Raw genomic sequence first — 72,089 nt, forward strand, 5'->3', positions numbered from 1 at the left:
CAGTCCTTCCTGGGCTTTTAGTCACACACAGGCCTTGCATCACAGTCTTCACCTGTGGCTTCACTTTACACCAGAGCCTCCAACCACAGTCCTTCCCAGGCCTCGGATCACACCTGGGCCTAGAGACACAGTACTCCCCTGTCCTCCATCACACCCAGGCCTGCCATCGGAGACCTCCAGAATCATTCCCTGTCCTCCTGTCACCCTCAGGCTGCCACAGCCCTCCAAAGTCGTCTACTGGCCCCCGACCCCACACAGACCTCTGAATTCCTCCCCTATCCTTCAGTCACACACTGGATGCCACAGCCCTCCAAGTCCTCCCCAGGCCTCAGGTCACACACAGCCCTGCATAGGCCTACCCCAGACTCCAGTCACAAACAGCCCTCCACAGTCCTCCTCTGTCCTCAATTAAACACAGGCCTGCAGTCACAGTCTGCCACAGTCCTCCCCCAGCCTCAGGTCACCCACAACCCTCCACAGCCCTGCACAGTCCTCCCTCAGCCTCCAGTCACAAACAGCCCTCTATAGTCCTCCTCTGCTTCCATCACACAAAGGCCTACCATCACAGTCAAGACTCTTGAGATAGACACTCAGCAGTTTCCCTGGGGCTCATCTAAGACTGTCAGCCAAACCAAATCTGTGATAATGAACTTGTAAGTGTTTAGATGCCAGGGAATCAATTTGCTGGTTATAAAGCTAGTTATGTCTTTTAATGTCCCATGGGCCAATACATATGAGGAGAAGTAACACCCAATGGGTCCCACAATTGAACTAACAAGATCCAGGGAGACATTGATAACCAATTATGAAACCAACTTTTCTCTTGTTCTCTCTACCTCTTTCTCTCTTCTAAGCCTTCCCTAACCTTAGCCATGCTGTGCCTTACAATCCCAGTATAAAGCAGCACTCTTCCCTTCAGGGCAGCACAGCAACTCCCTTGCTGGGAGAAAATCAAATCTATTCCTCTTCAATTTGTAGGACAACTTCAGACGGTGAGAGGAGGGATTTCTCTAATTGGTAATGCCAATCTCCAATCTCTCAATATCCTTCTCAGTTTTCAGGTGAGGGTCAGAGTAATGTTTATTGGAGAGGATGAAAGAGGTGATACCTGTCCCAGACCAGCAGCTCTGCACAGAGGACAGTTAGTGTAACAGCAATTATGGCCTCTATTTTTGTTCTGAGCAATGCATGGTCATTAAAGGGGTCACAAAACTGGCAAAATCTTCCCAAGAATAATAAGTTATGTGGGGAATTAATGGGACAATGACACAAATGACACAAATGTCATAGTATTGCTTTTGATGTGAGGGGTGTATATATATACTTCTCTTAGGTCTTGCACTAACCTCTATTTGCCAGACTTTTCTTAACAACAAAAAATAGGTTTGTTCCAAGGAGGAAGAGTAGGTTCAATGTGAGCAGTGGCAACCTGTTCCTGTACTAATGTCATACATGCTGATAACTTTTCTGAGGCTAAAGGCCATTGGTCACCCCAAACAGCTTCATCAGATTTCAAAGTGATTTTGTCTGCATGGAGTTGAGGGATGCCAACCACCATTAGGCTAAATTTGTCATGCCTAATCCTGCATAGTCATGTTTTCAATTACCTGGATAGGTTCTTTTATTCCATGAAAATATTTTCCTAAGCCTTGACTGGGAAGGAAGGTCTGTTTTATTTTTAGCATTTGGTGGGTAAAATTTTCATTTGGACTACACATAATGAGATTGAACTCGGAAAGAATATCCCAACCGCAGAGATTAGCTGGTAGGCCAGACCCACACAGTATTTCCTTCCTCAGCTGTCCATGTGAGGAGTTTAGAACTTTGCTTGGGATTGGACTTTCATCCCATGACCCTGATGTGGATTAAGGAAGCTGAAATGGGCTAGGAGAAAGGCCACTTTTTTTTTTTTTTTTTTTTGTGTGTGTGTGTGTGTGTAATTATGGTGGCATCAAAGCTTTTCCCATCCAATTTTAAATTGTAGAAGGGTCCATCCTGAGTAATAGTCTGAATCTAGTAAGCATGGAAGGAACCAAAATTATTGCTGCCTCTGGTTTTTCAAAAGTTTTTCTGGTTAAAATGGGTGAGGGGAAGCAGTAACAGCTGAGCAACTCTTTGTCCCTGGTTACTAGTTAAGGGACCAGAAGTAGAAGAAACTAGAATCTTTATCTCTCCTGTATAATCATTGTCAATAACTCTGGAAGAGATATGAAGTCCCTGGAGAATTGAACTAGTGAGAAGAAGAATTAGAACAAAGGTGCCAGGAGGCAAGGGGCCAAAAATCTCCCCTATGTAAGACCTGAATTCCCAGTGTTAGGATTGTGCTGGTGGAGGGACACAAGTCTAACCCTGTGCTTCCTAGCTGTTGCTCTGTGTAGGGAGGGATGTCCTGATTGTTTGGGAATGGGGGAAATGTTTGAGATAACTGAGCTTGAGGGGTTGATGTTTGGGGGACAAACCCAGTAGCCCCAGAGGTTTGTTTCATGTTTGGGGCCAGAGATAGGCCCCTTAACAAGTTTCCCTGCTTTGGTAAGGGATTGCCTTGAGTATCCTTTTTAGAGATACAATCTGAGGGACAGTGTTGCAGGGACCTCAAGTAGAAGCCGGCTGGTGCTCAGTTTTATTGGCCTTTCATTATTTGGCAAAATGCCCTGGTTGTTTGCAAATAAAGGAAGCTTTAGGGAGGGTGCCCTGTGTTAGACCCTGGAATACAGCACCAACAGCTACGCCAATAGTATGAGCTGAGCTGATGCCTGCACAGTACTTGACATAAACAGAATGTCTTTGCCTTCATGGTATGGCGATAAGGCACCTTGGGGTTAGTATTTTGGAAAGAAGAGATTTTATGAATTCACTCTCATTTTCATGTGAGCCCAGAATCCATTCTGAAATGTCAGTAAGATGGCTGATGAAATTACAGTAGGGCTCCAATGGTCCTTACTGGATTTTAGCTAGGGAGTTTGTTAGGGCTTCCTTAGAGGGAAGCTGTTCCCAAGCCTTGAGTCCTGCAGTTTGTATTTGATAAAGAAGACCAGGAAGATACTTGACTTGTTGCTTATTGGTGTCATAGGGGCTATTAGCTCATAATTTTTGCTAGGTCCAGTGTTTGGATTCGCTGCCAAGCCACTGCATTACACCATGTGGTTTCCTTGAAAAATTCTTTAAACTCTGACTTCTAGAGGACAAAACAGCCCCTTGATAATACAGCAGGAATCAAAAATTACCCCTCATTGGGTGTCAGCCACTTTTCACTCAGAGTTTCATTTATGGACAGTGTGAAAGGAACAACTGGGTCATATTATGAAACTGCATTTTTTAGTTCTTTTATATATCTAAGCCTATTGCAGCAATACTGTTGTTCATATGTTCCATCCCACTACCCAGCTGAGGTGGCAGAAATTTCATTTTCATCTGCAGGGGCCCCTTCACTGGAGGTAAGATTCTCCTCCTCATCCTCTCCTTCAACTACAGGGCCTGGGGTGGACTGGACCTCTTTGGCAGGGGGTAGGGCAGGAGCCTGTGCTCTGCTAGTAGTTACAGGAAAATCCTACAGAGTATTAGGAACCTTGTTCTTTGTCTTGGGAGGGAAGGTGGCAGCTTCAGTTAGGGGTTGGGTCAATTCAAGATCCAATTCCCCCAGTTCTTCTTTTTTTATTTTTATATTTCTTTTAATTAATTACACTTTATTCACTTTGTATCCCCTCATAAGCCCCTCTATCCTCCCCTTCCTATCGTACCCTCTTGCCCCCTTCTTCACACATGCCCCTCCCCAAGTCCACTGAGAGGGAAGATCCTCCTGTCTTTCCTTCTGAACTTAGTCTATCAGAGCTCATCAGGAGTGAATGGATTGTCATCTTTTGAGGCCTGGTAAAACTTCTCTCCCCTCAGGGGGTAGTGATCCAAGAGCTGGCCAATCAGATTATATAAAAGGCAGTCCCTCTTCCAGTGACTATGTAACCCAATTGGATATGAAACTGCCATGGGCTACACCTGAGCAGTGGTTCTAGTTTAGCTTTATGCATGGTACTTCATTGGAGAATGAGTCTCTGGGAAGACCCCTGTGTTCAAATTTCTGGTTCTGTTGCTCTCCTTGTGAAGTTATTGTCCTTTCCAGATCTTACTATTTCCCAGTTCTTACATAAGTTTCCATGAACACTGCACAAAGTTTGGCCATATGTCTCAGCATCTGCTCTGATAGTCTGTAGAGAAGAGCCTTTCAGAGGCCCTCTGTGGCTGCTTTCTAGTTTTTTTCTGGTTTTCTTCTTCTTCTGATGACCTTTTCTTTGCTTTTTGGAATAGGGAGTTAGCATTTTAGTTAGGGGCCTCTCTCTTGTGTAGGTTCTTTAGATGTACACATTTAAAAAAAATTCTTCCTATATTACATGTCTGAATGCATGAGTATAGACTGTGTGTGTGTTTATGCTTCTAGAACAGCTCACTCAGGATGATTCCAGATCCCACCATTTACCTGCAAGTTTCATGATTTCCTTATTTTTCATCGCTGAGTAATACTCCATTGTGTAGATGTAGCACAAATTCTGCATACATTCTTCAGTTGAGGGGCAACTGGCCTGTTTCCAGCTTCTGGCTATTACAAAGAAAGCTGCTAAGAACATGGTTGAGCAAATGTCCTTATGTGTAATTGAGCCTCATTTGGATATTTGCATAGGAGTGGTATGGCTGGATCTTCAGGAAGTGCTATTCCTAGTTGTCTGAGAAAAAGACAGATTCATTACCAGAGTGGTTTTACAAGTTTACATTCAAATCAGCAGTGGAGGATGGTTTCCCTTTCTCCACAACCTCTCCAACATATGCTGTTGCTTGAGTTTCCAACTTGGCCATTCTAATAAGTGTAAGGTGAAATCTCAGGGCCTTTATAATTTGCATTTCCCTGATGGCTATTGACATTGAGCATTTCTTTAAATGTTCTCAGCCATTCTATATTCCTCTGTAGAGAATTCTCTGTTGAGCTCTGTTCCCTAGTTTTGAATTGGATTACATGGTTTGCTTCTTTTCAGCTTCTTTATTTCTTTATATATACTGTATATTAGCGCTCTGTCAGAAAAAAGATTGGTGAAGATTATTTTCGAATCTAGGAGCAGTCATTTTGTTTTGATGACAGTGTCCTTTGATTTACAAAAGCTTTGCAGTTTCATGACTTCGACTTTATTGATTGTTGTTCTTAGAGCCTATGCTGTTGGTGTTCTTTTCAGGAAGTTCAAATCTCTATAAGCCACAAAATTTGAAAATCTAAATTAAATGGACAATTTTCTTGATTGATTCCACTTAACCAAAACTGAATCAACCCAGGTACATCTATTAAATAGTGCTATATCCCCCATGGAAATAGAAGCTCTCATCTAAATCTCCCATCCAAAGGAAGGCCAGGGTCAGATGTTTTCAACACAGAATTCTACCAGAATTTCAAAGAAGACCTAACTCCAGTTCTCTACAAAATATTCTACAAAAAGAAACTGAAGGAGCACTACCAAACTCATTCTATGAAGTCACAGTCACTTCAGAATTTAAACCTGTGAAAGACCCAACAAAGAAAGAATTTCAGGCCAATCTCCCTTATGAACATTGATGTGAAAATACTCAACAAATTACTTGCAAATTGAATACAAGATCACACCAAAGATATCATCCACTATGACCAAGTAGGCTACATCCCAGGGGTGGTTCATATGCAGGGGTGGTTCAATATAAGGAAATCCATCAATGTGATCCATCATAATAACAAACTGAATTAAAAAACAAAACAAAACAAAATAAAACATGATAATCTCCTTAGATGCTTAAAAAGCATTTGAGAAAATCAAACATCCATTCATGTTTAAAGTCTTGGAGAGATCAGGGATAAAAGGCATATATCTAAACATAGTAAAGGCAATATACATCAAACTGAACAGAGAGAAACTTAAAGCATTCCCACTGAAATTAGAGACAAGGCAAGGCTGCCCACTCTCTCCATATCTCTTCAACATAATTCTGGAACTCCTTCCTAGAGTAATAACAGAGTTGAAGGAGTTCAAGGGGATGCAAATTAGAAAGTAAGAACTCAAATTATCACTAGGTGCAGATGATATGATAGTTTACATGAGTGAACCCAAAAATCTTTCCAGGGAACTCCTACAGCTGTTAAACACCTTCTTCAAAGTGGCTGGATAACAAATATCTCAAAAAGTTCAGTAGCCCTCCTGAATACAAAAGATAAAATGGCTGAGAAAGAAATTAGGAAAACAACACCCTGCACAATAGCCACAAGTGACATAAACAAGCAAGTCAAAGACTTGTTTGAAAAAAAAATTAAGTCTCTGAAGAAAGAATTAGAAGAAGAGATCAGAAGATGGAAAGATCTCCCATGCTCATGCTTGGCAGGATTAACACAGTAAAAATGGCCATCTTACCAAAAGCAATGTACAGATTCAATGCAATTCCCATCAAATTACCAACACAATGTTTTACAGACCTGGAAAGATGAATTCTCAATGTCCTATGGAATAACAAAAAACCCAGAACTGCTAAAACAATCCTCTACAATAACACCTCTTCTGGAGGTATCTCCTTCCCTGACCTTAAGCTGTACTACAGAGCAACAGTAATAAAAACTGCATGGTACTGGCATAAAAACAGAATGGTGAATCAAATGGACCAAACATAAAAGGCAGAAATAAACCCACACACTCACTTATGGACACGTGATCTTTGACAAAGATGCCAAAACCATACAATGGAATAAGATAGCATCTTCAAGAAATGGTGCTGGTCAACCTGGATGTCTATATGTAGAAAAATGCAAATAGATCCATACTTATCAGACTGCACAAAACTAAACTTCCAGTGGATCAAAGACCTCAACATAAAACCAGACACAATAAATCCCTTAGAAAAAAGAATGGGGGAGGCCATAAAACACATTGGTACAGGAGACAACTTCCTGCAGTTCTTTAAGTTGTGTTAAATGCTCTCCTTTCTTTTGAAGTAGATTCCCTGAGGGATTTGACCTCCTGACTGAGTTCAGTTTCAGTGTACTGAGCTGCATCCTCTATGTCAGAATCAAAAGGTAAGGCTGGTGCACAGAAAGGGGGAACTTTAATATATGGAGTCAATAAAAAGGGGGCAGCTGCCAGAGCCAGGAAAGATGGGAGGCGTTGCCAGTCTACATTACAGGATATGGCAGCTTTTCCTCAAGGGAAGTGGCCTTTTCAGGGAATGTTAGGTCATTAGAACGGTCCTGTGTCTGCAAGTGAAGAGTTGTAAAGGGAGGGTAAAGGAAATGGGCTGCAGGCTGAACTAGGACTGCAGCCTCTGGTTCTGGCATAAGTATGGAGATAGGTAGGGAACTCAGAAATGTTGGGGTAGTGCAGCCTTGTCCCTACCTACTTCAAGGGATTTGGGACTGCCTCTAGAATCATTTTTGAGGAACTTTCCAGTTTGAGAAACTACCTCAGCCAAGTCAGGTTGGGAATGTCTGACCTGAAGAATATCATTAATCAAATTTCAGTAATAAAATGTTTGGATAGGCACCTTTTGTGGACAAGAAGAATCATAAATTTTTTAAAGACAATTTCCAACTTTCTGTCAGAGTCTTAAATCAATAGTGACTAATTGTGGAAACCAGGGGCAAATATTAGTAATTGAAACAAAGAAGCTAACTAAATCCTTTTTCTTAACCCTTACTGAAAGAGTCTGGTAATTGGAATTCTGCCTCTTGGCCTTGGCAGATGCGGGTCTTATACATCATTCTATTTCTCAGAGACTGTCCTTGACATTCAGTCTCTGCAGGCAGGGTCCTCTGAGCCTGCGAAGTAGATAGCAAGCTCCCTGCTACCTTGAGAAACAGACTGCATACTTTGTGCAACCTCGAGTGAGACCTCTCATGTTTTGGCTAAGTAAAATTGCCTGCCTGAGAAACTGCTTGCACCCTTTTTCCAATGTTAATTGTTAACCCGACACCCATTAAATCAGCATGTAGACTAGGTGTCCTTCTTTGGGTTGCCCTGTCTCTCTTTGTGTCCCAATGTCTCTCTCTGTGTCCAGCTTTATCTCAGGTGGTATTTAGCTGACACTGCTGGCAGGTTCCATCCAGACTTTTTAAATGAAGAATATATTTCGTAGTTTTTTTTTACATGATGTATTGTAAAAACTGAGGTTTTTGTTTAGTTGGCTCAAAGAGCATGCCTTGCTTTTTTCTTCTCAAAATTAATAAAATAAATACCAAGATCTTTTGAACTTGCCCAAAGGTTTGAGAACATCCAGCCTTTTTAAATGAAGAATGTATTTCATAGTTTTTTTTTTGTTTGTTTGTTTGTTTTTTTAACATGATGTATTGTAATAACTGCGGTTCTTGTTTACTTGGCTCAAACAGCATGGCTTGATTTTTACTTCTCATAATTCATAAATAAAATACCAAGGTCTTTTTACCTCACCTAAAGGTTTGAGAAACTGATTTAAGTATCTTGTTAGACTTACCAAAGGTTATTGTTTTAAAATACCTGACAAATTTTAAAATGTATTGTAAAATTAAACTCTGATGGTCCAGGACCAAACTCAGAGGTGTTGAGTCAAACTGTCTCGTGTAAAAATATTATTATCATCAGTCAGATTTCAAAATATCATCTGTTTGTCCACAAATAAACATAAACACACATAGAGACATAGCTAAGGAACATAGAAATCCTCCATTGTCACCTTGGAGTAACCAGAATACTCAAATACCAGGGCTTCACCAGCCTTTACTGGACACAAGTACCACAAATTTCAGAAGGAGTGGACCCTCTCATGGGTCCCCTCCACACACATAGATACCAGAAGGAGCAGAGCACCCATGGCCTTCTCCACAGCTTCCAAATGGAGAGTGGGCTCCAGCAGCCCTATTATCACACAAAATACGGTCTCACTGACCCTTTCTCCTGGTGCCAAAAAATGTAGAGATGTATAAGCCTCTTCCCAGGGAATCAGAGAGTCCTTCATATTCCCTTGACCAGATTGCAAACTCTCCCAGTTTCCCCAGACTTCGAGAGCAAACCAAAACCAGAAACCAAAGCAGACAGCCAGCACACAAAAGCAAAATCAGAGACAAGAGAAAGAACAATGGCAGTCCCTGCTTTTTAAACATTTACCTATTTTTTTAAAACCTGTTTTTGTAATATTAAAACAAAGCATGCTCTTTAGGAGTGAAATCATAAAGCACATTTATAATTTTAAAAGTAAACCAACTTTAAAATTTACCAGAGCAAACAATCCAATTTTCTTATTGTTATTATTATTTACTATTACTATTACTTTTATTATTATTATTAAGGATTGTTTTTATTGAAGTTTTTCTAATTCTCTTTTTTTATTTTTTATTTTTTTTATCAGTTACATTTTATTAAGTCTGTATCCCAGCCGTGTCCCGATCCCTCATTCTCTCCCAGTCCCTCCCTCCCTCCCTCATCTCCACCATGCCCCTTTCCAAGTCCACTGATAGGGGGGACCTCCTCCCCATTCATCTGATCCTGTTTTATCAGGTATCTTCAGGACTGGCTGCAAAGCCCTCCTCTGTGGTCTAACAGGACTGCTCCTCCCTCCGGGGGTGGGGAGACCAAAGAGCCAGTCATTGAGTTCCTGTTAGAAATAGTCCTTGTTCCCCTCACTTTGGGAAACCAATTGGTTACTGAGCTACCACAGGCTACATCTGAGTGGAGGTTTTAGGTTATATCCATACATGGTCCTTGGTTGAATGTCAGTCTCAGAAAAGACCCTGTGCCCAGATATATTTGGTCCTTGTGGAGGTCCTATCCTTTCCCCATCAGACTAACTCCTCTTCTTTCTTATGATTCCCTGTACTCTGCCAAAGGTTTGGTCATGAGTCTTTGCTTTGAAAACACTGCTAGTTAGAGTCTTTCAGATACGTTCAGTAGACTCCTGTCATACTTTCAATGCACATCCCATCTGTCTTTCTAAATGAGGATTGATCATCTTACCCCATGTCTGTTCAATTGATTATCTTTTTTATGTGTATAGATTTCATTATGTTTATCATATCTTATAGGTCTATATAAGTGAGTATATCCCATGTTTGTCTTTCTCCTTCTGGGATATTTCACTCAGAATGATCTTTTCTAGATCCCACCATTTGCCTGCAAATTTCATGATTTCCTCCTTTTTGATTGCTGAGTAGTATTCCATTGTATAAAAATACCACAATTTCTGTATCCATTCCACCGTTGATGGACATCTGGGTTGTTTCCAGGTTCTGGCTATTACAAATAGAGCTGCTATAAACATGGTTGAGCAAGTGTCCTTTTTGTGTACTTGAACAAACTTTGGGTATATACCTAGCAGTGGTATAGCTGGATCTGGAGGAATCACTATTCCTATTTGTCTTAGAAAGCGCCAGATAGCTTTCCAGAGTGGTTGTACCAGTTTACATTCCCACCAGCAGTGGAGGAGGGTTCCCCTTTCTCCACAACCTCTCCAGCATGTGTTATCACTTGAGTTTTTCATCTTGGCCATTCTGATGGGTGTAAGGTGATATCTCAGGGTTGTTGTGATTTGCATTTCCCTGATGGCTAATTAGGATGAGCATTTCTTTAAGTGTTTCTCTGCCATTCGATATTCCTCTGTCGAGAATTCTGTGTTTAGCTCTGTTCCCCATTTTTTATTGGATTACTTGGATTGCTGCTTTTCAGCTTCTTTAGTTCTTTGTATTTACTGGATATTAGTCCTCTGTCAGATAAAGGGTTAGTGAAGATTCTTTCCCAATCTGTAGGCAGTCATTTTGTTTTGATGATGGTATCCTTTGCTTTACAGAAACTTTTCAGTTTCATGAGGTCCCATTTATTGATTGTTGCTCTTAGAGCCTGTGCTGTTGGTGTTCTGTTCAGGAAGTTGTCTCCTGTGCCAATGAGTTCTAGGCTGTTCCCCACTTTTTTTTCCAATTGATTTAGGGTATCTGGTTTTATGTTGAGGTCCTTGATCCATTTTGACTTTAGTTTTTGCAGGGTGATAAATATGGATCTATTTTCATTTTTCTGCATGTAGACATCCAATTGGTCCAGCACCATTTGTTGAAGATGCTCTCTTTTTTCCATTGAATGGAATTGGCTTCTTTGTCGAATATCGAGTATTCATAGGTGTGTGGATTTATTTCTGGGTCTTCTATGCAGTTCCATTGATCCTCCTTTCTGTTTCTATGCCAATACCATGCAGTTTTTATTACTGTTGCCCTGTAGTACAGCTTGAGATCAGGAATGGAGATACCTCCAGATGACCTGTTGTCGTACAGGATCGTTTTGGAGATTCTGGGTTTTTTGTTTCTCCATATGAAGCTGAGAATCTTTTTTTCAAGGTCTGTAAAGAATTGAGTTGGTATTTTGATGGGAATTGCATTGAATCTGTAGATTGCTTTTGGCAGTGTGGCCATTTTCACAATGTTAATCCTACCAATCCATGAGCACGGGAGATCTTTCCATCTTCTGATATCTTCTTCGATTTCTTTCTTCAGAGACTTGAAGTTTTTCTCCAACAGGTCTTTCACTTGCTTGGTTAGAGTCACACCAAGGTACTTTATGTAATTAGTGGCTATTGTGAAGGGTGTTGTTTCCCTAATTTCTTTCTTAGCCTTTTTGTCTTTGGTATATTGGAGGGCTTCTGATTTTTTTGAGTTGATTTTGTATCCTGCCACTTTGCTGAAGGTGTTTATCAGCTGAAGGAGTTCTCTGGTTGAATTTTTGGGGTCACTCATGTATACTATCATATCATCTGCAAATAGTGACACTTTGACCTCTTCCTTTCCAATTTCTATCCCCTTGATCTCCTTTAGTTGTCTTATTGCTCTGGCTAGGACTTCAAGTACTATGTTGACGAGATATGGGGCAATGGACAGCCTTTTCTTGTCCCTGATTTCAGTGGGATTGATTTAAGTTTCTCTTCGTTGAGTTTGATGTTAGCTATAGGCTTGCTATATATTGCCTTTACTATGTTTAGGTATGTGCCTTGTATCCTGATCTCTCCAAGACTTTAAACATGAATGGGTGTTGGACTTTGTGTTGGACTTTGCGAAATGCTTATGTGGCATCTAAGGAGATGATCATGTGGCTTTTCTCCTTCAGTTTGTTTATGTAGTGGATTACGTTGATGGATTTCCGTATGTTGAACCACCCATGCATGCCTGGGATGAAGCCTACTTGGTCATGGTGGATGATATCTTTGATATGTTCTTAATACCTGGACTAGTTTCCTTTCCAATTGCACTTTCTCTTGAAGAACAGTAATGTCTTCCTGCAGTGGTCATGTATCTCCTGCACATGTGGTAGTGAAAGCCATGGGGGGAGGGGGAGGGCAGAGGGCACAGGCAGCAAGTGTGCATTATGAGACTTGGCAGTTTCTTCCTGTGACTCCCTTTCATCCTCACTATCTAGCTCTTAAATTATTTTCTGCTCTCAAATTACACAAATCTGTTTGAGCTCCTTTATGAACATTTAAAATCACATTGGAAATATTTTTGTTTTCCTACCTGTTTGGCTGCTCCATTTTCTTTAAGCCTTTCCTTAGCTTGTGAGATCAAAATTTTTCATTTTATCCGTCTCATGCCTAGGATCCAACACATCTCTAATTAGATTCCACAGAGGAACAGATATAACAGGTACCTTCACAGGACTGTTATTAGTGTAAAATTCTTACAATTGTTTCCCTACACTCTCCATGTTTCTATATTTACATACATTACACTGGGAAGGAGGGACATACATTATTTACAAACTAAAGGGTATAAGGGAATTTCTCCCAACTCATCCTGTTTATTTTAACATTGACTGCTATTGTTCTGAACAATGATTGAGCTGCCTGCCTAACTTGTCTTCCTCTGTGCGATGGGCAGTATCACAAAGCACTGTTTTTACTTAGGCATCTGGAGCTCCAAATACCAATGTTTCTCACTTTTGCCCCTTTTTTTCAAGGTCCCTTTTTTGGGCACCAACTGACCTATCCCACAGGCTAGCTGAACAGGATAAACCTGAAAGTGGGAAAATGGGAGACAGAGATGTGAAGTTTGCTTGTGGTTCCCAAGGGTGCAGGGAGCTTGCTATCTACTTCTCAGTCTCAGAGAAGCCCACCTGTAGAGACTGACCACCAAGGACAATCTCTGAGCAATAGAACTATTGATAAGACCAGCATCTGCCAAGGCCAGGAGGCAGAATTCCAATTACCAGACTCCTTCACCTTGCTCCTCACATCTTGAGGGACTCCTTGAGACCCTGTAAAAATAAGTCAGGATTACACCCATTATTCATCATTCTGACTTACCTCTTACTAATTTACTGCTGCAGAAAATTGCAAAATTGTTTTATGGTTTGAGATACCTCCTGCAAGATATCTCAATTTTCCTTAAGATATCTCAAAGATGATCCAAGACTGAGGAGCTGATGTTCTCACCTAAATCTATCACCCATGACCTAGATTCCTAGTGTAGCTTTTGGTAACTTTTCCACTAAATGGCACTGGCTCGACTAGTTGCCTTTGGCTTCAGTAAATAGTTTTGTATCCAGGCATGCCTGTAGTTCCCACCCTCAGAAAGCTACAGACAGGAGGATCACAGAAAGGTTGAAAACAGCCTGGACTTCATGGCAGGATTCTGTTTCAAAAATGGGAAGAATTCAGGTGGGAGGTTGGTCAACTATCAAGGGAAATGTCTCAGCAATAGCTACTTGCCCCATCTGCACGAGATTCTGACCTCCACCAGCCCCTCCTCTTTCTACTTTCCTCTCTTTCTGCTTCTCCTTCTACACCCCCTCTCACACAAACACAGAAAGAGAGAGAGAAATCTAACTATTTATGTAAAAATTGCCTGTCGTTGTAGTTTTATCAAGCAAAGCATTTTGCAGGCAAATTCAGGTCACTGAAGTATAGTAGAATTAAGCTTCTCAGGATAAGCAAAGAAGTAACAAATGTTAATGGAATTTAGAAAGGATTTCGTAGCTGGATCCATGAAGTCTTTTGTATAGGATGAAATATTTTGTAAATGGAAAATAAAATTAAGAGAAAGAATTAAGATTGAACTAACATTTCAAAGTTCCTTTCACCCTAGTCAGTTTGCAATCACGGCTGCAGTTGCTTACCCAGTGTTTGATCCAAACGATGAGGCCATCAAGAAGTAGCTCATGTAGAAGAAAGCCATAACTCTATTAAGTGTCAACAGCAGCAGTCAACATTTTTACTTTAAGATTTATTTTCAGAGCCAGATGCAATGGTGCACACCTGTAATGCCAGCACTTATGAAGGAAATGTCATGAGTATCTCTATGTGTTCAAGGACAACCTGGTCTACAAAGTGAGTCCAGGACAACCAGAGACACTCTCTTTCAAAAGACAAACAAAAAAGTTTTTTTTTTTTTTGTGTGTGTGTGTGTGTGTTTAAATTTTTTTTATTAATTTTTGTTACATTATTTTTTCACTTAGTATCCCAACTGTGGGACCCTCCATCATTTCCTCCCAATCTCTCTCTCCTTTCCTCTTCTCTCCCTATGCCCTGCCACTAGTCTACTGTTAGGGGAGATCCTCATCCCCTTCTATCTGATCCTAGCCTAGCAGTTGTCATTAGGAGTGGATGCATTGTCTTCCTCTGTGGCCTGGCAAGGCTGCACTCACCCCCACTCCCCTCAGTGGCAGTGATCAGAGAGGCTGCCCATGAGTTCATGTCAGAGAGAATCCCTGTATTGCATACTAGTGAACACACTTGGAGACTGAGTCTATGGCCTACGTCTGAGCAGGGGGTTTAGGTCCTCCTCGTGCATGGGACCTCAGAGCCCACAGGTAGGGAAAGGATCTTCCCCAAACCTGTATCTGACAGAGGGAGGACTTATATCCAGAATATATGAAGAACATAAGATGTTAATCACCAACAAACCAAGTCATTCAATTTAAAAGTGGGGTTCAGAGCTAAGCAGAGAATTCTCAATAGAAGAATATCAAATGGTAGAGATACATGTAGAGAATTCTTCAATACCCTTACTCATGAGGGAGGTGCAAATTAAAAAAAACCCGAGATTTTACCATACCCCCATTAGAATGGCTAAAAAATAAAAATCTCCTGTGATAACACATGCTGGAGAAGACATGGAGAAAGAGGAACCCTCCCCCATTGCTGGTGGGAACGTAAACTTCTACAACCACTTTGGAAATCAACCTGGTGCTTTCTCAGGCAATTAGGACTAGGCCTTCCTCAAGATCCAGTTATACCACTCCTAGGCATATAACCCTTTATTTTTATTTTTACTGGTGCTTATGTGTGCATGTGTGTGTGTGCATGCCTGCATGAGTTTGTGTGTGTATATGAGTACAGATAGTCACAGAAGCCAGAGGTATAAAATCCAAAAGTGGTATAACTCCCCAGGAGTTCCAATATTCATACCAGGAGCTGAACTAGCGTCCTACTTCACATTAATCCCAACATTTAACCAGTGAGCCAGCTGTCAAGTGTCATCCACATTTCAATTTTTCAGTCATATGCCATTTAATTTTTTTGTCAAAACCTGTTCATTCAGCACTGCCTACTGAATAGAAAGACCCAAGCATGTCACAAACCTTCCCATGTCACAGCTACTGTGAAAACAAAGAAAGAGAGAAACTAAAATATTTAACAACAACAAAAAAAAAAGTTCAATATGTACAGCCAAGTTCTAGATCCTCTCCTGCATACAATTGTTGAATGACCTGAAGGGATACAGAAGACAGGGTCTCTATGACATATTTAAGAAATCAAATAATCCCCATGTATGATTGCCTTCAATCAGCCACAGTTGATTTGTAAGTTTGTTGGCAAGTCAAATGAATACTGACTTTAACTTCTGTGAATATAGAGACAAGCCATGTTTGGATCAAATGTTAGAAGTGTTAAGAGTGGGGACCTAGAGGTGCTGTCCCAACAACCAGAGGAAATTAGCTCTAGCCTATAAGCTTGTATTCTGCTAAACACAGGGTGTGCTTGGGTTTCACATGGTTATAAAATATTGTACACTGTTATATAAAATATACACACTTCCCTTATAAAGCTCACCTAGCAGGTGACACTGTTACAGTGAAAAGAAGTGGTCTTACTCACTTCTTCCCTCACCTGAATAGTGTTATATCAGCCCCAACAGGAGTGTGTTAAACTTTCAGAATCCATCCTCAACATCGTTTCTCCAACTAGATATGCTTCTGCTTTACCTCTGTTTCACTCTTGTGGTATTTTTCTGCAGTTTGAATGCCTTCCAAGCTCTCTTACCCTCCATCAAGGCCCACAGTGTCCCATTTCTTAAAGAACATTCTCAGAACATTCTAAGCCCACTCCACCCCTTCAGAACAGTAGCACATTTTTCAGATTTTATATGAAGACAGCTGGCATTTTCAGGTCCTTACATGTTTGGTGGGTTCCTCCTTTTCCCAGGGTGCAGCAGAATTTATTGGGAAATTTCTACACACAGAACAGTCCTAAAAAGCTTTTGTTTGCCAAGTTGTCTCAGACTTCCCTAGTGAGCAACTGATCTCCCTATGAAGGGCTCTATGGAATAGCTGTCAGTGTTCCCCTTCGATTCCATGGTCTCTTATGGGGTACACAGAACATCCTGGATTTACTCATGTTGAGTGAGTTGTTTGTGTGTGTGTGTTTGTGTGTGTGTGTGTGTGTGTGTGTGTGAGTGTGCTCATCCTGATTGAGGTGTGTTCACATGCATGTGTACATGTGTGCTCATATGCACATGCAAATGCCTTCTGTATAGCAGGTTCTTTCTAGGTCCTTTATAAGTAGCATCACATTTAAAACTCACCACAGTTGTCTGGGCTTAGTGCTATTGTGATACTCATTCCACAGGTCAGTAACCAGAGGCTACAAACACTTATGTGCCTCAGAGTTGGTAGGCCCAACATTTAATCATGAACAGAGTATTTTATATGAGTTTTATGGCTCATGCCCAACTGTCACTACCTCTCCATCTCTTTCTCTCACAAAATAGCTCTCTAATCTCAAGAGGGAGCATCTTCACCTTCTCCTTTCTCATAACAGGTACTCTGAAACAGAGTGAGAACCCGACAAACACAAGAGCTGATGCAGAGGCCATGGAGGGGTGCTGCTTCCTGTCTTGCTTCATATGGCTTTCTCAGTCTGCTTCCTTATAGAACCAAGAACCACCAGCCCATGGATGGCACTGCCACAGATGGACTGAGCCCTGCCCCATCCATCACTAAATAAGAAAATGCCCTAAAGGCAGTACTACACCCTGATCTTATGGAGGCATTTCCTTCCTTGAGAGGAGGCATCTCCTCACATGACTTTAGCTTGTCAAGTTGAGATAAAATAGCTACCACAGATAGGACAAGGTTCATTCACTGCACAGGGCCACCTTATCAGCCACTTGTATGGATGCCCAAATGGTTCATATGAGCAACTGCAGACCTTTATGTGGATGGAAATTATTAGCACATCATAGTCCCTTGCTTCTGCAGCTGCTTGGTCTGGCCACAGGGGAAAGAGGGAAGTGTAATCTTTTAGCAGGAAACCATCTTTCCTAACTCTGAGAGGATATAAAAATGTAGGGTATGGACACTGTAGCTGTTTTGTAGCTGAAAAGAGCCTTTGTAGTGATAGAAATTCTGGGTCCAATGAAAAGGTCATAGGGCTGGCCATGTCTGCTGAGTACTGGGAATAAGGTATGTGCCACCACCCCTGACTGCTGTCTGCATTCTTGAAGAGACTCAGAAAATAGAGAGTTAAAAGATCATTTGGTAACAGCCTAAAACCATGTGATTTTTCTGGGAAGGTTGAGATATAGGGAGAAAAAAAAAAAAAAAAAAACTGGGTCAGTGAGAGAAAGTTGGCATAGAGTTTATTTAGGATGACCATGACTATTCACATTGCCAGGGTTGTTGCAAAAAATGAACTAGAAGTAGCAGCAGGGGACTACAGAGCATCAAGAGAAGGGATGAAGAGAAAATAGAGGACTATTGTAAAGAAATATATCCAGCCTGGGGTGGAAAGGATAATGGTCTCTTTAGCCACTTTCTTCACAGCATCTACAAGGTCACTTGCAGATGTGTCAGGAACAAATGGAGCTGTTGTGAGGTAAGAGTTATTGGGAGAGATTATATGGAACATCTGAGTACAGGGTAAAGTTCAGTAAGTAAAATATTTAAAAGATAGAATAATAATATAAGTACGAGGCTAGTAAGGATGAGAAAGTGATTGAAGGGAGAAAGTTTCCAAAAACTCAGAAATGTTTCTGCCTTCCTCTAATCTAGTTGCTGGGAAAAAATCTGTACAGAAACCAAAAAGCAAATATTAAATTTCCAGGTCCACTGATCTCTATCACTATTCAACTCTGCCTTTGTAATAAAAAATTGACCTCAGACACCATGTAAAATAAATTTCTGAGACTGTGTTCCATAACACACTTTATTTTTTGGCAGTGGTAAAACCAATTTTAATTCACAGCAGACACTCTGTAGAGAGATAACAACAGTAACAACAAAAAGAGCCAGACAAAGTCTCAGAATTGACAAGAGTTTAGCCAGAGTCAAAACAGATTCAAAACTTCCTGAATGCATGTTACAGAAATTACATGCTAATGTTAGAGTTTAACGAGATGAGTAAGTGCACTGCAGATGCCGGAACACCGAACAGCACAAAAACTGCTGCCCGACTTTTAAGGCGAGTAACCACGGAGCTGTACAAACAGACACGATAAAACAAAGAAAAGAAGCACGGCAGCACTCACACGAGCTTCGAGAACGAGGAGGAGCTGAAGAACACTGCACACAGGAGCTACACGTCCAAAGCTTCGCACCAACCCACACCCCAACCCACAGACCAACTCACCACAACGGGAACACTCGGCTGCGGGACCCGGGTAGAGAGGACTTAAAGATGGAGCTGGTTTCCGCCTTCCACCTTCCCGATGGTGAGTACTCTCTGTCACGAACAACTCCACAATTGGCTAAGGCCGAGGATCTGGCTTGCTTCCATGTATGTGGACCTATCTGCATTGCCCCCGTGGCACGCCTAGTTTGGCTACCCAGAGGCTATTTAAGCTGTGGGCTGGCTTTCCCCGGGGTCCGAGGACTGTTGAATGTTCCTGAATAAACTGCATTGAAAAAAAAAAAAAAAAAATCCTTACACATGGCTTGTGCCTGTTTTGCAGAAGAATAGGCAGAGTAACAGCCATGGGTTCTCACATATAAATGGGCTTCCCATTACATGCAGATCTTTAATCTCCAGTAAAAGATAAGACAATTTTTAGAATAGACATTGAGAAGACACAGAACTCTGTCTTACTTGACCTACTGATAAGCAGTTTGAGGAAAACACCATGGTCACATCTATGGCATTTCTGCCCTTGTGTGTGGCACAGGCCTGAGCTAGGGTGGCACAGGCCTGTAATCCCAGCACTCTGGAGTCAGAGGTGGATTTCTGAGTGGGAGGCCAGCCTGGTCTACAAACTGTGTTCCAGAACTAACCAAGGCCAGAGAAGCCCTGTCTCTGGAAAAAAAATAACAAAGAAAAATCCATCTAGCAAAACTGTACTGCTTTCTGGAGCCCCTTTCTGTGGGTGCTTTACCTGAAGGAAACAAGTTCCTCCTTTACACATCAAAGGGCAATACTCCCAATGGAGGTAATTTGATCTCCTGTTCAAAGAAATACCCTTAGGAAGAATGGGCTCATTTTGAACCATGCTAATGAAATAAATGTAAAAATTAATTCTTTGTACTAGGAGCCTAACACAGGATAGTTGAGTCAACCATTACTAGCCCCAATTGCTATTTCTTATACCAAGATAGAAAAAGGAAAACCAAACATAATGTATTTGAAGAGTATTTTAAAAGAAAACAGAGAAATAAAAAACATGAGTCTTTTCTACCAAATACGATAAAACTTGTACTTAGGAATTATATTGTTGTCTTCCTCATCTTACAAGATTTGCAAATGTTATAATCTCTCCCCTATCTCAAGTCAAATTTTCATTTATTCAAAAGGTCCTATTTCTGTTCTAGAAACTTAATATCCTTAGGCAGCGATTCCGTTCTCCTCCATCCATTTTCCTATGCACCAATTCAATTCAAATTATCAAAATGTGTAAGATGGAGGTCAGACCCCAGCCAAAAGGGAAAAGACACAATCACCACCTTATTCAGAATAAAAAACAATAGTATACTTTCCTCTGTGTATTCCTTCTTCATGAGCACAGCCTTCTGATGAGATGTAGTTTGTTCTGCTGGAAAAAAAATATTGTGACCTAAGCTGGCTGATCTGCATTACTGTGCAATCTGCTAGTGCTTATAGCCTGTGGAAAACACAGGGCTTGGAATCCACAGACCAGTAATAAACAGATTCCTTAGCAGTCCCTCATATGGATACCTGGGCAAGAGGAAATCCCACTTTTTCAACTCTAACACATATAGCAAGATACTCAAACTAGGAGAGAGATATCCCTGTCTAACCCATTCAACCATTAAGATTGAAACTTGTACTCCATTTCAATAGGGTCCACACACAAGGGCAGAAATGCCATAGATGTGACCATGGTGTTTTCCTCAAACTGCTTATCAGTAGGTCAAGTAAGACAGAGTTCTGTGTCTTCTCAATGTCTATTCTAAAAATTGTCTTATCTTTTACTGGAGATTAAAGATCTGCATGTAATGGGAAGCCCATTTATATGTGAGAACCCATGGCTGTTACTCTGCCTATTCTTCTGCAAAACAGGCACAAGCCATGTGTAAGAAACTCATACTAGAGTCCAGTGCCTTGCATGTCCTACGAAGTTCACAAAGGAATGCATTCCAGTCCTTACAAATACTTCACTTATAAAAGAACTTATTATGTGTTATATACCAGTTCATGAAATGGAAATCTTTTAATAATAATAATAATAATAATAATAATAATAAACATTTAGTACTGTATAGGCCATAGGTATATGAACTGTGTTTTCAGACACAGCTTTCAAAACAACCCTGAAAACATGAATCAAATTCATAATATGGTAAGCAAATATTAACAGAAGATAATTTCAAAAATGTCTTCTTAGAAAGCAAAACACATGACAGTGCCCCCATCTCTCAGCACTGCTGTGTCCTGGCTGCTCCCTCTAACACTCCAGAAGATGATCTTATTTTCATCTAACCATTTACCAACAAGCTGAAATTTCCTAAAGTGAAAAGACAAGTATTTAAAGACTTCTCTTCTTATCATTTAACATGTACAATACTAAGAATAAGGGATATATGAAATACCAAACTTCATTCTCATGATTGGGAAAAAACAAACAAACAGAAACCTTACAAGTAACTGCTAAAAGACACAAGTACATCAATCAGTGCATCTGTGGTAGCATTTACTTCTTAACCTAAGTATTCCTAAGCCCTGGCAAAATCCAGAAAAGCTGCAGAAACCAACTCAAGAGAACAATGGTGGCACCAAAATCAGCACAAACTACTGCCTAGGACTTTTGTGGTTCATTCTCAAAGTTCAGTCTGTGTTTAACATTTTTAAGTACAGACATATCAAAACCTAGAAGTATTGAGGGTCTGTGGTCTTCTCTTGCCTTCAAGCAAATATATCACCTTGTTACATAAAAACAAAGCCACAATAATTTTTTTCCATCTTCAAGAATAAAGACAACAATTCAACTTCTTTTGTACTAGGATATGTTTTCTTTTGGAAATAATCTCTAAGAAACTGCCTTTTTTCCTGAGAGGTTGTAGTCTTTGCATTCAGTAGGATCTAATGCTAGGATCTGGTGTAAATCATTACTGGTCTCAAGTTCCTAAAAGCCACGTGGGACTGGGCCGCATACTTGTGACCTTGTCTAGATTTTCCACAGGCACTTGAAAGATTCTTAAAATGTTCTGCCCTGCAATAAAGAGAGCATTTGCTTAAGACACACCTCTACGGCATGAGAACGCAGCCAGTACCTGCCAATTTCAACCTCAGCTGGCCATGTTTTCAGCCCTCCATTCCACTCCCCTCCCCAAGCTCAGTCACACAATGCCACCCCTGCTTCATTCCTTCCCTGGCTTTTAGTCACATATAGACCTTGCATCACAGTCTTCCCCTGTGGCTTCACTTCACACCAGAGCATCCAGCCACAGTCCTTCCCAGGCCTCAGGTCATACCTGGGCCTAGAGACACAGTCCTCCCCTGTCCTCCATCACACACAGGCCTGCCATCACAGCCCTCCACAGTCGTTCCCTATCCTCCTGTCACCCTAGAGCCACCATAGCCCTCCGCAGTCCTCCCCCGGCGCCCTGCCCCCGATCCCACACAGACCTCCTCATTCCTCCCCTGTCCTTCAGTCACACATTGGACGCCACAGTTCTCCACAGTCCTCCCCCTGCCTCAGGTTGCACACAGCCCTGCCCAGGCCTCCCCAAGCCTCCAGTCACAAACAGTCCTCCACAGTCCTCCCCCCTCCTCCATCACACACAAGCCTGCAGTCACAGACCTCCACAGTCCTCCCGTGACCTGCTGTCACACACAGTCCTCTCCTATCCTCTGGTCACGCATTGGCCTGACATCTCAGCCTTCCACTGTGGCCTCCAGTCACAGTAGGTCCTCCTCCTTCCCCGCCTTCTCCAGTTTCACACCAGCCTTCTAGCGCCAGAGACCTCAAAAATCACATACACTGGGAGGCCCTCAGGCCTCTCCTCAGCCTGATACTTGGCGTGGCTCACCACACACAAGCCTTCCTGCAGGGGCTCTAGAAGACAGAACATGAAGATGCCTTCCAAAGAGCATATATAGGAAGTGACGTTTCTTCATTTGCATATACGCAGCAGGCAGCCAATGGCATGAAGAGTGCTTGAGGGTCATCTTCGGCCCCGCCTTTCCCATCATGCCCAACCATCCTCCAGGCACTGATCTCATGCTGCCTGTCAGTGTTCTCTGGTCTCCAGTCATATGTCTTCAAGGGTGAGATACAGACCTCATCCACATTCGTGGCTCCACATCCTGAGCCATACTAGGCACCCACTAAATGTCAGTTCAAGACTGAAGGAAGAAGGAAACAAAAGGCTTCAGCATTGAATATTTCTGTTTGACACGGTTCTAGAAGGAGAAGATTGCACCAGTTACTTTCCCCAAGGATTTTCCATGCTAGGGTAGGAAATGGTAGTGTCCCTGAGGACCCAATAGAACCTGGTTGAGATGGGGAGGAGCAGCAACATATAACTACTGCTGCTACCCCTTACAGAAGAATGACCTTTAGGACAAAGGAGACTCAAATAGCTCAGACTGAGTGTGGTAATACATGCCTGTGTCCTGACCCGCGGGTGTTCAATGGCTTTCAAAATGGGGGGCCGGGTATGTGTGTGGGGCAAGAATGGGTAGGACACAGAGACACAAGGAGGGAGACTCTGTCTGTTTGTCCGATCAAAGCCTTGTTTATTGGAAATTTTTACACAACTATGTAAGAGAAGGCAGGAAAAGGGGGAAGGCTAATTACTGCTGCAGAAGATAGCAAAGGTGTTTTATGGTTTGAGGAACCTCCTGCAAGTTACCTCAAGAATGTTTCCTTAAGAAATCTCAAGGATGTTCCAAGACTTACGAGCAGATGTTCTCACATAAATCTATCACCCATGACCTAGTGTCCTAGTGCAGCTGTTGGTAACTTTCCACTAATGGGCATTGGCTCCACTAAATGGCTTTGGCTCACTAATTGGCTTTGGCTTTAGTAAATAGCTTTGGATCCCAGCATCTCCTCCCTTTTAAACAATTTAAGAGTCTAGTAGGTAGGCTTTAACCTCATAATGTCCTTTGCAGATTGTTGCTGCTGACCAGTGGGGACTCTTTAGTACCCTTAGAGGTACTAAAGCTACATCAGGCAAGCATTTATCTGGATATTATGATGTTCTCATGAGAGCCAAGTACAGGCAGTCAAGACCCTTGAGATAGACACTCAGCAGTTTCCCTGGGGCTCATCTAAGCCTCTGTCAGCCAAACCAAGTCTGTGATAAGGAACTTGTAAGGGTTTAGATGCCAGGGAATCAATTTGCTGTTTTATACAGCTAGTTAAGTCTTTTAATGTCCCTTGGGCCAATAGATATCAGGAGAAGGAAACCCCCACTGGGTCCCACAATTGAAAATAGGAGATTGGTGATCCAGGGAGACATTGAAAACCAATTATGAAACCAACTTTCCTCTTGTTCTCTCTATCTCTTTCTCTCTTCTAAGCCTCCCCTAACCTTAGCCATGCTGTGCCTTACAATCCCAGTATAAACCAGCATTCAGCATTTTCCCCTTCAGGGCAGTACAGCAACTCCCTTGCTGGAAGACAAGCAATTCTAGTCCTCTTCAATTAGTAGGACAACTTCAGACAGTGAGAGGAGGGATTTCTCCAATTGGTAATGCCAATCTCTCAACATCCTTCTCAGTTTTCAGGGAAAGGTCAGAGTAATGCTTATTGGAGAGAATGTAAGAGGTCATACCTGTCCCAGCACCAGCAGCTCAGAGTCCAAGGAGCACAGTTAGTGTAACAGCAATTATGGCCTCTATTTTGTTCTGAGCAGTGCATGGTCATTTAAGGTGTCACAAAACTGGCAAAAACTTCCCAAGAATAATAAGTTATGTGGGGAATTAATGGGACAATGGCACAGAATGTCATAGTATTGCTTTTGAGGTGAGGGGTATATATATATATATATATATATATATATATATATATATACATACAGGGAGTAATGCCATCACTGCAATTCCATCAGCTATTGTCACCTGGGCGGTTATAATTGGGAAAGTGGCTTGACTCTGTAAAGGTTCCATTACAATGATGTCTGTATCTGAGGAATACAATTCCCTATGCATAACCCAAGGCCAGAAACAGAAGGCAGTGTCAATCTAGCCTCAGCTTATTGTGACCATCTGCATTTAGAATGGTCAGAGGAGTAGATTTCCTCAGTGACAGCAATGCCTTCATAAAAGGGAGGGGATGCTTCATAAAAGCCAACGGAACTCAGTAAGCTCATGAATGTATGAATCAGGGCTAAAAAGTTATGATTAACAAGGTCTAAAATTATATAGTATGTATCAATCCCATCTTCATATAAGGGGGGGATAGGCTTATCAGCAAAGGAAGGAATCAGGAGTTGGGGAGGCAGGGACAGTTTCTTTAGGCTCTGTCTGTGTGGGAAAATCATTTTTCCTGGGTTCTATCTATGTGGGTGGGGAGAGGACAGGATTGGGACCAATAGCTACAGGTGGAATACCTGATTCTTTCCTTAGGGTGAGGTAAATGATAACTCCTGGAGCATTCTTGGCACACCAGTACTATAGGTGTAGGCCCCAAGTCAGGCCCCTATGCCAAAGAAGTGATTTTTTTTTTTCCTTTAGAAGTGAAAGACAGATCTAAGATGGGGACCTGGAGCTGTTGCCAACTCCAGCACCATCTTAGCCTGTCACAGGAATTTGTCAAATCATAATGTGATTTCCAGGAGGTAATATCAATCTTAGATGTATTAGTTATCAAAATGTAATCATCACTATTAAGGTGTCCCCAGATTCCTGTGGCAATTACAGCTTAGGGTTCATATCCCCAGGAGGTACAGTAAAAGGCTCCTGTACCTCCACTTCCCGTAATCCTCTTATAATCTGGGCAGGCATAAATCCCATTTGCATGTTCCCATTGCTAACAGGTGAAGAGTGACTCAGGGGCAAGAAAGGACATGTTAGGGTACCACTCAGTATCCAAAGTGACTTGTGATTTTACATAATATACCTCACCAGTTCTTCAAGAAACTTTCCAAGTATATTTATAGGGTTGGTGGACATTGTTCTTCTGGTCCTTAATCACCTTCTGGCCTTGCATTATCACTCCCAGGAATAGTATCCAAAGTGGTTACATCTGTACAAAAAAAAAAAAAAAAAAAGAAGTAGGATATCAGTACGGCTCGCCTCCCTGGATGTCTGGAGTCCATGGTTGTTCTCAGGTTAGTTTTATTTTTTCTGCTGTTTAGAGGAGGGCCTTCTCTTTGTTTTATTAGCCCTTCTGGCAGCCATCTGGCTGCTCCTTCCTTGGTGTCAAACAGGCGCCCTGATCCTTAACCCCAGATGTGTCTGTACCATTCAGTTTGTATGTGAGGGGGTCTTTCCACATGACTGTGACATAATTTAAGATATTTAAGATTGCCAAATTCAGGTAAGTGAGTAACATCCATCTGCCACATGTCATTTGGGAAGAGGCCTCTGGGATTAACTCCCAAATGGGGAGTGGGCAAAAGAGTGACACTGGGGGGACATTGTTTGACAATTTGGCAGGCCTGCTCCCTGGTGGTTTTAAAAAGCAGTCAAAACCTATGGGAATTTAAATGGTGCAGGGCACAATTTTTTTTTTCTGGCCTGCTCAACAGGGAATACTGAAATGGAGAATGCCAAACGTGTGGCAGCATAGGCACATGAATTTCCCAAAGACAGAAGACCTGGAAGGTCTTAATGCTCGAGGAGTTGACCAAGATAAAAGGGTTGACTTCTAGAGTTCATTAACTCCTGAAACTTGACAAAAAGATGAACAACATTTGTAGAAGGTCTAATATAGGGAACCCTTTCAAACTGAATACAAGATCACACCAAAGACATCATCCACTATGACCCAGTAGGCCTCATGCCAGGCATGCAAGGGTTGTTCAATATAAGGAATTCAATCAATGTAATCCACCGTAATAACAAACTTAATGAAAAAAATAATAATACACGTGATAATCTCCTTAGATGATTAAAAAGTATTTGACAAAATCAAACATTCATTCATGTTTAAAGTCTTGGAGAGATCAGGGATAAAAGGCACATAACTAAACATCAAACTGAACAGAGAGAAACTTAAACAATCCCACTGAAATCAGAGACAAGGCAAGGCTGCCCACTCTCTCCATATCTCTTCAACATAGTTCTGGAAGTCCTTGCTAGAGCAATAACAGAGTTGAAGGAGTTCAAGGGGATGCAAATTAGAAAGGAAGAACTCAAATTATCACTATGTGCAGATGATATGATAGTTTACATGAGTGACCCCAAAAATCCTCCCAGGGAACTCCTACAGCTGATAAACACCTTTACCAATGTGGCCTGATAACAAATATATCAAAAATTCAGTAGCCCTCCTGTATACAAAAGATAAAATGTCTGAGAAAGTAATTAGGAAAACAACACCCTTCACAATGGCCACAAATGACATAACCAAGCAAGTCAAAGACTTGTTTGAAAAAAAAAAAAAATTCAAGTTTTTGAAGAAAGAATTAGAAGAAGAGATCAGAAGATGGAAAGATCTCCCATGCTCATGGCTTGGCAGGATTAACATAGTAAAAATGGACATCTTACCTAAAGCAATGTACAGATTCAATGCAATTCCCATCAAATTACCAACACAATTGTTTACAGACCTGGAAAGATAAATTCTCAATGTCCTATTGAATAACAAAAGACCCAGAATTGCTAAAACAATCCTCTATAATAACAGCTCTTCTGGACTTATCTCCATCCCTGATCTTAAGTTGTATTATAGAACAAAAGTAATAAAATCTGCATGGTACTGGAATAGAAGTAGGATGGTGGATCAAATGAACTGAAGAGAAGAAGCATAAATAAACACACACACCTGTGGGTTATGGACACCTGATCTTTGACAAAGATGCGAAAATCATACAATGGAAAAAGATAGCATCTTCAAGAAATGTTTGTGTTCTAAATGGATGTCTACATGTAGAAAAAGGCAAATAGATCCATACTTATCAGACTGCACAAAACTAAACCTCCAGTGGATCAAAGACCTCAACATAAAACCAGACACATTAAATCACTTAGAAAAAAGTGGGGGGGGGGGGGAGGCCATAGAACTCATTGGTACAGGAGACAACTACTTGCAGTTTTTTAAGATGTGTTAAATGCTCTCTTTTCTTTTTTTTTTTTTTCCAATTTTTTTTTCCAATTTTTTTTTCAATGCAGTTTATTCAGGAACCTTGAACAATCATCTGACCCTGGGTAAAGCCAGCCCACTTTAAATAGCCTCTGGGTAGCCAACCTCAGCATGCCACCTGGGCAATGCAGATAGATCCACATACATGGAAGCAAGCCAGATCCTCAGCCTTAGCCAAATGTGGAGTTGTTTGTGACAGAGAGCACTCACCATCGGGAAGGTGGAAGGCTGAAACCAGCTCCATCTTTCAGGTGCGGCATTATGCAGCTCTCTACAGTTCCCCGTTTTTGTTTTGGACGCATCAGGCAAGAATAGAGGTCTGATCTCTGATATTAGAAATAAATTGGGACTTTGTACTGATGTTCATTTAGGTGTCATCCACCCAAAGAGCATCAGACCTGTCTGATAACTTTTTCTCAGAGGCGGGACCTGGGGCATCAACCAGCATGCAATCAGACATGCTATTCTCTGGGTCCAAAGCGGCTGACCCTGAGTGCAGTGCTTAAAGCCTCACATCCTGAGCATAACATTTTGAAGTACTTTCCCTGAGGGATTTGACCTCCTGACTGTGTTTAGTTTTAGTGTACTGAGCTGCATCCTCTATGTCAGAATCAAAAGGTAAGGCTGGTGCACAGAAAGGAGGAACTTTAATATATGGAGTCCATAAAAATGGGGCAGCTGCCAGAGCAAGGAAAGACAGGAGGGGTTACCAGTCTAGATGAAGGTATCTGGCAGCTTTTTCCACAAGGGAAGTGGCCTTTTCAGGGAAAGTTAGGTCATTAGGACTGTTCTGTGTCTGCAAGTGAACACTTGTAAGGGAGGGGTAAAGGAAATGGGCTGCAGGCTGAAGTAGGACTGGAGTCTCTGGTTCTGGCATAGGTATGGAGATAGGCAGGGAGCTGGGGAATGTGGGGATAGTGCAGCCTTGTCCCTACCTACTTCAAGGGATTTGGGACTGCCTCTACAATCCTTTTTGAGGAACTTTTCAGTTTGAGAAACTACCTCAGCCAAGTCAAGTTGGGAATGTCTGACCTGAAGAATATCATTAATCAAATTCCAGTAATAAAATGTCTGGACAGGCACCTTTTGTGGACCAGAAGATTCATAAAATTTTTAAAACAATTTCCATCTTTCTGCCAGAGTCTTACATCAATAGTGATTTCTTGTGGAAACCAGTGGCAAATACTAGTAATTGAAACAAAGAAGCTAACTAAATCCTTTTCCTTAATCCTTACTGAAGGAGTCTGGTAATTGGAATTCTGCCTCTTGGCCTTGGCAGATGTGGGTCTTATCCATCATTCCACTTCTCAGAGACTGTCCTGGGCAGTCAGTCTCTGCAGGCCGGGTGCTCTGAGCCTGAAAAGTATATAGCAAGCTCCCTGCAAACTTGAGAAACAGACTGCAAACTTTATGCAACCTGGAGTGAGACCTCTCATGTTTTGGCTAACTAAAATTGCCTGCCTGAGAAACTGCTTGCACACTTTTGCCTATGTAAATGTTAACCTGACACTCATTAAATCAGCATGTAGAATAGGTATCCTTCTCTGAGTTGCCCTGTCTCTCTCTCTGTCCAGCTGTATCTCAGGTGGTATTTAGCTGTCCCTGCTGGTAGGTGACATTCAGCCTCTTTAAATGAAGAATGTATTTTATACATGATATATTCATAGTTTTGTTTAATGATGTATTGTAATAACTGTGGTTTTTGTTTAGTTGGCTCAAACAGTATGATTTTTACTTCTCAAAATTAATGAAATAAATACCAAGGTCTTTTGACCTCGCCCAAAGGTTCTGAAACTGATTTAAGTTTCTTGTTAGACTGACCAAAGGTTATTTTTTTCATATACCTGAAAAAATTAAAATGTATTATAAAATTTAACTTTGATATTCCAGGAGCAAACTCAGAGGTGTTGAGTCAAACTTCCTCATGTCTAAAAATATTAATATATGTCTAACAATATTAATTTTATCAGCCTGATTTGAAAATATCATCCGTTTGTCCACAAATAAACATAAACACACATATAGACATAGCTAAGGAACATAGAAATCCTCCATTGTCACCTTGGAGTAAACAGAATACTCACATATGAGGGCTTGATCAGCCTCTACCAGGACACAAGTACGACAAATTCCAGAAGGAGTGGACCCCCTTATGGGTCCCTTCCACACACATAGATACCAGAAGGAGCAGAGCACCCATGGCCTTCTCCACAGTTTCCAAATGGAGAGCGGGCTCCAGGAGCCCTTTTATCACACAAAATAAGGTCTCCTCGACCCATTCTCTTGATGCCAAAAAAAGTAGTGCTTTATAAGCACCCTCCCAGGGAATTGGAGCTTCCTTCATATTCCCTTGACCAGATTGAAAACTCTACTAGTTTACCCAGACATCAAGAGCAATTCAAAACCAGAAACCAAAGCAGAAAGCCAACACACACTCACACACACACACACACACACACACACACACACACACACACACTCACAAAATAAAACAGAGGCAAAGAGAAAGAACAATGGCAGTACCTGCTTTTTAAACATGTACATATTTTTTTAAAACCTGTTTTGTGTAATATTAAAACAAAGCATGCTCTTTAGGAGTGAAATCATAGAGCACATTTATAATTTTAAAAGTAAACCAGACTTTAAAATTCACCAGTGCAAACAATCCAATTTTACTTTGGTTATTATTATTTAGTATTACTGTTATTATTATTATTATTATTACTATTGATTTTATTTAATTTTTGTAATTCTCTTAATAACTGAATTTGTTTTCTTTCTAATGGGATTTTATCTTAAAAACAGTAATATCTTCCTGCAGTGGTCCTGTATTTCCTGAACATGTGGCAGGGAAATCTATGGGGGAGAGGGGATGGACAGAGGGCAGCCAATCTGAATTATGAGACTTGGCAGTTTCTTCCTCTGACTCCCTTTCATCCTCACTATCTAGCTCTTAAATTATTTTTGGCTCTCAAATTACACAAATCTGTTTGGGCTCCTATATAAACCTTTGAAATAACCTTAGAAGTACTTTTTTTTTTTTTTTTTTTTTACTTACCTCTTTGTCTGCTCCATTTTCTTCAAGCAATTCTTTAGCTTGTGAGATCAAAATTTTTCATTTTATCAGTCTCATGCCTAGGATCCAGCACATCAGTAATTAGATTCCACAGAGCAACAGATATAACAGATACCTTTTCAGGACCATTATTATTGTAATATTCTTGCAATATTTTCCCTAAACTCTCCCACTTTTCCATATTTACATAACTTCAACTGGGAAGGAGGGACATAATTAATTTACAAACTAAAGGGTATAAGGGCATTTCTCCCTATTAGTCCTGTTTATTTTAACATTGACGTTAAAGTCCCATAAATGACTCCCTGCTACTGCTCTGCCCAATGATTGAGCTGCCTGCCTAACTTGTCTTCCTCTGTGCAATGGGCGGTATCATGAAGACTGTTTTTACTTAGGCATCTGGAGCTCCAAAAACCAATGTTTCTCACTTTTGCCCCTCTTTTTCAAGATCCCTTTTTGGGCACCAACTGACCCATCCCACAGGCTAGATGAACAGGATCCACCTGAAAGAGGGAAATTGGGGGACAGAGATGTGAATAATGGAGGCAAGACAGATTCCTGATCAAGTCTCAATTTACTGAATGTGCACACAACACTTATAAAGCAAAGGGTACAGAAAATGTTTTTCACAGTAGCAACACATCTGAGCCACCTGGCAAGGCTTGCAGGAATTACCTCAAGGTTACACAAAGTTTGCTGTCTGGTTCCCAAGGGTGCAGGGAGATTGCTATCTACATCTCAGTCTCACCACAGTTGTCTGGGTTTAGTGCTATTATGATCCCCACTCCACAGGTCAGTAACCAGAGGCTAAGAACACTTACTTGCCTCAGAGTTGGTGTCTGTCCAAGTGCCAGGCCCAACAATTAATCACCAACATAGAGTATTTTATCTGTGTAGTATGTGTCATACCCAACTGTCACTACTTCTCCATCTCTTTCTCCCACAGAATAGTTATCTAATCTCAAGAGGGAGAGCATCTTCACCTTACTCCTTTGTCACATGTAAGCCTACAGAAATTCTGGGTTTTGACACCAAATGACTGAGAAGAAATAAATAACAAACAAGAAGAAGGAAAAGACTTCTTCTAAGTATAGTAGAGAAAAAGTTTTATTGTAGATAAAAGATTAAAGAGAGGCAGAGGCTGAGACATCTGGAAGAGTCCACAGTGAAAATGGCTAGGCTGAGCAGGGTCATTTGTGGGGAGAGGAGAAGGGAGAGCAAGAGAGGAGACAGTCATAAACCAAGAGCAGCTGCCTGGGCCAGGAGACTGACCAAGAGGTAAAAGGGCCAGAACAACCAGCCTACCCATAATAACTGGATTATATAGGGATAAGCAGCTGGCAGAATGGCAGGCTAGGCCTGGAGCTAAAGGTTTCAGTGTATGGGCAGGATATGGAAGCCAGGAGGATTTTGAACCAGCTAGAAATGGAGGGATGCTTGGAGAACTTGCCTAGCCAGCCTCAGGTTTGATGTATTAACAAGTACAAAACTTAGCAACTTGTCCAGGGTTTGAGATGTGACATTGTGATGATTTCTTTCCTCACCTTTTTTTTTTAACACAATCCAATTCTTTTGCCTCTTCTCCTACATAATTTAACTCCAGAAATTGCCTAGGACCCTAAGCCTGGAAACCCAAAACCACTCCAGTGCTTGTCCCTTGGATGCTGTGACTCCCCCACCAGAAGACCCAACACACACACCCCTGTTGTGTGCCTCCAGGTCCCATTGTTTGCTTCTCATTGGCACTCATTGTACCTGAACCCACCCTGGAGGTTGGACTCTTCCAACTGTAGTTTATGACCCGAATACCTCCAGTAACTCCAACTCCCATGTTCCTGTCTTTCCAAGTAAACAAACTAACTTTCAATGCCTCTGCCCATACCTGATGAGACTTCACCCAGGCTTACTCCTTTCTATCCAAAGATGTTTCCTATAGGCTATGGCAAAAGCACAGTACAAGTCCAGACACGTTAGCCACATGCCCCAGTGTGGAGCTTCTTCCACATGGGATATGACTGGGGGCTGTTTGCTTTAGGACCCTCCTTAAGGCCTAGGTATCTAGTAAGCTAGACTTAACCTCAATCAGACAGGTGTGTCTTAACTGTGGCCCATATGTCTTTACACCCCCAGATTACTATGGTCCAAAATTGTTTTATTTAAAACATTATAAAGCCTGCTTTTGCATTTTTCTTTGTAATTGTTCTTCCATCTATGGTTTCTAAGTGTCAACTTTGTAGACACCAACACAGTTTTGTAGTGGCAATAGGTTGCACATGCCTACCTGTAAAGGATCAGTTTTCAACCTGTGGGTCCCAACCCCTTAGAGGAAGAATGACCCTTTCATGAGACTCTCCAAAGACCATCAAAAAGCACAGTTATTTACCATAGGAAAATTACTGTTATGAAGTAGCAAAGAAAATAATTTTTGGTTGTGGGAAGGACAACTTGAGGAACTGTATTAAAGTGTCATGGCACTAGGAAGGTTGAGGACCTCTGCTCTAGAGGAGATTCAGGCCCCTGAATGTGGAGTCCACCTGCAGTTTTTGCTTATAGGCTCACAGAGGTGGGGCACTGGTTCACATCAGCCTAGGGAGGCCTGCACTGTAGACAGCACAGACCAAGTGGGCAGGTGTTGGCTATCCAGAAAGAGACTGAGATGAGGTTTCTATGTTCTCTTTCTGCTCTCCCACACTCCTTGGAATGAATGAATAAGGAATTTTCAATTCTCTCAGAAGCAGCTGTATTTTACCAGTGGATAAATGTGAGTCCCATCCTTAGTATGCTAGCCCTGACAACATAAATTATTTTACAGAAAAGGAGTTTGTGCAAAAGGAAACTGACAATGTATCTTGGGGGTGGAGTTAGGAGGAACCTTAGCAGCTGCTTCTCCTCTTTTTCTGCTCTTTACAATCTATCCCACCCCTGGAGACCCTGACTTAAAAGTCAGTGGGGCCTGGTCTGGTCACCAGTGTTAACAAGGATAGCCAAGCTGGAAACTTCAGGTAAAGGCCAGGTAGCTGAAAGGGAGGGTGTTTGGCTAGCTTTCTACCTTCTGTAAAGTTCAGGGCTCTAGTCCAGGAACTGATATTCCTGAGATTTAAGGTACTTCTTCCTATTTCCTTGTACATGTGCCTTGGGGCTTGTTCCATGGCAAGTACAGAGCTCATTTAGATTTGCTATTACAAATGGGAAAATCACTTTTATCCAATGGAGTGTCACTGTGTATATTAACCATACTCCAGGGCTGCAGTCATGACTGGGAGTTTATGGTCAGCTCAAAACAAATTCCATGGTTTTATTTCAGGTTTTGTGGGAATTTTTTTTCTCTTTATTTTTTTTTTTGTCTTACTGCCTTTTTGTTTGTTTTGATTTTCATTTGTGTGTGTCTGTGTATTTAAGAGAGAAAGAACATAATGTTATGTGGGGAAGAAAGGAGGGAGGATCTTGCTGGTTTTAAGGGAACAGGAAAACGTGAACACAATGTGGCTGTGGCTGTAGAGAAGGCTCAGTAGTTAAGAGCACTGGCTGCTCTTCCAGAGTTCAATTCCCAACAACCACATGGTGGCTCCCAGCTGTTTGTAGTACAATCTAACTCCCTCTCCTGGTGGGCCTGAAAGCAAAGCACTCATATGCATAAAATAAAGGAATCTTTAAAATATATATTATATGAAAAAAAATAAGAGAAAAGAAAAAAGAAACGGATAAGCTCTCTGAAGCAGTAATTCAAACTGCAGAGCAGTAAGCTCCTCCTGACATGACCTGGAAAGGGTGAACATATTCAATTCCACACACTTCATTCTGGTGTGTAGTGACACAAACCTCCCAGTGGTTCCATCACCAGTAACAGGATGTCATGTAAGTTAGCTAAACTGCAAGCCTCTGGTGAGTGCCAACTCTGCAGACACAGGTATCTTGGTGATAGAGCAAGGGCGATGTCCACAGAAGTGTAGAGCTCCAGAAAACCTGTTTTCTCTTTCCAGTTTCCTATAGTCTGTCAAGGACTCCCATGCCACTTCAAGGGGTAAGTCTGGTTTCATGCCTATGATTGGTTGGGTGTTAGAGTCTTTCCATGAGTTGACAAGGTACAAATATGTGAGGGTTCTAGCAAGCAACTACTGTCACAATGACTCCTTAGGCAGCAATGGCTCAGAGCATCACAACTTCCCCGTCAGCCTATGAGCACTGGGAAAAGAATCTAGTGAGCTGAGCCTAAAGAGAAGGTACATGTGATAGCCTACATGTGCTTTCATGGATATCTTACAAATCTTTGGAAATTCCAGGGACACTCATGTTATTTTCTGAATTGTTTAAATACAAATTTGGAGTACAATAAGACACTGTGAAAAAAGACTTTAACCTCAGCCCTGGAAAAAACAGAGGCAATTGGGTCTCTGGGAGCACTTGTGTGGAGTCACACATGTAATCTCCAGAGCTCCCATGTAAATCAAGAAATAGCTGGAACAGAGGATTTGAACATTGTCAACACAGGAAGAAATAAATGATGAGAATGACAGAGAGCTTAAGTTTCCTAATTATTCCACTGTATAGTGTATAAAATTGCACTGAAACACCACACTGCACACAAGAGGTAATTATCCTTATTAATTTTCTTAATTTACAACAGGACTTTGTGTACTCATATAATGTGCTTAGTAACTTCATTGGCATTTCAAACATTCAATTTTTTTTCAAAACATTAACATCTACACTAGCATGCTAACAATTCTACAAGTACCAAAATAAATGCATCAAGGTCCTGGCCTACAGAAGATAACCATCAATCACAAATGTTTCTCAAGTTCATTCCTGTGTCTAATAAAATAAAAATATCCCATTTTAACAAAAGAGGATGTGACAGATGACATGTGATATCACTGTACATGGAACTCATGTGCAGGTTTAAGCAAGTATCCCTCCTTTGTAAGATCACAAAGAAATTGCAAACAGAGGTTCCAGTAAGTGAAAAAAGGAAACCAAAAAAAGAAAAATGGAGGTCAGTTTCGCTTGAATGGTAGATAGTCACCATCTTATTAGTTTGCAGAGATCACTGTGAAAGGTACCTCCCTTATCAGTGGAATTGGGGAGTGGCATGCATGCAGAAAGGAGAGGGAGGGTGGGATTGGGAGGGGAAGAGGGAGGGGCTTATGGGGGGATGCAGAATGAATAAAGTGTAATTGATGAAAAATTTAAAAAAAGGAAAAAAAAGAAAAGATTATTTAAGAACCTTAAATGACTTTCAAAAGTGTAAGAAAACATTGAGTTAGTCAATTTACATGGAGCATGTCTCGCCCCTGGGGGCAATGGTCTCCTGAACCTACTCAGACCGCTGACACCACCACTGCTAGCTCTAGAACTGATGCAGGATGTTCCAATGAGGGGGTTAAGGCTTCTCATAATATTTCCTATAAGTCCACATCTGTTTGTTTATAACCCCCATTTTTATTCATTGTTAGCCAGATAGTGCCAAGTAATTGTGGTAACGATACTTGCTTTTTTGCCCAATGCCGGGATGCTAGTGAATTTAGGTATGCCCTGGTTACTTACATGCCTGGATGGGTGCCTGTGCCCATTGATGCCCCTCACGCTATAACTCTCTTCAGACAGAAAAGGAATCTTGGAATTACAGCCACCATTGTTACTGCCATCTCATTGGCAGCTGTTGGAGCTACCACTGAGGCATTAGCCATGAGTCATACTATGCAGACTGCTCAGACCCTAAATAATCTTTTAGCCAATGTAGGTCATGCTTTAGATGTACAAAAAGGAATTAATGCTCAACTAAATGGAGACTTGATGGTGTTCAATCAGAGGATTGACCTTGTGCAGGAGCAAATTGATACCCTATGGCAAATCGCTCAACTTGGCTGTCAATGGAAGTTTCCAGGACTTTGTGTCACTAGCATAAAATATTAGAATTTGTCCTGACCTGCAAATCTGTCTAAACAATTGTCTAGCTATATTTTAGGTAATCGGATTGAAGAATTCGATAATATGATGGAGCAGCTGAGAGAGGCCATTGTTACAGCAAATTATACCAGAGTGGATGCAGGAATAGCTACAGGATTATCATCATGGATGGCTGCAGCCATGAATCATCTGAAGGAATGTGCAGGCATGGGAGCGTTAGCAGGACTCCTGGTGTTGGTCTCCCTGGTTTGCCTGTGGTGTATATGCAAGATTAGAGTCTCACAACAGCGTAATGCAGCCATGATCATTCAGGCCTTTACAGGCATTAAAGCAGGACAGTCTCCCCAAGCATGGTTGGCTACCATAAAAAGCTAAAATGTTATGCTCAGGATGCTAGGCTAAGCAGTGCAATCAGGGTCAGTTGCTTTTGATGCAGAGAAGAGCATGTCTGATTGCATGAGGGTTGATGCCCCAGGTCCCACCTCTGAGAAAAAAAGGTATCTGACGGGTCTGATGCTCTTTGGATGGATGACACCTAAATGAACATTGGTACAAAGTCCCCATTTATTCCTAATATCAGAGATCAGACCTCTATTCTTGCCTAATGTGTCTAAAACAAAAAGGGGAACTGTAGAGAGCTGCATAATGCTGCACCTTAAAGATGGAGCTGGTTTCCACCTTCCACCTTTCCTATGGTGAGTGCTCTCTGTCACAAACAACTCCATATTTGTCTAAGGCTGAGGATCTGGCTTGCTTCAGTGTATGTGGACCTATCTGCATTGCCTACGTGACACACTGGGATTGGCTACCCAGAGGCTATTTTAAGCAGTGGGCTGGCTTTCCCCAGGGTCAGAAGATTGTTTAAGGTTCCTGAATAAAGTGCATTGAGAAGAACAAAAAATAAATAAATAAATAAATAAATAAATAAATAAATAAATAAAAAATAAAAAATAAGGTCAGAAAGAAGGAGAGGAGGACCTCCCCTATCAGTGGACTTGAGGAGAGGCATGCATGCAGAAAGGGAGATGGGGGTGGGACGGGAGGGGAGGGAGAGGGGTTAATGGGGGGATACAAAAGGAATAAAGTGTAGTTAATAAAATTTAATTAAAAAATTAAAAAAGGAAAAAAAAAGTTACAACAAATGAGGGGGCTCTAGCAAGTGTTGATATCCTCATAGTGCTGATGGCCTCTGGCAGGCCAAGATTAGTATTGGCAAGAATTGATTCCCTGAGAGGGTAGTAAAGGACAGAGATGTTCCAGGCTGCCTCCTTGGCTTATTGATTTCCATGTTACTGACCTAAAGGAATCTCCTCTGAATAGTGCTTTGTGCGAATTCCCTCTACATTTCTTTTTAATAAACTCAAAGAGACTGTGTAAACAGAAACTTAATTCAATTGTTTCAATTGTTGACGAGAGGGCTCACTGCCTCCTGCTGCTAACCTAGAGATGGAAGGCTGTTAACCTCTGAGACTTACTGCTTAATAAGCTCCCCCTTTCTTGTTCTTTCTGAGCTCTGGGCTGGGTGGTTCAACTCAGCTGTCCTGGCTCAAACTCCTCTTCCAGATGACTGATTCAATCAGGCCTCTTGCAGCCCAAGCTTCATTCATCTTTCTTTGTGAAGATTAAATAACACCCTTTACTTCAAGGATTGCCAATAAAGGGCCTTCAATAAATACTGGCTTGATTCCCTTCTTGCTTTGAAATCCCATGGGAAATTCTGTTTAGAATGTACTTGGCAGGACACTATCCATCCTATATATGATACCTGTTTCCTGCTATCCTTTAGTGACTCTGTCCTGGAGACTGCAGAACAAATTCCTTGCCCTAGGTATGATAACTGGAACTTCTGAAGGTCCATTAGATTCCACATATCACACCCCCACCTGGTGTTCCTTGTGTTTCTTATAATGCAAAAATGTGAGTGAGTGCTATATCATCCTCCTGTCACACAAGAGGCAACACTCAAAAATAAGTCAGTGGACTAAGTTCATGATTGTTCTTTTCTTAGCCCCTGGACTGTACTGCTCCCTCATGAACTCTTCTGTCAACAGGGATCATTCCTCCATGGTTAGGATCATTATGTAGAGGTATGTGGGCTCTGTGCTGCATAAAGGCACTTGAACAAAGGGTGAGTGGAGGTGAAGTCTAGCCCACAGTACTTGGCTTGTTTTGTACCCATCAGGAGTTAAAAACTTGAGAAGTAGAGGTAGATTTTTCAAACTACAGGCCTACTCAAATGTGTATTTTGTTGTGAAATGAATATTAAGCCTCCATGTTCTAGCAGACCATCCCCTCACAGCTCTCCTATCTGTGATGCCTATGGAACCTGAAGTTTCCCAACCCACCCAGCTTCACCTATGTTTTACTGTTAAGGAACTTGTAGGTCTAGCTTTTAGGTTGTATCATAACTACAATTTCTATTACTATGATGAAACACCATAATCAAAAAGCCACTTGGGGAGGAAAAGCCCTATTTGGCATAAGCTTCAATATCCCTGTTCCTCTAATTAAAGGAAGGCATAACAGGAACTCTGAAACAGAGTGAGAACCTGAACAAACACAGGACCTGATGCAGAGGCCCTGGAGGGTTGCTGCTTTCTGAATTGCTTCATATGGCTTGCTCACTCTGCCTCCTTATAGAACCAAGAACCACCAGCCCAGGGATGGCACAACCACAGATGGACTGAGCCCTGCCCCTAAGGGCTCTAAATAAGAACATGCCCCAAAGGCAGTACTACAACCTAATATTATGGAGGTATTTCTTTAATTGAGAGGAGGCACCTCCTCACATGACTTTAGCTTGTCAAGTTGAGATAAAATAGCTACCACAGTTAGGACAAGGTTTATTCATGGCACAGCGCCACCTTATCAGCCACTTCTATGAATGCCCAAATGGTACATATGAGCAACTGCAGAACTTTATGTGGATGGAAACTATTAGTACATAATAGTCCCTTGCTTCTGCAGCTCCTTGATCTGGCCACAAGAGAAAGAGGGAAGTGTAATCTTTTAGCAGGAAACCATCTTTCCTAACTCTGACAGGATATAAAAATATATGGTAGGGACACTGTAGCTGTTTTGTAGCTGACAAGAGTCTTTGTAATGGGAGAAATTCTGGGTCCAATGAAAAGGTCATAGGGCAATGGGAGAGTCTTGAATTGATGGGCTGCATTCAATCATGCAATTGCTGTCTGTCCTCTTCCCTCCTCTAAACCTTCACAAGAAAGTGTTTTTCTGTGTAACAGCCATTGGCTGTCCTGGAACTCACTTTGTAAACTAGGCTGGCCATGTCTCCTGAGTACTGGGAATAAGGACAGTACTCCTGTATTCCCAGTACTCCTGAGTACTGGGAATAAGGACAGTGCCACCACCCCTGACTGCTGTCTGCATTCTTGAAGGGACTTGTAAAATAGAGAGTTACAAGATCATTTGGTAATAGCATAAATCCATGTGGTTTTTCTGGGAAGGTTGAGATATATAGAGAAAAAAAACTGGGTCAGTGAAAGAAAGGGGGCATAGAGTTCATTTAGGATGACCATGACTAGTCCCATTTCCAGCATTCTTGCAATAAAATGAACTAGAATTAGCAGCAGGGCACTACAGAGCATCACGAGAATAGATCAGGGGAAAATAGAGGACTATTGTAGAGAAGTATATCCAGCCAGGGGTGAAAGGGATAACGGTCTCCTTTAGCCACTTTCTTCACAGTATCTACAAAGTCACTTGCAGATGTATCAGGAACAAATGGAGCTGTTGTGAGTTAAGAGATATTGGGAGAGATTATATGGAACATCTGAGTACAGGGTGAAGTTCAGTAAATAAAATATTTAACAGATAGGAGAATAATATAAGTATGAGGCTAGTAAGGATGAGAAAATGATCCAGGGGAGAAAGTTTCCAAAAACTCAGAAATGTTTCTGCCTTCCTCTAATCTAGATTCTGGGAAAAAATCTGTACAGAAAGCAGAAAGCAAATATTAAATTTCTAGGTCTGCTGATAATACTAAATTGTAATACAAATTTGACCTCAGACAGCTTGTAAAATAAATTTCTGAGGCTGTGTTCCACAACAAACATTATTTTTATTTTTTGGCAGTGCTAAAACCAATTTTAATTCACACCAGACACTCTGAAGAGAGATTCAACAGTAACAACAAAAAAGCCAGACAAGGTCTCAGAATTGACAAGAGTTTACCAAGAGTCAAAACAAATTCAAAACTGCCTGAATGCATGTTACAGAAACTACATGCTAATGTTACAGTTTAAAAAAAAAAATCCATATAGCACCTGAGCTATGGTGGCACAGGATAATAATGCCAGGCCTCAGAAGTCAGAAGTGGATCTCTGAGTGGGAGGCCAGCCTGGTCTACGAAGTGTGTTCCAGATCTAGCCAAGGCTATACAGAAAAGCCATGACTCTGAAAAAATAAAAAGAAAAAAATAAGAAAAATCCATCTAGCAACACTGTACTGCTTCCTAGAGCCCCATATGTTAGGTGCTTTAACTGAAGGAAACAAGTTGCTCCTTTACACATCATGAGGTAATAATTAAAATTGAGGTAATTCAATCTCCTGATAAAAGAAATACCCTTAGGAGGAAGCGGCTCATTTTGAGCCATTGTAAGGAAATAAATGTAACAGTTAATTCTTTGTACTAGGAGCCTAATACAGGATAGTTGAGTCAACCATTAATAGCCCCAATTGCTAATTCTTATTCCAAGATGGAAAAAGAAAAAACAAAACATAATGTGTTTGAAGAGTATTTTATTTTATTTTTTTATTATTTCAAAACAGTTTATATAGGGCACTGATATTTCCATTTTATGTAATTTTTTACAAATCAAACATTTTATTTAATATATTCAATATCTAATAGTATCAAGCACTCTTAAGTCTCTGACTACACAAAATTACTTCAGGCTGTATTTGCGTCAATGAGTAAAACCCCAATATGTTCATGATGGATATCTTTAACAGCTTCTAGTTACACCGTGATTGTGGTGAAGAACAATGGCACATAAAAAAACTACTATACGGGAGGTTCTCCTCTCCTTTCTGATCTTAGTCTATCAGCTCTCGCCAAAAGTGGCTGAACGTCCCCTATCAGTGGACCTGGGGAGGGGCATGCATGCAGAAATAGGAAAGAGGGTGGGATTGGGAGGGGAGGAGGGAGAGGCCCATGGAGGGATACAAACCTAATAAAGTGTAATTAATAAAAAAAGTTAATAAAAATAAAAATAACTACTATACGAATATCATTGAGTCACAAAACATACACACATTCATAAATCCAAATGACTTATTTTCACATATTTCATGCTGTTTTACCACAGGTTTTTTCCTTATACTGATTCCTTATTAATCATGATACATACATTGTATACATAAATCATATATCTTTTTCTTTTCTCACTTTTTTTTTTTTTTGAGGAGAAAGGGTTTATTTCACTTTGCCCCTCTACATCACAGTTCACCACTAAATGAAGTCAAGGCAGTAGCGTTAGCAGGAATCTAGAGGCAGGAACCGGAGTGCAGAAAACTGGAGAGTGCTGTTTAATGGCTTGCTCCTCCAGCTCATGTTCTTCTGCTTTTCTTTTTTTTTTTTTTTTTTTTTTCACTTTTTTTTTTTCAATGCAGTTTATTCAGGAACCTTGAACAATCATCTGACCCTGGGTAAAGCCAGCCCACTTTAAATAGCCTCTGGGTAGCCAACCTCAGCATGCCACGTGAGCAATGCAGATAGGTCCACATACAAGGAAGCAAGCCAGATCCTCAGCCTTAGCCAAATGTGGAGTTGTTTGTGACAGAGAGCACTCACCATCGGGAAGGTGGAAGGCGGAAACCAGCTCCATCTTTCAGGCATGGCATTACCCAGCTCTCTACAGTTCACCCTTTTTGTTTTGGATGCATCAGGCAAGACTAGAGGTCTGATACTCAGACCTCAGACACCACCACTGCTAGTTCTAGAACTGATGCAGGATGTTCCAACGAGGGGGTTAAGGCTTCTCATAATATTTCCTATAAGCCCACACCTGTTTGTTTATATCCCCCATTTTTATTCATTATTAGCCAGATAGAGCCAAGTAATTGTGATAATGATACTTGCTTTTTTGCCCAATGCTGTAATGCTAGTAAATTTACTAGCTGGTTACTCGCATGCCTCGCTGGGTGCCTGTGCCCATTGACACCCTCATGCTATGACTCTCTTCAGACAGAAAAGGGATCCTGGAATTACAGCCCCCATTGTTACTGCCATCTCATTGGTGGCTGTTGGAGCTACCACTGGGGCATTAGCCATGAGTCATACTGGGCAGACTGCTCAGACCCTGAATAACCTTTTAGCCAATGTAGCTCATGCCTTAGATGTATAAAAAGGAATTAATGCTCAACTAAAAGGAAGTTTGATGGTGTTCAATCAGAGGATTGACCTCGTGCAGGAGCAAATTGATACCCTATGGCAAATCGCTCAACTTGGCTGTCAATGAAAGTATGCTGGACTTTGAGTCACTTGCATACAACATGAGAATTTTTCCTGTGATGCAAATCTGTCTAAACAATTGTCTAGCTATATTTTAGGTAATTGGACTGGAGAATTCGATACTATTATGGAGCAGCTGAGAGTGGCCATTGTCATGGTAAATTCTACCAGAGTGGACGCAGGACTAGCCACAGGATTATCATCATGCATTACTGTAGCCATGAATCATCTGAAGGAAAGGGTGGGCATGGGAGCATTAGCAGGCCTTCTGGTGTTGGTCACCTTGGTTTGCCTGTGGTATATATGCAAGATCAGAGTCTCACAACAGCGTAATGCAGCCATGACCATTCAGGCCTTTACAGCCATTGAAGCAGGACTGTCTCCCCAAACATGGTTGTCTACCATAAAAAGCCAAAATGTTACACTCAGGATGCGAGGCTAAGCACTGCCCTCAGGGTTAGCCGCTTTGGACCCAGAGAACAGCATGTCTGATTGCATGACCTGGGTTGATGCCCCAGGTCCTGCCTCTGAGAAAAAGGTATCTGACCGGTCTGATGCTCTTTGGGTGGATGACAACTAAATGAACATCAGTACAAAGTCCCAATTTATTTCTAATATTAGAGATCAGACCTTTACTCTTGCATGAAGAATATTTTAAAAGAAAAGAGAGAAATATAAAACATTAATGTTTTCTGTCAAATATGATAAAACTGGTTTTTAGGAATTTTATTGTTGTCTTCCTCATGTTATAAAATTTGAAAATGTTATAATCCCTCCCCTATCTCAGGTCAAACTTTAGTTTATTCAAAAGATCCTATTCCTGTTCTAGAAACTTAATATCCTGAGGCAGTGATTCCATTCTCCTTCCTCCATTTTTCTGTGCACCAATTCAATTCATATTAGCCAAATGTGTAAGATGGAGGTCAGACCCCAGCCAACAGGAAAAAGACACAATCACCACCTTATTCAGAATAAAAACCAGTAGTATACTTTCCTCTGTGTATTTCTTCTTCATGAGCACAGTCTTATGATCAGATGTAGTTTGTTCTGCAGGAAAAAAAAAATATTCTGAACTAAGCTGTAAGATCTGCATTACTGTGCAATCTGCTGGTGATTATAGCCTATGGAAAACACAGGGCTTGGCATCCACAAACCAGTAATAAACAGGTTCCTTAGCAACCCTCAAATGGATACCTGGGCAAGAAGTAATCCCACTTTCTCAACTCTAACACATATAAGAAGATACTCAATCTAGGAGAGAGATTTCCCTATCTAACCAATTCCACCAGTAAGATTGAAACTTGTACTCCATTTCAATAGGGACCACACACAAGGGCAGAAATGCCATAGATGTGACCATGGTGTTTTCCTCAAACTGCTTATCAGTAGGTCAAGTAAGATAGAGTTCTGAGTCTTCTCAATGTCTATTCTAAAAATTGTCTTATCCTTTACTGGAGATTAAAGATCTGCATGTAATGGGAAGCCCATTTATATGTGGGACCCCATGGCTGTTACTTTGCCTATTCCTCTGCAAAACAGGCACAAGCCATGTATAAGTAACTCATACTAGAGTCCAGCAACTTGCATGTCCTTTGAAGTTCACAAAGAAATGCATTCCAGTCCTTACAAATACCTCACTTATAAAAGAACTTATTAAGAGTTATATACCAGTTCCTGAAATGGGAATCTTTTAATAATAATAAAAAAAACATTTAGTACTATATACGCCATAGGCATATGAATTTTGTTTTCAGACACAGCTTTCAAAACAACCCTGAAAACATAAATCAAATTCATAATATGGTAAGCAAATATTAACAGAAGTTAATTTCAAAAATGCCTTCTTAGAAAGCAAAACACATGACAGTGTTCCCATCTCTCAGCACTGCTGTCTTGGCTGCTGCCTCTAACAGTACAGAAGATGATCTTACTTTCACCTAGCCAATTACAAAGAAGCAGAAAATTTCTAAAGTGAAAATACAGGTATTTATAGACTTCTCTTCTTATCATTTAACATGGACAATACTAAGAATAAGGGATATATGAAATACCAAACTTCATTCTCATGATTGGGAAAAAAAAAAAAAAAAAAAAAACAGAACCCTAGAAGTAACTGCTAAAAGACAGAACTACATCAATCAGTGCACTGGAGTAGCATTTACTTCTTAACCTAAGTATTCCTAAGACCTTGCAAAATCCAGAAAAGCTGCAAAAACCAACACAAGAGAGCAAAGGTGGCACCAAAATCAGCACAAACTACTGCCTAGGACTTTTGTGGTTCATACTCAAAGTTCAGTCTGTGTATAACATCTTTAAGTTCAGACATATCAAACCCTAGAAGTATTGAGGGTTTGTGGTCTTCTATTGTCTTCAAGCAAATATATCTTCTTGTGCCAAAAAGCAAAGCCACAATAATTTTTTCCATCTTCAAGATTAAAGACAACAATTCAACTTTTCTGCTAGGATATGGTTTCTTTTGGAAATATTCTCTAAGAAACTGCTTTTTTTTTTTTTTTTTTTTTTTTCCTTGGAGGAGTCATTTTTGCATTCAGTAGGATCTAATGCTAGGATCTGGTGTAAATCATTACTGGCCTCAAGTTCCTTAGTTGCTCTTTCATTCCTTTGTCTCTTCAAAGTCACAGCACTAGTCCCTTCTTCTGGATCTGATGCTTCATTGCCCAGTACACACAAGGGACCTTTCCCATCCCTCCTCTGGTATTCTGGACCCAATGGCCATCTGGCCATTTTCTTTTGAAGGGACAGGTAGAATCAGTAACCTTTTACTCACTGGCAAACTACAGTTCACTCTTCTCAACAAAACAGGACTGAACTGGCAGATCTGAGCTGTCTTTGGGTGCATGTGCACAATGCAACAAATGAAGAGTGATAGCCTCCATACTCAAGCTTCCAGGGTAGATCCCACCAAAGTGGACACACCTAAAGGTGAGCGAACTGAGGACTTGACCATGGGCATAATATGGTGTCTGTCCTTCAAGTGTAACATGTAGGCATTGGCTACCAAAAATGTTGTCAAACAGAGGGGGCAGGTCAGCTCTCCTTTTCTAAGCTGAATTACAACCTTAACCTAAGACCACATCTTAATATACAAGGGCACCAGAGATATGGAATATGTGCCTGAGAGGACAGCCCAGTGGACCTCCTGTTCTCCAATCTCCTCTCTTGGCAGAGTGATGATGAAATCAAGATGGGGGAACAACAGGTTGCCATCAGCATCTAGGCTCAACTGGAAGCCCCTGTTAAGATAATCCAACAACAGCTTCTTCCTCCCCAGGTGTTTAATTTTGCTGTGCTCCAAGAGACCCTGAATGCTGTGGAAAGTACCTGGGCAAAACAGGCACCCCAAGCCATGTGTGAGCAAGTGGTATTTTAGCTCCTCCTCTGAGACTAGGCATTTGCAGGAGAGGTAATGCATGGGCCTCTCTCTGTCCACTTCAGAAATAGTGCACACATGGCCACCTTTACTGGTTTAAGACTCTCACTGGAGTTGAACTCACTTTGTCTGTGAGTCCCTTCCATGTGAGCTTGGTACACACCTGATGGGAAGAACACATTGCAAACTGGGCAGATTTTCCACTACTTGGCTTGGGGGGCAACAAGATTCATATCCACTTCAGGTGGATATGAATATGTTCTGGTCTGCATTGCTTACCAGCCCCAGGGAGGAAGAAAAGCTGGCTGGAGCACAGGAAATTGGCATACCCACACTGGGGGGAATTGGGTGGACACCTGGGATGAAACAGTCAAGACAATAGCTCCCTGAGGAATAGGCAGAGTGACAGGCATGGGGTCCAGAATATAAAGTGGCTTCCCCTTGACTTGTGAGCCTGTTGGAAGCAGCTTCCTGAAAACAGAGCCTGACTGGAGGAACTGGGTTTTCTGGGAAGTGTCAGCTCTTACAAACTGGCTCTGGAACAGAGTGCTGGTGCCAACAGACTCACTGAGCTGAAGCATACCGGGCCCAAAAAATGGACCTGAGTAAACAGGCTGACCAAGCAGAGGAATACCAGTGCTCACACCCTGGTTCACAAGGACATCTGAGACTACCACATTTTGGGGGGATAGCAACCCAGATGATACCACTTGACCTGTAAATAAAACCCTATCAGACATTGTCTGACAAGAGGTAAGAACCTGTGAGGAGACTGTCTGACCTATATGGGGAACTGTGGACTGGACTGCTTGACCAGAGGGGAGAACCCCAGAAGCGGCACTCTGTGCAGGAATCACAGAAGCAGAGGTCATCTGACCCTCAGGAAGGCCTGCCAATGAGACCAGCTCACCCACAGAAATTGTTCCTGGTGGCATGGTCGGGAGAAACCCAGGGTTGTTTGAAAAGACAGAAGTCAGAGTACCATGCCTGACCAGTCCACTGGCCTACTTCTAAGCCCCACTGATCTGACTGCAGGTCCTGCTAGCAACATGTAGACCCCATGGGCTGTGTGGGTGGTAAAATCCCAGGCTGGATGGCTTGACTCACTGAGTGATTGCTCACTCCAACAGACTTATTCACAGGCCCAAGTGGCTGGCTCACAGATAGTGCAGGAGGGTCTACAGGCTTCTTAGGTGAAGCCTTGCCTGAGAAAAGGTCAGTTGAGGGAGATGAAGGCCTCAGTGTGAGGTTGGTCTGACCCACAGATAGAGGGCTAAAAGCCACATGGAACTGGGCCACATACTTCTGACCTTGTCCAGATTTTCCACAGGCACTTGAAACATTCTTAAACTGTTCTGCTCTGCTTAAAAGAGCATTTGCATAAGACACACATCTTGGGAGTGAGAACCCAGCCCTTACCTGCCTCCTTCAACCTCAGCTGGCCATGTCTTCATCCCTCCATTCCACTCCCCACTCCCAGCTCAGTCACAGGCTGCCACCCCTGCTTCAGTCCTTCCCGGGCTTTTAGTCACACACAGGCCTTGCATCACAGTCTTCACCTGTGGCTTCACTTCATACCAGAGCCTCCAGCCACAGTCCTTCCCAGGCCTCAGGTCACACCTGGGCCTAGAGACACAGTCCTCCCCTGTCCTCCATCACACCCAGGCCTGCCATCAGAGCCCTCCACAGTCGTTCCCTCTCCTCCAGTCACCCTAGAGCCACCACAGTCCTCTGCAGTCCTCCCCCAGCCCCCGGTCTCGGACCCCACACAGAACTCTGCAGACCTCCCCTGTCCTTCAGGCACACATTGGAAGCCACAGTCCTCCACAGTCCTCCTCCTGCCTCAGTTCGCACACAGCCCTGAACAGGACTCCCCCAGCCTCCAGTCACAAAAAGCCCTCCATAGTCCTCCCCAGACATCCATTCACACACAGACCTCCACAGCCCTCCATAGTCCTCCCATGGCTTCACATCACACAGAGCCCTCCACAGTCCTCTCCTGTCCTCTGGTCACACATTGGCCTGACATCTCAGCCTTCCTCTGTGGCCTCCAGTCACAGTAGGTCCTCCTCCTTCCCTGCCTCCTCCAGTCTCACACCAGCCTTCTAGCGCCTGAGACCCCAAGAAATCACTTACACTGGGAGGCCCTCAAGCCTTTCCTCTGCCTGCTACTTGGCAAGGCTCACCACCCACAAGCCTTTCTGCAGGGGCTCTAGAAGACAGTTCCTAAAGACTCCTTCCAAACAGCATATATAGGAAGTGAGGTTTCCTCATTTTCATATTGCACCAGGCATGAAGAGAGCTTGAGTGTCCTCCCTGGCCTCTTCTTTTCCCCTTTTGCCCACCCTTCCTCCAGGCACTGATCTCATCCTGCCTGTCAGTGTTGTCCAGTCTCCTGTCATATCTCTTCAAGGGTGAGATACAGACCTCATCCACATTAGTGGCTCCACATCCTGAGCCATACTAGGCACCGACTAAATGTCAGTTCAAGACTGAATGAAGAAGAAACAAAAGGCTACAGCACTGAGAGTTTCTTTTTGATAAAGTTCTAGAAGGAGAAGATTGCACTAGTTACTTTGCTTAAGGATGTTCCATGCTAAGGAAGGAAATAGTATTGTCCCTGAGGACCCAATAGGGCCTGGTTGAGATGGGGGAGGAGCAGCAGCATATAACTGCTGCTGCTACACCTTACAGAAGAATGACCTTTATGACAAAGAGACTTAAGGAGATCAGACTGAGTGTGGTAATACATGCCTGTGTCCAGACCTGCGGTAATTCACTGGGTTTCTAAAATGGGGTCCAGGTATGTGTGTTGGGAAAGAATGGATAGGACACAGAGACACAAGGAGGGAGACTAAATCTATTTTCTGATCAAAGCCTCGTTTATTTGAAATTTTTACACAACTATATAAGAGAAGGCGGGAAAAGGGGGAAGGCTAATTTACTGCTGCAGAAGATAGCAAAGGTGTTTTATGGTTTGAGGAACCTCCTGCAAGTTACCTCAAGAATGTTTCCGTAAGGTATCTCAAGGATGTTCCAAGACTGACAAGCAGATTTTCTCACATAAATCTATCACCCATGACCTGGTGTCCTAGTGCAGCTGTTGGTAAATTTCCAATAAATGGGCATTGGCTCCACTAAATGGCTTTGGCTCAATAATTGGTTTTGGCTTCAGTAAATAGCTTTGGATGCCAGCATCTTCTCCTTTCTTAAACAATTTAAGAGTCTACTAGGTAGGCATTGACCTCATAAGCTCTTTTGCAGAGCTTATGAGATGGTTGCTTCTGACCGTCAAGAACTCTGAGGTGGATTGATCTAGGAGGACACCTTCCTGTAAAATAAGAGTGGCAGGAGAAGAAATGAAGACCAGGCAGTAATGTTTCTTGTAGAGGTCTCAACTTTATTGAAACAGTTTAAGCTTTTTATAGGTTTGGAGGACAGCGGTGGAGAGATCACCATAAGTGGCGGGAAAAAAACGAGAGGCTTCAGAGGGGAGGGGAAGTAGATCAGATAAGCCTGTTGGCAGTTGCAATAAGTCTATCACAGGAACACATTGTGACTCTTCACAGGACCTTGTCCTGGGGGGTGGTAATTTGGTGGGAAAGTTCCTTATGCACTTTCCCAGAGCAGACCTCCTTGGGGCCTTCATATGGCCCCCAACAAATGGTGGGCATTAACCAGAGTGGGAAGTATTGACCTGATCCTCCAAAGGCATTTTATAGCCTTTTTGGGTATCATTTTGGGGAGGAGAAGTAGACCCCAACAACACCTGAGGGCATCCCCATCAGATTGTCTTTAGGGGTAATCAGACACCAAACACAATGCAGTCAGTTTTGATTCTCAGGGGACTCCGAAACTGGCAATTAGGCCCTACCCCTGCCCTACACCATCTTGTACCCCTTACAGGTACCCAAGCTACATCAGGCAAGCATTTATCTGAGTTTTCTGATTTTCTCATGAGACCAAATGCAGCAGTCAAGACTGTTGAGATAGACTCTCAGCAGTTGCCCTGGAGCTCATCTAAGCCTCTGTTAGCCAAACCAAGTCTGTGATAATGAACTTGTAAGGGTTTAGATGCCAGGGAATCAATTTGCCGTTTTATAATACTAATTAAGTCTTTTAATGTCCCATGGGCCAATAGATATGAGGAGAAGGAAACCCCCAATGGGTCCCACAATTGAAGGAAAGAGACTGGTGATCCAGGGAGACATTGAAAACCAATTGTGAAACCAACTTTCCTCTTGTTCTCTCTATCTCTTTCTCTCTTCTAAGCCTTCCCTAACCTTAGCCATGCTGTGCCTTACAATCCCAGTATAAAGCAGCACTCTTCCCTTCAGGGCAGCACAGAGTCCCCCTTGCTGAAAGACAAGCAAGTCTAGAACTCTTCAATTTATAGGACAACTTCAGACAGTGAGAGGAGGGATTCCTCCAATTGGTAATGCCAATCTCCAATCTCTCAACATACATCTCACTTTTCAGGCGAAGGACAAAGTAATGCTTATTGGAGAGAATGAAAGAGGTGATACCTGTCCCAGCACCAGCAGCTCAGATTCCAAGGAGGACAGTTAGTGTAACAGCAAGTATAAACTCTATTTTTGTTCTGAGCAATGCATGGTCATTAATGGGTTCCCCAAACTGGCAAAATCTTCCCAAGAATAATAAGTTATGTGGGGAATTGATTGGACAATGACACAGATTGTTGTAGTATTGCTTTTGAGGTGAGGGGTGTGTATATACAGGGAGTAAGGCCATCACTGCAATTCCATCAGCTATTGTCACCTGGGAGGATAGAATTGGTAAAGTGGCTTGACTGTGTAATGGTTCCATTACAAAAATGTCTGTATCTGAGGAATACTATTGCCTATGCATAACCCAAGCCCAGAAACAGAAGGCAGTGTTAATCTAGCCTCAGCTTGTTGTGACCATCTGCATTTAGAATGGTCAGAGGAGTAGATTTCCTCAGTGACAGCAATGTCTTCATAAAAGGGAGGGGCAGCATCATAAAAAAACCTAGAGGACTAGGTAAGATCAGGAATGTATGATTCAGGGCTAAAAAGTTATGATTAGCAAAGTCTAAAATAATATAGCATGTATCCATCCAATCTTCAAATAAGGAGGGGATAGGCTTACCAGCAAAGGAAGGAGTTGGGGAGGCAGGGACAGTTTCTTTAGGCTCTGTCTGTGTGGGAAAATCATTTTTCCTGGGTTCTATCTATGTGGGTGGGGAGAGGACAGGATTGGGTCCAATAGCTACAGGTGGAATACCTGATTCTTTCCTTAGGGTGAGGTAAATGATAACTCCTGGAGCATTCTTGGCACACCTGTAGTATAGGTATAGGACACAAGTCAGGCCCCTATGCCAGAGAAGTGATTTTGGTTTTCCTTTAGAAGTAAAGACAGCTCTAAGATGGGGACCTGGAGCTGCTTCCAACTCTAGCACCATCTTAGCCTGTCACAGGTATTTGTCAAATCCTAATGTGATTTCCAGGAGTTAATATCAATCTTAGATATATTAGTTATCACAATGTAATCATCACTATTAAGGTGTCCCCAAATTCCTGTGGCAATTACAACTGAGAGTTCACATCCCCAAAAGGCACAGTAAAAGGTTCCAGCACCTCCACATCCCTGAATCCTTTTATACTCTGGGCAGGTATAAAGCCCATTTGCTTGTTCTCATTGCTAACATGTGAAGACATTTGGTGACATGTCAAGTCACCAACGTGACTTGTGATTTTGCATAATATACTTCACCATCTTCTCCAGAAACTTTCCAAGTATATTTATAGGGTTGTTGGACATTGTTCTTCTGATCCTTAATCACCTTCTGGCCTTGCATTATCACTCCCAGGAATCAAAGTGCTATCATCTTAAAAAAAAAAAAGAAGAAGAAGAAGTAGGATCACAGAAGGGCTGGCTACCCTGGATGTCTGGAGTCCATGATTTGTCTCTGGCTACTTTTATTTTTTTCTGCTGTTTAGAGGAAAGCTGTCTATTTGTAATATTAGCCTTTCTGGCCGCCATCTGGCTGCTCCCTCCTTGGTGTCAATCAGGCAAACTGATCCTCAACACCGGATGTGTCTGGACCATTCCATTTGGATGTGAGTGGGTCTTTCCACATGACTGTGGCATAATTTTTGTTTCAGGACTCCAATGATGATAAGCAGGTGACTTGCCATAGGCATGCAAGCTTATGAAATTAAGAACAAACAGTGCATGATAAAGAATATTTCTTGGGGATGTGTTTAATTTGTAATTGATGGTAAAATTCCTAAAGGTTTTTCCAGAGTAAGCACGACCATTATGTGTTCTTAAAACCTTAGTTTTGCCCATAAATGAGAAGCATTTTAAAACATGAGCTATAATATTTTTTGAGGCTTCTCCTGTATGTAAACTGGCAAAAATGAATCCACTGAAGATATCTATTGTTTCACTAAGATATTTAACATTGCCAAATTCAGGTAAGTGAGTAACATCCATCTCCCACATTTCATTTGGAAAGAGGCCTCTGGGATTAACTCCCAAATGGGGAGTGGGCAAGAGAGTGATACTGGGGGGACAGTGTTTGAAAATTTGGCATGCCTGCTCCCAGGTGATTTTAAAAAGCAGTTAAAATGTATGGGAATTTAAATGATGCAGGGCACATTTTTTATTCTGGCCTGCTCAACAGGGTTTACTGAAATGGGGAATGCCAAATGTGTGGAAGCATAGGCACATGAATTTCCCAAAGAGAATAGAACTGGAAGGTCTGCTTGGTCTAGGAGGCGACCAAGATAAAAGGGTTGACTTCTAGAGTTCATTAACTCCTGGAACTTGACAAAAAGAGGAGCAAAACTTGTAGAAGGTCTAATATAGGGAACCCTTTCATGAAGTGGAACAGAGTGGCCAATATAGGCAGGCTCTGTCAGTATATAGATGAAAAGGGAAATTTACTAAAATCTGAAAAATTTTAACTACGGCAAAATGATCTATAAGTTGTGCTGATTTAAAAGGAGAATGGGTAGATTAGTTTTTCCATTAATAGTATAGGCAAGGACCCCATTATAGGAGCCATTTGTAAGCACTAAATGTGCATTTGACCTTATCTTGGGGAAGATGAGAGTGTGGATTTTAATAATTGAAGTAACTCATTAGCAGGATAATGGTTATCAATTATCCCAGAAAAGGAAGAACAGACAATGGGACAAATATCAGTAGTTTGCATGAGCCATTCTAACTGACCTTTAGAATAGGGCAGTATTATTTTATCATGAACTTTGCCAAAAAAATTACAGCTTTGTCTGTGTCCCACAAGGATGAGTTTTGCAACCAAAGGAGTATTAAGGGCAAGAACCTTTGGGAGAGGTGAAGACATGAGTCCACAACAGAGGATTATGTTGCCAGAACACCCCAGTGTGCTTATGGGATGAGGTACACAGGAGAAAGAGAAGGGGTTCCTAAGAGGAATAAAATGTACCTAGCTTGTTTTGGATAGGTGTTTTCACAACCTGAAAGGCCTCTGTCCCTGCTGTGGTTTGAGAGTGAAAGGAAGAAGGGTTAGATTCTCCCTTGAGAATATAAAAGAGAAGTTTAAGCTCCTTGTAGTGATTTTAAGAATAGGTCTTATCTGATTGATATTTCCTAGGATCTTTTGAAAAACATTGAAAGTCTTAAATGGCTAGTTTTTAACTGGATCTTTTTTGTAGTAATTTTTTGACAATGGAGCTCAACTCGTAAATAAAAATATGAGTCTTTTAATTGAATTTTATCTAGTGCAAGTTGTAAACCAAAATCTATTAATTTTTGTGAAAGGTTTGACAAGAATGAAGCAGCAGTGAGCCATCAGGTACAACTAAAAGGATATCGTCCATATAACATACTATATAAACAGAAGGCCAAAATGTTCTAAAAGGATCAATAATCTGGGCTACACACTTTTGACACAAAGTGGGACTATTAGCCATGCCTTGGGACAAAACATTCCATTGGAAGCAAGGCATAGGCCCTTTGAAGCTTGTTACTGGGGGGCTTAAAAAAAAAAGCTCTTTTATCCTGTGAATGCAGGTGGATGGTAAAAAAGCAGGCTTTAATATCCATACCTGTCTTATAAAAGTCAGCAGGGAAGTCTACAGTGGTAGGCAGTCCTGGATGTAAAGCACCCATGGTAAGCAGAGTTTCATTAACTTCTGTTAGGTCTTGCACTAACCTCCAATTGCCAGACTTTTACTTAACAACAAAAAATAGGTTTGTTCCAAGGAGGAGGAGTTGGTTCAATGTGGCCAGTGGCAACCTGTTCCTGTACTAATGCCATACTTGCTGCTAACCTTTCTGAGGCTGAAGGCCATTGGTCAACCCAAACAGCTTCTTCAGATTTCCAAGTGATTTTGTCTCCATGGAGTTTAGGGACTCCTCACCTAAAGAATTAGGCAAAATTTGTCCTGCCTAATCCTGCATGGTCATGTTTTCAATTACCTGGATAGGTTCTTTTATTCCCTGCTAATGTTTTCATAAGCCTTGCCTGGGAAGGAAGGTCTGTTTTATTTTTAGCATTTGCTGGGTAAAAATTTCATTTGGACTACACATAATGATATTTAACTCTGAGACAATATCCCAACCCCAGAGATTATCTGGTAGGCCAGGCACACACTGTATTTCCTTCCTCATCTGTGCATTTGAAAAGTTTCGAACTATGCTGGGGATTGGACTTTCATCTCTAGACCCTGAGGTGGGTTAAGGAAGTTGAAAGGGGCCAGGAGGGAGGCCATTTATGTGTGTGTGTGTGTGTGTGTGTGTGTGTGTGTGTGTGTGTAATTATAGTGGCATCAAAGCTTTTTCCATCCAATTTTAAATTGAGGAAGGTTCTATCCTATTGAATAATAGTCTGAATCCAGTAAGCATGGAAGGAACCAAAATTATTGCTGCCTCTGAAATATAAAAAGTTTTTCTGGTTAAAATGGATGAGGGAAGCAGTAAAAGCTGAGCAATTCTTTGTTTCTAGTTACAAGTTAAGAGACCAGAAGTGGAAGAAGCTAGAATCTTTATCTCTCCTGTATAATCATTGTCAATAACTCTGGCAGAGATATGTAGTCCCTGGAGAATTGAACTAGTGAGACCAAGAAGTAGTACAAAGTTGCCAGGAGGCAAGGGGCCAAAAACTCCCCTATGCAAGACCTGAATTCCCAGGTGTTAGGATTGTGCTGATGGAGGCACACAAGTCCAACCCTGTTCTTCCTGCCTGTTGCTATGGGTAGGGAGGGATGGCTTGATTGTTGGGGAATGGGGAAAATGTTTGAGATGCCTGAGCTTGAGGGGTTGATGTTTGGGGGACAAATGCTGTAGCCCCAGAGGTTTCCTTCTTGTTCGGGCCAGAGACAGGCCCCTTAAGAAGTTACCCTGCTTTGGTAGGGGATTGCCTTGAGTATCCTTTTTAGACATACAATCTGAGGGCCAGTGTTGAGAGGACCTCTAGTAGAAGCCAGCTGGTGCTCAGTTTTATTGGCCTTGCATTCCTTGGCAAAATGTCATGGTTGTTTGCAAGTAAAGCAAGCTTTAGGGAGGGTGCCCTGAGGTAGGCCCTGGAATGTAGCTCCAACAGCTATGCCAATAGAATGAGCTGAGCTGATGCCTGCATAGTACTTGATATAAACAGAACTGTCTTTGCCTTCAGGGTATGGCCATAAGGCAGCTGGGCAGGGAGGGTTAGCATTTGGGTAAGCCAGAGGTTTTATGAATTCACTCTCATTTTCATGTGAGGCCAGAATCTGTTCTGAAATGTCAGTAATATGGCTGATGAAATTATTGTAGGGATCCTCTGGTCCTTGCTGGATTTTACCTAGGGAGTTTGTTTGGGCTTCCTTAGGGGGAAGCTGTTCCCAAGCCTTGAGTCCTGCAGTTTGTATTTGATAAAGAAGACCAGGTGGATACTTGACTTGTTGCTTATTGGTGTCATAGGGGTTATTAGCTCATAATTTCTGCAAGGTCAAGTGTTTGGAATCGCTGCCAAGCCCCTGTGATACACCATGTGGTTTCCATGCAAAATACATCAAATTCTGACTTCTACAGGACAAAATCGCCCCCTGACAATACAGCTGGAATCAAAAATTACCCATCAATTTGTGTCAGCCAGTTTTCACTCAGAGTTTCATTTATGGACAGTGGGAAGGGAACAACTGGTCCATATTGTGAAAGTTCGTTTTTTACTTCTTTCATATATCTAAGCCCAATGAGACAATACTGTTGTTCATATGTTCCATCCCACTACCCAGCTGAGGTGGCAGAAATTTCATTTTCATCTGCAGAGGCCCCATTACTGGAGGTAAGATTCTCCTCCTCATCCTCTCCTTCAACTTCAGGGCCTGAGGTGGACTGAACCTCTTTGGCAGGGCAAAGGGTAGGAGCCTGTGCTCTGCTAGGAGTTACAGGTAAAACCCGCAGTGTATTATGAACCTTGTTCTTTGGCTTCGGAGGGAGGGAAGAAGCTTCAGTTAGGGGTTGGGTCAATTCAAGATCCAATTTCCTCAGTTCTTCTCTTTATTTTTATATTTTTTTTAATTAATTACACTTTATTCACTTTGAATCCCCTCATATAGAGCCCCTCTCTCCTCCCCTCCCTATCCTATCTTGTCACCCCCATCTTCACACTTGCCCCTCCCCAAGTCCACTGAGAGGGATGTTACTCCTCTCTATCCTTCTGATCTTAATCTATCAGAGCTCATCAAGAGTGAATGGATTGTCATCTTTTGAGGCCTGGTAAAACTTCTCTCCCCTCAGAGGATATTGATTAAAGAGCAGGCCAATCAGATTATGTAAAAGGCAGTCTCTCTTCCCATTACTATGTAACCCAATTGGACAAGAAACTGCCATGGACTACATCTGTGCAGTTGTTCTAGGTTATCTCCATGCATTGTACTTGATTGGAGTATAGGTCTCTGAGAAGACGCCTGTGTTCAAATTTCTGGTTCTGTTGCTCTCCTTGTGGAGTTATTGTCCTCTCCAGATCTTACTATTTCCCACTTCTTACATAAGATTCCAAGCACATTGGCCAAATTTGGCCATAAGTCTCATCATCTGCTCAGATAGTCTGTAGAGAAGAGCCTTTCAGAAGCCCTCTGTGGCTGCATTCTAAGCAAGTGAAAGACCTGTTTGAGAGAATTCTCAATAGAGGAATATCAAATGGCTCAGAATTACTTAGAGAAATCTTCAACATCCTTACTAATGAGGGAGATGCAAATTAAAAAACCCTGAGATTTTACCTTACCCCCATCAGAATGGCTAAAAAATAAAAATCTCATGTGACAACACATGCTGGAGAAGACATGGTGTAAGAGGAACCCTCCTCCATTGCTGGTGGGAATGTACACTTGTACAACCACTTGGGAAATCAATCTGGTGCTTTCTCAGGAAATTAGGACTAGTCCTTCCTCAAGATCCAGCTATACCACTCCTAGGCATATAACCCTTTATTTTTATTTTTAGTGGTGCTTGGGTGTGCATGTGTGTGTGCATGCCTGCACAAGTTTGTGTGTGTATATGAGTACACAGAAGCCAGAGGTATAAAATCCAAAATTGTTATAACTCCCAGGATTTCCAATATTCATACCAGGAACTGAACTATGGTTCTCCTTCACTCTAATACCAATATTCAACCAGTGAGCAAGCTGTCAAGCATCATCTACATTTTAATTTTTTAGTCATATTCCATCTAATTGTTTTGTCAAAACCTGTTCATTCAGTGCTGCCTACTGAATAGAAAGACAGAAGCATGTCACAAACCTTCCCATGTCACAGCTACTGTGAAATCAAAGAAAGAGAAAAACTAAAATATTTAACAAAAAATAAATTGATCAATATGTAGAGCCAAGGTCTAGATCCTCTCCTGCAAACAAATGAAGAATGACCTGAAGGGATACAGAAGACAGGGTCTCTATGACATATTTATGAAATCAAATAAGCCCCATCTAAGATTTCCTTCAATCAGCAACATTTCTTTTGGAGGATTGTTGGCATGTCAAGTGAATACTGACTTTAAATTTTGTGAATATAGAGGCAAGCCATGTTTTGATCAAATGTTAGAAGCGTTAAGAGTGGGGCCATAGAGGTGCTGTGCCAACAACCAGAGGAATTTAGCTCTAGCCTATAAGCTTGGATTCTGCTATGCAGAGGGTGAGCTTGGGTTTCACATGCCTATAAAATATTGTACACTGTTATATAAAATATACACACCTGCCTTATAAATACACACATAGCAGGTGTCACTGTTACAGTGAAAATTCATACAATGGATGGTCTTACTCACTTCCTCCCTCTCCTGTATCGTGTTATATCAGCCCCAACTGGGGTGTTTTAGACTTTCAGAATCCATCCTCAACATTATATCTCCAACTAGACATGCTTTTTCTTTACCTCTGTTTTTCTCTTGTGATATTTTTCTCAGTTTGAATGCCTTCCCCAGCTCTCTTGCCCTCCCTCAAGGACCACACTGTCCCATTTCATAAAGAACCTTCTCAGAACATTCTAAGCCCACTCAACCCCTTTGGAATAGTACCCCATTTTTCAGATTTTAAATGAAAAAAGCTGGCTTTTGCAGGTCCTTACATGTTTGGTGGGTTCCTCCTTTTCCAGGGTGCAGCAGAATTTATTGGGCAATTTCTACACACAGCAGTCCTGAAAAGCTTTTGTTTCCCAAGTTGTCTCAGACTTCTCAAGTGAGCATAGAGTGTTGGGCTCTATGGAATAGCTGTCAGAGCTCCCCTTCGGGTTCCATGGACTCCTATGGGGTACCCAGAACATCCTGGGTTTACTCATGTTGAATGAGGTGTGTGTGTGTTTGTGTGTGTGCTTGTGTGTGTGTGTATGTGCTCATCCTGATTGAGGTGTGTTCCCATGCATGTGTACATGTGTGCTCACATGCAAATGACTTCTGTATAGTAGGTTCTTTCTAGGTCCTTTATGAAATAGCATCTCATTTAAAACTCACCACAGTTGTCTGGGTTTAGTGATATTATGATCCCCATTCCACAGGTCAGTAACCAGAGGCTATTAACACTTACTTGCCTCAGTGTGGAGAGCTGCGTTTGCCATGCCCTAAAGAGGGCGCTGGTTTCTGCCTTCCACCATCCCATTGGTGAGTGGTCTCGTGATAAACAACTTCTTATTGGCTGTGGTGTGTCTGATGATCTGCCGTCTACCTATCCGTACTTCCCACGTAGCTTCCTGAGATTGGTTGGCTCCAGGGTACTTAGTACTGTGGAGGGCTCTCCCTGGGGTCAGAAGATAGCTCAAACCTTCCTGAATAAACTACTTGGAGAAGAGTTCGTGTGCCATGCCTTCCTTACTGGTCGAGGTGGGCGAGACACCTCAGAGTTGGTATCTGTCCATGTGCCAGGCCCAACACTTAATCACAAACATAGAGTATCTTATCTGTGTAGTATCGGTCATGACCAACTGTCACTACCTCTCCATCTCTTTCTCCCACAGAATAGTTCTCTAATCTCAAGAGAGAGCATCTTCACCTTACTCCTTTGTCACAGGTAAGCCTACAGAAATTCTGGGTTTCAACACCAGATGACTGAGAGGAAAGAAAAAAGAAACAAGAAGGACAAGACTGCTTCTAAGTATAGTAGAGAAGAAGTTTTATTGTAGATAAAAGGTTAAATACAGCCAGAGGCTGAGACATCTGGGAGAGTCCAGAATGAACAAGGCCAAGCTGAGCAGGGTCATTTGAGGGGGGAGGAAAAGAGAGAGCAAGAGAGGAGACAGTCATAAACCAAGAGAAACTGCCTGGGCCAGGAGACTGACCAAGAGATAAAAGGGCCAGAACAACCAGCCTAGAAAAAATAACTGGATTATATAGGGATAAGCAGCTGGCAGACTGGCAGGCTAGTCCCTGGGCTCAAGGTTTCAGGGTAGGGGCAGGATATGCAAGCCAGGACGACCCTGCAACAGCTAGAAATGGAGGGATGCTTAGAGAACTTGGCTAGCCAACCTCAGCTTTGAGTGTTAACAGGTACAACACTGAGCATTTTGTCCAGGGTTTGACACCTGACACTGTGATGATTTCTTTCCCCACCTTTTGTTTTCTTTTTAACACAGTCCATTTCTTGTGCCTCTTCTCCTACATAACTTTAACTCTAGAAATTGCCTAGGATCCTAAGGCTGGCAACCAAAAGCCACTCCATTGCTTGTCCCCAGGATGCTGTGACGCCCTGACCCAAAGCTCCAACACACACACCCCTGCAGTGTGCCTCTAGGTCCCATGGTTTGCTTCTCATTGGCACTCATTGTACCTGACCCCACCCTGGAGGTTGGACTCTTCCAAATGTAGATTATGACCTCCAAACCTCCAGCACCTCCAACTCCCATGTTCCTGTCTTCCCATGTAAATAAACTAACTTTCAATGCCTCTGTGCATCCCTGAGGAGACTTCACACAGGCTTACTCATTTCTATCCAAAGATGTTTTCTTTAGGCTGTGGCAAAACCACAGTACAAGTCCAGGCATGTTACCCCATGCCCCACTGTGGGGCTTCTTCCACATGGAACCTGACTGGGGGCTGTTTGCTTTAGGACCCTCCTTAAGGCCTAGGTGTCTACTAAGCTAGACTTCACCTCAATCGGACAAGCATATCTCAACTGTAGCCCCTAGGTCTGTACACCCCAAGATACTATGGTCCAAAATTGTTTTATTTAAAACATTATCAAGCCAGCGTTTGCATTTTTCTTTGTAATTGTTCTTTGTTCTGTGGTTTCCAAGTGTCAACTTTTTAGAGAACACCACGGTTTTGTAGTGGGAATAGGTTGCACATGCCTACATGTAAAGGAGCAGTTCTCAACCTGTGCGTCCCAACCCCTTTGAGGTAGAATGACCCTTTCATGGGACTCTCCTGAGACCATCAAAAAGCACAGTTATTTACCATAGGAAAATTGCTGTCATGAAGTAGCAAAGAAAATAACTTTTGGTTGTGGGAGGACACCACAACTTGAGGAACTGTATTAAAGTGTCATGGCAGGAGGAAGGATGAGGACCTCTGCTCTAGAAGAGATTCAGGCCCCCGACTATGGAGGCCACCTGCAGTTTTTGCTTATAGGCTCACATAAGTGGAGCGCTGGTTCATATCAGCCTATGGAGGCTGGCTCTGTAGACAGCACAGGCCAAGGGGGCAGGTGTTGGCTACCCAGAAAGAGACTGAGATAAGGTTTCTATGTTCTCTTTCTGCTCTCCCACCCTCCTTGGAAAGAATTAATAATGAATTGTCATTTATTTCAGAAGCACCTGTGTTTTACCAGTGGATAAATGTCAGTCCCAGCCCTGACAACATAAATTACTTTATAGATAAAGAGTTTGTGCAATAGAAAACTGGCAATGTATCTTGGGGGTGGAGATGGAAGGAATGTTAGGAGCTGCTTCTCCTCTTTTTCTGCTCTTTACAATCTATCCCACCCCTGGAGACCTTGATTTAAATGTCGGTGGGGCTTGGTCTGGTCACCAGTGTTAACATGGAGAGCCAAGCTGGAAACTGCAGGTAAAGGCCAGGTAGCTGATTTCCTAGCAACTCAAATACATAAGAATAACACTAGCCACCACATGGATTTTAAAGAAAGCACATAGCTTTCCCAGAAAGTTTAATGTGACTTACCTCATAATTCAGTACAATTTGGACTTACAGTAGTCACCTGGGAACTGCATATATGTTTAGCTCTCTGCCTAACATATTTGTAGAGCTTACTTTCCAACACAGTGGAAGAACACATAAAATAATTCATCTCAAGCAGGTTTTGGTGGCATGCCTTTGATCCTAGGCCTCTGGGGAGGCAGAGGCAGGTGGTTCTCTATGAGTTCAAGGCCAGCCTGTTCTACAGAGAGAGTCCAGGTTAGCCAGGACTGTTACACCCAGAAACACTGTTTCAAAAGCAAAGCTAAAAGAATCCAGTCTCACCCTGACCAATTGTCTAGATCTCTGTCCTCTTGGGTTGAATGGATTAGGATGTCTGACCTAGCCAGACATCATAACAGATTGTCCTTCTATGTAAGTATGGGCCAAAATAGGTCTTCCTCAGCAGCACTCACTCAGAGCACAGCTCCCTGTATCCTGAGGAACCACTTGTTTCTACAGTGGAGGCTCAGTACAACCCTCTCCACAAAGCAAGGCAAGGAACTTCTTCCTCCCTTGGCATGCTGGCTTCCCTGTGGCTATGCCCAGTCTCACCCCTGGCAATGCGAGCCCAGTAGCAGGTTAGATAGGGCATATTTCCCCACCACCTTCTTTAAATGCTTTTGTCTTCAAACTAGAACATCATTCCCAGGAGAATATTCAGTAAGTGTTTTGTTGGGTTTTGTTGTTGTTTTGTTTTGAGGCAGGGATTTTCTGTGTGGCCTTGGCTGTCCTGAATCCAATTTGTAGATCATCCCTAATTCACAGAGAAGAACATGCCTCTGACTCCCTGAGTGATGGGAATACAGGTACAGTCCAAAATATCTGGCTTCAGTAAGTTCTATAAACCAAGATTTTGGAGACATGGGTTGTTTTTTATTTATTTTTGGTTGAATATTTTTCTATCCAATTGTTGAACATAACAATAAACTTTCTGGGCATGAATGAGACATTGTTGAGTTTGAGACAGGCTTCATTCTCTGCAACCTTCTGACTCTAAAGACATAGTAGAAGTCACATAGTCCTCTGTACACATTTGCACACACAAACACACATGCACACACACAAGACTCTTTATCTGCCTTTTCATTCCAATTTACAAGTATGACCCAATCAGGAAAATCTTACCAGCCCCAGGGAGGAAGAAAAGCTGGCTGGAGCACAGGAAATTGGCATACCCACACTGGGGGGTAGGAATTGGGTAGACACCTGGGATGAAACAGTCAAGACAATAGCTCCCTGAGGAATAGGCAGAGTGACAGGCATGGGGTCCAGAATGTAAAGGGGCTTCCCCTTGAACTGTGAGCCTGTTGGAAGCAGCTTCCTGAAAACAGAGCCTGACTGGAGGAGCAGGGTGTTATGTGCACTGTCAGCTCTTACTAACTGGCTGTCCGGCAGGATTCTGGTGCCAACAGACTGACTGAGTTGAAGCATACTGGGCCCAACAGATGGACCTGAGTTAACAGGCTGACCAAGCAGAGGAATACCAGTGCTCACACCCTGGTTCACAAGGACATCTGAGACCACCACAATTTGGGGAGATAACAACCCAGATGATACCACTTGACCTGTACGGAAAACCCTATCAGACATTGTCTGAGAAGAAGTAAGAACCTGTGAGGAGACTGTCTGACCTATATGGGGAACTGTGGACTGGACTGCTTGACCAGTGGGGAGAACCCCAGAAGCTGTACTATGTGCAGGAATCACAGAAGCAGAGGTCATCTGACCCTCAGGAAGGCCTGCCAATGAGACCAGATCACCCACAGATATTGTTCCTGGTGGTATGTTCTGGAGAACTCCAAGGTTGTTTGAATAGCCAGAAGTCAGAGTACCAGGCCTGACCAGTCCACTTGTGGGCTCCACTGGCCTATTTGTAAGCTCCACTGATCTGACTGCAGGTCCTGATTTTTGACTTGTAGACCCCATGGGCTGTGTGGGTAGTAAAATCCCAGGCTGGATGGCTTTACTCAATGAGTGATTGCTCACTCCAACAAACTTATTCACAGGCCCAAGTGGCTGGCTCACAGATAGTGCAGGAGGGTCTACAAGCTTATTAGGTGAAGCCTTGCCTGAGAAAAGGTCAGTTGAGGGAGATGAAGGCCTCAGTGTGAGTTTGGTCTGACCCACAGGTAGAGGGCTAAAAGCCACATGGAAATGGGCCACATACTTCTGACCTTGTCCAGATTTTCCACAGGCACTTGAAACATTCTTAAAATGTTCTGCCCTGTAATAAGAGAACATTTGCTTGAGACACACCTCTTGAGCATGAGAACCCAGCCCTTATCTGTCTCCTTCATCTTCAGCCCTCCAATCTTCTCCCCAACCCCAGCTCAGTCACACACTGCCACCCCTGCTGCAGTCCTTCCTGGGATTTTAGTCACACACAGGCCTTGCATCACCTTCTTACCCTGTGGCTTCACTTCACACCAGAGCCTCCAGCCACAGTCCTTCCCAGTCCTCAGGTCACACCTGGGCCTAGAGACACAGTCCTCCCCTGTCCTCCATCACTCAGGGGCCTGCCATCACAGCTCTCCACAGTCCTTCCCTGTCCTACAGTCACCCTAGAGCCACTGCAGCACTCTGTAGTCCTCCCCAGGCCCCGGAATCCAAACAGACCTCCTCATTCCTCCCCTGTCCTTCAGTCACACACTGGAAGCCACAGCCCTCCACAGTCCTCCCCAGGACTGAGTTCGCACACAGCCCTGCACAGTCCTCCCCCAGCCTCCAGTCACAAACAGCCCTCCACAGTCCTCTGTCCTCCATCACACACAGGCCTGCCGTCACAGACCACCACAGTCCTCCCTTGGCCTCAGGTGACCCACAGGCCTCCACAGTCCTTCCCGGGCCTCCAGTCACACACAGCCCTCCACAGCCCTCAACAGTCCTCCATAGTCCTCCCTGGCCTCCGGTCACACACAGTCGTCGACTGTCCTCCCCCAGCCTCCATTCACACACATCCCTTCACAGCCCTCTACAGCCCTCCACAGTCCTTCCCCTGCCTGTGGTCACACACAGCATTCCACAGCCCTCCACAGTCCTCCCTGGCTTCACATCACACACAGCTCTCCACAGTCCACCCCCGGCCTCCGGTCACACACAGCCCTCCACAGCCCTCCACAGCCCTCCATAGTCCTCCCCCGGCCTCCGGTCACACACAGCCCTCCACAGCCCTCCGCAGCCCTCCACAACCCTCCACAGCCCTCTACAGTCCTCTCCTGTCCTCTGGTCACACAGTGGCCTGACATCTCGGCCTTCCCCTGTGGCCTCCAGTCACACTAGGGCCTCGTCCCTCCCCGCGTCCTCCAGTCTCACACCAACCTTCTAGTGCCCGAGACCCCAAGAAATCACTTACTCTGGGAGGCCCTCAGGCCTCTCCTCTGCCTGCTATTTGGCGTGGCTCACCACACACGAACCTTCCTGCAGGGGCTCTAGAAGACAGAGCATGAAGATGCCTTCAGAACAGCATATATAGGAAGTGACATTTCCTCATTTGCATATTTGCACCAGGCAGCCAATGACATCAAGCGTTCTTGAGGGTCCTCCCTGGCCTCGCCTTTTCCCGTTCCGCCCACCCTTCCTCCAGGCACTGATGTCATGCTGCCTGTCAGTGTTGTCTGGTCTCCTGTCATATCTCTTCAAGGGTGGGATACAGACCTCATCCACATTCGTGGCTCCACATCCTGAGCCATACTAGGCATCCACTAAATGTCAGTTCAAGACTGAATGAAGAACGAAACAAAAGGCTACAGCGTTGAGGGTTTCTGTTTGACAAGGTTCTAGAAGTAGAAGATTGCACTAGATACTTTGCCCAAGGATTTTCTGTGCTAGGGAAGGAAATGGTAGTGTCCCTGAGGACCCAATAGGGCCTGGTTGAGATGGGGGAGGAGCAGCAACATATAACTGTTGCTCCTACTCCTTACAGAAGAATGACCTTTAGGACAAATGAGATTCAAAGAATTCAGACTGAGTGTGGTAATAGATTCCTGTGTCTGGACCCGCTGTGATTCACCGGGCTTCTAAAATGGGGTCCGGGTATGTGTGTGGAGAAAGAATGGGTAGGACACAGAGACACAAGGAGGGAGCCTAAGTCTGTTTGTCTGATCGAAGCCTTGTTCATTGGAAATTTTTACACAACTATGTAAGAGAAGGCAGGAAAAGGGGGAAGGCTAATTACTGCTGCAGAAGATAGCAAAGGTGTTTTATGGTTTGAGGAACCTCCTGCAAGTTACCTCAAGAATGTTTCCTTAAGATATCTCAAGGATGTTCCAAGACTGACGAGCAGATGTTCTCACATAAATCTATCACCCATGACCTGGGGTCCTAGTGCAGCTGTCGGTAACTTTCCGATAATGGGCATTGGCTCCACTAAATGGCTTTGGCTCACTAATTGCCTTTGGCTTTAGTAAATAGCTTTGGATCCCAGCATCTCCTCCCTTTTAAACAGTTTAAGAGTCTAGTAGGTAGGCTTTGACCTCATAAGGTCTTTTGCAGATGGTTGCCCCTGACCAGATGGGACTCTGAGGTGGAGTGATCGAGGAGGACACCTACCCGTAAAATGAGAATGGGCGGGAGAAGAAACAGAGACCAGGCAGTAATGACTCTTGTCAAGGTCTCAACTTTATTGAAACAGTTTAGGCTTTTCATATGTTTGGAGTACAGGTGGTAGGAGGGGTGTGTTTGACAATTTGGCCTGCTTGCTCCCTGGTGATTTTAAAAAGCAGTCAAAACATATGGGAATTTAAATGATGCAGGGCACATTTTTTTTTATGGCCTGCTCAACAGGGTTTACTGAAATGGGGAATGCCAAACATGTGACAGCATATGCACATGAATTTCACTGGAAGGTCTGAGGGCTCTAGGAGGTGACCAAGATAAAAGGGTTGACTTCTAGAGTTCATTAACTCATGGAACTGGAAAAAAAGAGGAGCAACATTTGTAAAAGTTCTAATATACGGAACGCTTTCATGAAGTGGAACAGAATGGCCAATATAGGCAGGCACTGTCAGTATATAGATGAAAAGGGAAATTTACTGAAATATGAAAAAAATTAACTACTGCAAAATGCTCTATAAGTGGTGCTGATTTAAAAGGAGATTGGATAGAATTAGTTTTTCCATTAATAATATAGGCAGGGACCCCATTATAGCAGCCATCTGTAAACACTAAATGTGACTCTGATAATTTTTGAGGGGAAGTTATTTTGGAGAAGATGAGAGTGTGGGTTTTAATAATTGAAGTAACTCATTAGCAGGATAATGGTTATCAATTATCCCAGAAAAGGAAGAACAGACAATGGGCCAAATATCAGTAGTTTGCATCAGCCATTCTCACTGACCTTTAGAATAGGGCAGTATTATTTTATCACAAACTTTGCCAAAAAATTGACAGCTTTGTCTGTTTCGCACAAAGATGATTTCTGCAACCAAAGGAGTATTAGGGGCAAGAACCTCAGTGCGAGAGGTGGAGAGATGAGTCCACAACAGGCGATTATGTTGCCAAAACACCCAGAGTGCTTTTGGGATGAGATACACACGGGAAAGTGAAGGGGTTCCTTAGAGGAAATAAAATGTACCTCCCAGATTTTGGAGAGTTGTTTCCAAAACCTGAAGGGCCTCTGTCCCTGCTGGGGTAAAATATGAAGATAAGAAAGGTTAGAGTCTTTCTTGAGGATATAAAAGAGAAGTTTAGGCTCCCTGTATTGAGTTTAAGAAAAGGTCTTATCTGATTGATATTTCCTAGGAGGTTTTGAAAATCATTGAAAGTCTTAAATGGCTAGGTTTTAACTGGATATCTTGTGTTGTAATTTTTTGACGATGGAGCTCAACTCCTAAATAAAAATATGGGTCTTTTAATTGAATTTTATCTAGTGTAAGTTGTAAACCATAATCTTTTAATTTTTGTGAAAGGTTTGAGAAGAATGAAGCAGCAGTGAGCCATCAGGTACAACTAAAAGGATATCATCCATATAACATACTATATAAATAGAAGGCCAAAATGTTCTAAAAGGATGAATAATCTGGGATACACACTTTTGACACAGAGTGGGACTATTACCCATGCCTTGGGGCAAAACTTTCCATTGCAAGCAAGGGATAGGCCCTTTGACGTTTGTTACTGGCAGGCTTAAAAAAAAGCACTTTTACCCTGTGGATGCAGGGGGATGGTAAAAAAGCAGTCTTTAAGATCCATACCTGTCTCATAAAAGTCAGCAGGGATGTCTACAGGGGTAGGCAGTCCTGGTTGTAAAGCACCCATGGTAAGCATAGTTTCATTAACTTCTCTTAGGTCTTGCACTAACCTCCATTTGCCAGACTTTTTCTTAACAACAAAAATAGTTTTGTTTTTTTTTGTTTTTTTGTTTTTTCTCCAAGGAGGAGGAGTAGGTTCAATGTGACCAGTGGCTAACTGTTCTGAGGCTAAAGGCCATTGGTCAACCCAAACAGCTTCATCAGATTTCCAATTGATTTTGTCTGTATGGAGTTGAGGGATGCCAAGCAACATTAGGCTAATTTTGTCATGCCTAATCCTGAATGGTCATGTTTTCAATTACCTGGATAGGTTCTTTTATTCCCGGTGAATGTTTTCATAAGCCTTGTCTGGGAAGGAAGGTCTGTCTTATTTTTAGCATTTGTTGTGTAAAAATTTCATTTGGACTACACATAGTGAGATTGAACTCGGAAAGAAGATCCCAACCCCAGAGATTAGATGGTAGGGCAAACCCACACAGTATTTCCTTCCTCATCTGTCCATTTGAGGAGTTTAGAACTTTGCTGGGGATTGGACTTTCATCCCATGATCCTGATGTTGGTTAAGGAAGCTGAAAGGGGCCTGGAGGGAGGCCATTTGTGTGTGTGTGTGTGTGTGTGTGTGTGTGTATGTAATTAAGGTGGCATCAAAGATTTTTCCATACAATTTTAAATTGAGGAAGGGTAGATCCTGAGTAATAGTCTGAATCCAGTAAGCAAGGAAGGAACCAAAATTATTGCTGCCTCTAGATTTTCAAAAGATATTCTGGTTAAAATGGGTGAGGGGAAGCAGTAAAAGCTGAGCAATTCTTTGTCCCTAGTTACCAGTTAAGAGACCAGAAGTGGAAGTAGCTAGAATCTTTATCTCTCCTGTATAATCATTGTCAATAACTCTGGCAGAGATATGTAGTACCTGGAGAATTGAACTAGAGAGACCAAGAAGTAGTACAAAGGTGCCAGGAGGCATGGGGCCAAAAATCTCCCCTATGCAACACCTGAATTCCCTGAATTGTTAGGATTGTGCTGATGGAGGCACACAAGTCCAACCCTGTTCATCCTGCCTGTTGCTATGGGTAGGGAGGGATGGCCTGATTGTTTGGGAATGTGGGAAATGTTTGAGATGGCTGAACTTGAGGGGTTGATGTTAGGGGGACAAACGCAATAGCCCCAGAGGTTTCTTTCATGTTCGGGGCCAGAGACAGGGCCCTTAAGAAGTTACCCCGCTTTGGTAGGGGATTGCCTAGAGTATCCTTTTTAGAGTGACAATCTGAGGCCCAGTGTTGCGGGGACCTCAAGTAGAAGCCAGATGTTGCTCCGTTTTATTGCCCTTGCTTATTTGCCATTTATTGGCAAAATGTCATGGTTGTTTGCAAATAAAGCAAACTTTAGGGAGGGTGCCCTGAGTTAGGCCCTAGAATGCAGCTCAAACAGCTATGCCAGTAGAATGAGCTGAGATGATGCCTGCATAGTACTTGATATAAACAGAAATGTCTTTGCCTTCAGGGTATGGCCATAAGGCAGCTTGGCAGGGAGGGTTAGTATTTTGGAAAGCCAGAGGTTTTATGAATTCACTCTCATTTTCATGTGAGCCCAGAATCCATTTTGAATTGTCAGTAAGATGGCTGATGAAATTACAATAGGGCTCCAGTGGTCCTTGGTGGATTTTAGCTAGGGAGTTTGTTAGGGCTTCCTTAGGGGGAATCTGTTTCCAAGCCTTGAGTCCTGCAGTTTGTATTTGATAAAGAAGACCAGGAAGATACTTGACTTGTTGCTTTTTGGTGTCATAGGGGCTATTAGCTCATAATTTTTGCAAGGTCCAGTGTTCAAAATCGTTGCCAAGCCACTGCATTACACCATGTGGTTTCCTTGCAAAATTCTTTAAAAGCTGCCTTGTAGAGGACAAAATCGCCCCCTGATAATACAGCAGGAATCAAAAATTACCCATCAATGGGTGTCAGCCACTTTTCATTTATGGACAGTGTGAAGGGAACAAATGGTCCATATTGTGAAACTGCATTTTTTAGTTCTTTTATATATCTAAGCCCAATGCAGCAATACTTTTGTTCATATGTTCAGTCCCTCTACCCAGCTGAGGTGGCAGAAATTTCATTTTCATCTGCAGGGGCCCCTTCACTGGAGGTAATATTCTCCTCCTCATCCTCTCCTTCAACTACAGGGCCTGAGGTGGACTGGACCACTTTGGCAGGGTGTAGGGCAGGAGCCTGTGCTCTGCTAGGAGTTACAGGAAAAACCTGCAGGATATTTGGAACCTTGTTCTTTGTCTTGGGAGGGTGGGAGGCAGCTTCAGTTAGGAGTTGGGTCAATTCAACATCCCATTTCCTCAGTTCTTCTTTTATTTTCATATTTCTTTTAATTAATTACAATTTATTCACTTTGTATTCCCTCATAAGCCCCTCTCTCCTCCCCTCTCTATCCTACCCTCTCACCCCCTTCTTCAAACATGCCCTTCCCCAAGTCCACTGAGAGGGAAGTTCCTCCTCTCTATCCTTCTGATCTTAGTCTATCAGAGCTCATCATGAGTGAATGGATTGTCATCTTTTGAGGCCCTTTAGACTTATCTCCCCTCAGGGGGTAGTGATCAAAGAACAGGCCAATCAGATTATGTAAAAGCAGTCCCTCTTTCCATTACTATGTAACCCAATTGGACAAGAAACTGCCAATCTGTGCAATCTGGGCTACATCTGTGCAGTTGTTGTAGGTTATCTCCATACAGGTACTTGATTGGAGTATGAGTCTCTGGGAAGACCCCTGTGTTCAAACTACTGGTTCTTTTGCTCTCCTTGTGGAGTTATTGTCCTCTCCAGATCTTACCATTTCCCACTTCTTACATAAGATTCCATAAACACTCCCCAATGTTTGGCCATAAGTCTCAGCATCTGCTCTGATAGTCTGTAGAGAAGAGCCTTTCAGAGGCCCTCTGTGGCTGCTTTCTAGTTTGTTTCCTGTTTTCTTCTTCTTCTGATGTCCTTCCTCTTTGCTTTTCCAGATGAAGCGTTACCATTTTAGTCAGGGTCCTCTCTCTTGTGTAGTTTCTTTAGATGTACAGATTTTAAAAGGTTCTTCCTATATGACATGACTGAATGCATAGACGGTGTGTGTCTTTCTGCTTCTGGGACAGTACAACCAGTATGATTGCAGATCCCACCATTTACCTGCAAATTTCATAATTTCCTTAATATCATTGCTGAGTAATATGCCATTGTGTAGTTGTTCCAAAAATTCTGCATCCATTCTTCAGTTGAGGGGCAACTGTCCTGTTTCCAGCTTCTGGCTATTACAAAGAAAGCTGCTAAAAACATGGTTGAGCAAATGCCCTTCTGTGTAATTAAGCCTCCTTTGGATATATGCCTAGGTGTGGTATGGCTGCATCTTAAGGAAGCACTATTCCTCTTTGTCTGAGAAAAAGATAGATTCAATACCAGAGTGGTTT

Source organism: Meriones unguiculatus (assembly GCF_030254825.1).
Source record: "Meriones unguiculatus strain TT.TT164.6M chromosome Y unlocalized genomic scaffold, Bangor_MerUng_6.1 ChrY_unordered_Scaffold_32, whole genome shotgun sequence".
In the NCBI taxonomy this organism is placed as follows: domain Eukaryota; kingdom Metazoa; phylum Chordata; class Mammalia; order Rodentia; family Muridae; genus Meriones; species Meriones unguiculatus.